The sequence below is a fragment of the Adiantum capillus-veneris genome, chromosome 19 (genome assembly GCF_014529385.1).
Source record: "Adiantum capillus-veneris isolate H3 chromosome 19, ASM1452938v2, whole genome shotgun sequence".
Taxonomy (NCBI): domain Eukaryota; kingdom Viridiplantae; phylum Streptophyta; class Polypodiopsida; order Polypodiales; family Pteridaceae; genus Adiantum; species Adiantum capillus-veneris.
In genome coordinates this window covers 13,957,095-14,029,183 of record NC_140949.1, presented here as the reverse complement: position 1 = coordinate 14,029,183, position 72,089 = coordinate 13,957,095, and the positions used below count along the sequence as shown (strand labels likewise).

Genomic DNA, 72,089 nt, shown 5'->3' with positions numbered 1-72,089 from the left:
GGCACCTTAAACTCACAAATAATATATTAAATACCAACTCCACAAGAGAGGTGTCGTGGTGTTTGGGGCTAGATTTAGGTCTTTCTCCTGCCGATTCTCTTCTCTACTCTCTTATGCCATGTTCTATTTGTTGTGTACTCTCTAATCAAGTCTTTATCCCTTACAATTCTCTTACATACTCTTACAAGCTTGTCTATGTCAATTCTATGTTGTGTGTGTGTGTGTGGGTGTGTGTGTGTGTGTGTGTATGTGTGTGTGTGAGTGATAGTCTAGGTGTGTGTGTGTGTTCTTGGAAATTGGGAAAAGAGGTGGACAGGTTGATGGTGATATTTGTGAGCATGTGTTGAATAGCTTACGAAATCGATCTCCCCCTCTTCACCCAACAGTGGTATCAGAGCTTCGGGTTTGAGAAAATTGGCATCAAATTTCAATTCTGAAGAGGAATTTTCTATTGGCAATATCAGGTTTACAAACTGAAGCTAATCGGTGATTAATGGCTAAATTGACAAATTAATCTGCTTCATGACAACGAGAACCGGTACGCCCAATTTCAATTCTAATTGATGGCTAACTCCAGTAGATTGTGAAGGCGAGGAAGAGAGCAAGAGTCGAGTCTGACATTGGAGAAATTAGAAGGAACTTGGATGGCCAAAACATGCTATAGATTAAATAGTATCAAGATGGAGATTAAAAGTAGAATGGTTTGCGAGATCCTTCAAAGTTAGGAGGAATCAAAGCCGTCGGCAATCCACCAACCGTGATGTTGTGCGCGTGTAGTGCGTGTACGGAGTGTGTGCAAGAGAGGGGAAGAAGAGAATGGGGAAGGGGATGAAGCAGAGTACACAGCAGGGAGTTTGGGTTAGTGGAGAGGAAAGTGAGAGAGTAGTCAACTCTCTCCCTTTCTCTCCCTATATTCATTTAGGTGAAAGTATAAACAGGGGCGGTTTCCCACGGCCACCTGGCCTACACCCCAACAACCTCCGACTTGAAGGTCACGGTGGCCAATAGTGGCATTAGTATAGTTAGTCTATACAAAGTTGATGAAGCATTGCCGAGGCTTCATCCTACACCCATAAGTTCTATACAATGTGTAAATCACTCTGAGGCTAGACTCTTTGTGAGAGCATCTGCGGGGTTGTCGTCAGTGTGAACCTTTACAAGCTTGATACGCTTGCCAGCCAAGGCATCTCGTATGACATGGTATCTGACCTCTATGTGTTTCGACTTTGAGTGAAACACTGGATTCTTTGCCAAAGCAATGGCACTCTGACTATCACAATGTAGTACTGGAACCTCGTGAATGCCCAAATCTCCCACTAGACGAGCCAACCATATGGCTTCCTTGCTGGCGTCAGACGCAGCAACATATTCTGCCTCAGTGGTAGATGAAGACGTGCAATCTTGGAGACACGATCTCCAAGAGATATCTGCTCCAGCAAACATGAACACATAGCCAGATGTGGATCTTCTATGATCCACGCAACCCGCATAATCCCGCATCCGTGTAACCTACAATAGATGCATCATTGTTTCCGAAACGTAAACACTTGCTAGCTGTACCTTTCAAATATCTGAGGATTTTCTTCACTGCTTCCCAATGCTTCTTGCCAGGGTTTGCCATGTACCTACTAACCACTCCCACTACATGTGCAATGTCTGGTCTTGTGGCTACCATAGCGTATATCAAACTGCCAACTGCTGAAGAATATGGTACTTTTGCCATTTCCTCTTTCTCAGCCACTGTCTTGGGAGATTTTTCCTTGCTAAGTTTGGATTATGCTTGAATTGGGGTACTCAATGACTTCCCCCCTGCATACTAAAACGTTGCAAGACTTTGTGAATGTACTTTTCTTGAGATAATTCAAGAATTCCATGTTGTCTGTCTCTCTTGATGTGCATACCAAGAAAGTGATTGGCATCTTCTAAATCCTTCATGGAAAACTGAGTGTTTAGCATCTTTTTCAACTGATTGATCTCATCAATTGATTTGCATGTGATAAGCATATCATCTACATACAAGATCAAGATGATTAAAGAACCATCGTTCAATTTTTTTGTGTATAAGCAATGATCCTCTTGACTTCTTATGTAACCCTGAGACTGCATGAATTTGTTGAATTTTTGATACCATTGCCTTGAACCTTGCTTGAGACCATAGAGTGCCTTTTTAAGTCTACAAACCAATTCTGTCCTCGTTGGTTTTTGGGTTTCACATACGAATCCCTTTGGTTGTTTCATGTAGACATCTTCATCTAGATCCCCGTGAAGAAATGTTGTGTTCACATCCATTTGGACAAGTTCCATGTCCTGGATAGCAACCAAGCCAAGCACGTTGCGAACTGTAGTCATCTTGACTACTGGAGAGAAAATTTCATCAAAATCCACACCTTTTTGCTGCTTGAAACCCTTGGCAACTAGACGAGCTTTGTATCTAGGCTCGGGATCTTCCGTTGTATACTTCTTCTTGTATACCCACTTGCAAGGTAAAGCATTTTTTCCTTTTGGTAATTCAACCAAATCCCATGTCTCATTAGCCACAATCGAATTGTATTCTGATTGCATAGCCTGCTCTCACTTAACGCTATCATCCATTTGTATAGCTTCCTTGTAGCAGGTTGGCTCTCCATTGTCAGTGACCAAAATGTGGTGTATACCCGACTCAAACCGCTCAGGTGCACGTGATACTCTCTCAGAGGGTCTCAGTGCCTGACTGTTGGACTCTGCTCTCTCCGGAGCAATAGTAGTATCTTGCACTTGAGGAGTAGGTGCAACACTACTGAACTGAGTTGGTTCTGAGGCTACATCCTCAAAACGAACATCTTTGATAGGCTTCTTGTGCATTTTTGATTCATTGAAAATCACATGTGAGCTACGAATGACTATGTTTGATTCTGGGTACCAGAGACAATATCCCATCTCTCCGTTTTTGCACCATAGCCAATAAAAATGCATTTGTGTGATCTGGGATCTAACTTTCGACGAAGTTCTTTGGGCACATGTGCATATGCCTCACATCCAAATACATGTAAATGCTCATAGCTTGGCCTTTTGCCAGTCCATAATTCCTCTGGAATTTTGAAATTCAAAGGAGAACTAGGTGACCTGTTGATGATGTGCACTGCTGTCAGAACAGCTTCCCCCCAAAACTCTCGAGTAAGCTTCGCCATAGACATCATAGAGACAACTCGCTCTTGAATCATACGATTCATTCTTTCAGCTATCCCATTTTGTGCAGGTGTGTATGGAGCAGTAAACTGCCGCCGAATGCCTCTTCTATTGCAAAAATCCTTGAACTCTGTGGAGACGTATTCTCCACCATTGTCCATGCGAAAAGCTTTGAGCTTTGTTCCTGATTGGTTCTCAACCATGGCGAGGAATTTTTGGAATGTCGAAAAGCCTTCTTCCTTATGCTTAAGGAGATACACCCACACCTTTTTGGTAGAATCATCTATGAACGTGAGAAAGTAGTTCGGCCCCCCTAGAGTTTTATGTGGCATTGGACCACACAAATCACTGTGCACCAAGTCTAGAGGTTCGCCTAGTTTCTTATTCAATGGCGAAGATGTCAATCTAGTCTGTTTGCCATGTAGACAATGCTCACACAATGGAAAGTCCGTGTAATCTAACACAGGTAAGTAGCCAAAATGCTGAAGTTTTTTCATTCCCTTTTGGCAAAGATGCCCTAGACGGCTATGCCACAACTCAGGAGACGACAACTCGGCAACATAGATAGAGTGTTCGTCGACACTCGAAACAAACAAAGAGTACAGGGATCCGTTTTTATTACCTTTCATCATGATAAGGTTGTTATTGCATATCATCCAAGAACGATTACCAAAAACTGTAGTGTAGCCAAGATCATCCAATTTCCCTATAGAAAGCAAGCTTTTCGTAAGCTTGACATTCTGCTGCACAAAAGTAGTGCCATTATGCATCTGAAGTTTCACATCACCAATGCCAATAATGTCAAGCTCATAGGAATCACCAAGCTTGACTATTCCATGCATGGATGCATAAGAGGAAAACCACTCTCTATGCGGTGTGACATGAAAACTTGCACCAGAATCAAGGATCCAATTATGTGCATAACCCTCATCCTATGCAACCAAAGCATCTGGAGTGAGATCTGAAGTGAAAATGAGAACATCTGAGGCATCTGCTGTCACCTCGGCATGAATCTCTGTGGGCATAATGAGCATCACTGGAGGAGGAGCATCCTCTACTACAGTGGTAGGTATGGGAGACTCAACAATATTGAGCTCCTCAATCTTTACTGTACTTTTTCCTTTGCCAAAATTATGCTTTTGCATGTTTTTCTGATCTCTTAGGAAACTGCGACAATCCTTTTTGTAATGACCCTTCTTGTGGCAATAGTAACATTCGACATTTCTGGCATTGCGGTCTCTACTTTGGTTCCTGTGTCTGCTAGGACTACGAGGATTTCGCTCTCTACTTTTGCTTTTGTATTTGTTCTTGTCACGGCCTCTTGCCTTTGTTGAGCTTCCGGCCATATATGCATCTCCATGACTAGCATTATCGAGAGATTTACGACGAATCTCTTTAGTGAGCAACACATCTGTGACAGCATTGAACTCTAACTTGCCATTCGGAGTTGAATTGCTCATGGCTGTGCAAAAGATATCCCATGAACTGGGTAGAGAGCATAACAAGAAGATAGACTTGAGTTCATCGTCAAACTCCTTAAAGCCCTGAGGTGTCAGCTGACTGAACAAGGAGTTGAACTCATTTAAGTGACCAGAAATTGTGCTACCTTCTTTCATGTTGAGCTTTATAAGCTTTTTCATGAGAAAAACTTTGTTGGATGCACTTTTGCTCTCCCATGCTGAACATAAGCTATCCCAAAGTTCTTTGGTTGTTTTCTTCCCTATGATAGTGAAGAAGACTGACTAGGCTAGATGTAGACGTATCGTAGCCATGGCTCTTGCATCTCTTTGCAATGTCGTGGCCAGACTGGCTTGCAGCTCTGCTTCTTTCTCTATATGCCCTTGGCTTTGTCTCTGTAGTGTGTCTACTTCGGATTTGATAAAAACTTCATTGGCTTTGAGATTAGCCATCTCACTTTCTGTGGCCAATGATTTTGCCCTGAGCCCGGTTAGTTTTTTCATCACCACATCCCAATCATTGGTGGGTGGCTGTAGTTCCACTGTATCAGTGGCCATCTCCTTCAATTCCACTAACCGCAGGCTCTGCAGTTGTTCTTTGGGCCCTTTGCTTGCCGGGTCAAATGCTACTATAGCAGCCTCTTCTCTTGAATATCCCGCAGCTAGTAGATCACAAAATGTGTTAAATCTTCTTTCCTCTGGATCTATCTTTTCCTCTTTTTGTTCATCTTCTGCTTGCTGCTCTTGCTCTTGGCTCTTTTCTTGCTAAAAATCTTCTTGTTCCTCCTCCTTTTGTTGGGTTTGTGGAGGGCTACGAGGGGGTGGTGATGGTGGTGGGCTAGATTCCGGGCTTGATGGTGGAGTTGGTGGCTTCTTCTTGAAGTCCCGGTCCGCCTTGGTCTTCCGCTCTCTTTCTAGGCCTTCCTGCTCTTCTAGCAGTTGCCGTCGTACTTCATCCACTTCGTCTTCTGTAAATGGGATGTTAGGGATGTTTTCTGCCGTAGCATCTAGGATCTCAAAATTTTTGATATAATCTTTAAACCTATCTCTGTGCACCCTTCGGGATGACCCTGACATGGCTTCTAGGGACGGCTTCCATAACTCACTCACATCTCCCTTGAGTGCTCTTTCCGCTCTGAAGCTTTCCGTGAAGTTGCTGCCATCGAACTTCTGAATGAAATACTCCTCCTTTTTTGAAGAAGAAGCCATTGCTGACAAGAGGGTTTGAGAGGTGCCAAACTATGGCGAGAAGCTGTAGAAATTTGGGCAGAGTAACCTTTGTATCGGGAGTAAAATCTCAACCGAAATAGACTCAAAAGTGCCAACAATGGAAGTCACGAATCGCGGGAAGTAAATCCAGCAGAGTCTCCTTTGTATGAGGAGTCAAAACTCAACTCAAAATGCACATAAATGTGCCAACTGCACTAATTGGGCATCTGCTGCACAAAACCACTGTTGTGTGACTGCCAACTCGGCATCAAAAGCATAAATAACCGTCCAGATACATATCCTATGGCGAGGGTACCGTAAAGGGGAACTCCAGCTACCTGTATCACCGAAGGTTTCTCAACATTCAAGCACACCCCAGCTCAAAGAAAACCTCACACTATCGACCCTCCAAAGGCTAATGCAGACACAAATGAACTAGCCACAGTCTCAGAAAGTGCTCTTCCGATCCGAGTCTCAGAAACGGCCGGGAAAAACTGCCAAAATAGCCAAAAATGGCTCCACACATAGTATAGTGGGCAGTGTCCGCAACTCAACGTACATGAGTAAACCCGCACTCAAACAGGCGCCAAGAACTGCTGCATGCAGTGAAAGTGATCCCTGCGGGGATATTTGCTCTCAAAAGAGCTGAGTAGCACTAGGTGTGCTCACAACGGAATGCATATGTCAACTCATGTGTCCGCAGAGAATCTGCTGACGAAATGACTGCCAAATCGCCTATGAAAGCGCCGTGTCTGGTAACCTGGAGAATCTGTGAGTGAATGGGCTGAAAAACCCCCCTGTAGCGTGTAACCTGTGTGTCGGTGTCGCTATGTGCCGATTTCTGCCTGCCGGGCAGAAATCTGCTAGTCGAATAGCCGCCAAAGGTGTTGTATCCATAAACTGTGTCGTACAAGGCGATCAGTGCGCTCGGTGCCGATGTCAAGTGTCACTCCTCTATGACAGAGGTGTTGGGGTATAAAGCCCAATGTGGTCGCCTAGGTAAGTGGGCGGGCCGCCAGGTATGTACACATATTCTTTTGTAAAAACCTAATAAGAACTCACTATGCTCTACACATTACAGTAGAGCGAGTTCACCATATCGTCGTGCTCTTCTTCTCGCACTCTCTCTCGCGTCGCACTTCCGCTCGTACTCCTTCAACTGGTATAAGAGCTCAGATCGAGGCTCGGGGCAGCACTGCAGGAGGCTAGAGTCACCAGCTCAGATTGGAGTGAAATTCGACAGGCAAAGACACGGCCCCAAATCTTGTGGGACCACCCGTAGGCCTTGGTGTGCTCAGAATTTCATTCTGAGGTCATCTCGGTCACCGTTCGGCTTCGACAAAGTTCTGCGCAGGCCATTTTCGACTACGTGGTCTCAACGGGTGCAGATCCAACTCTGCAAATTTGGGGTTTTCGGCCTACGACTGCAAGTGCTGAGGATATCGACACTCCCAGAGTGTTGATTTGTGGCTGTCTACACATCGAAGGACGGCTCACAGTTCTTGGAGGCGTGTCACATACGACACGGGCGCATCTACACACAGACTGTAGGCGACATCCACTAGTTCATCGGGTAGCTTGTGTTTGCTGCTTGATATTCCAGATTTTATCCTGACATTGCAGGTACTTCCACATGGGATGTATTGTCAGAGATGATGTATGTCTGTTGAGGGTTTGCTGGTTGTGAGTCACGCAGCAAACAACCGTCGCAGCGGTTACAGCATACAGTGGGAAATTTGTGGATGTATGACTTTGTGGGAAGTCTATGTACTGTCAGATTTATTGCAGCCTTTGTTGAGGGTTGAGTGAGGTTTTATTGAGCTGGGGGATTCTCGAATGTTGAGATCCTTTCGGTGATACAGGTCTTGGAGCGATCCCTCGAGCACCCTTAGATAGGCAGCTAGGATGTATTGACTCTGAGTTAGACAGTTGGGATTGCATCTTTGCTTTACTGCCGTTGAGGCATTGTTGTAGTCTATGCTTACAGGACGGTGACAGGGCAGTCAGAGACAGTACAAGTGCAGGACAGGTTTACCCACAGCTTACAGTGTTAGAGAGACAGTGGTTTTTTGAGCTGTTTTTTGGTCTGTTTTTAGTACACCAGAGCCATTTTACAAAGGAGACTCTGCCAAAATTTCTGCAAAATCTGAAGCTTTCTTGGTTCATTTGACAGGTTGATATTGGTTCAGAGGTCAGTTTACAGGGGAAACTCTGCCGAATTTTTCCCAGAAAAGTAAACTACTGTGAAGCGTAGCTATGGCTGGATCACAGGACACTGCTCTTTACAATATCAAGAAGCTGGATGGAACCAATTTCCCATTGTGGAAGAAGCAGATTTGGCACGTGTTGGTACAAAAGAAGCAGATAAAACCTATAAAGCTCAAGGGGATAAAACCAGAAGATATGGACAAAGATGAATGGAGCGAAATGGATGAATTGGCACTTTCTACCATTATGCTGACTTTGGCAGAAAGCGTTTACTTCAATGTAGCAGACGAGATGTTGGCTTATCAAGCATGGTTAAAGCTGAGTGAGCTTTATGAGAAGCAGAGTGCAGCTTCACAAGTATACTGGCTTAAGAAGCTTGTTGACTTGAAGATGAAAGAAGGGACACCTATGTCCAATCATCTGAATGAATTCAACACAATCTATAGTCAGTTGTCAGCTCAAGGTGTCAAGTTTGATGAACCTGTTAGAGCTATGTTCCTGTTGATCACATTGCCGAAAAATTGGGACACTTTTCGCACTGCTTTGAGTAATTCTGCACCTCCAGATGGTATGAACATAGCAGGTGTAGAAGGAAGTCTGCTTACTGAAGAAACCAATAGAAAGACAATGGACAAAGGCAAAGGAATAGCCTTAGTTGTCAGGGGAAGGACCAAAGAAAAGTACAAAGGTGGAAAGAGGAATCAGTCTCGTAGCAAGTCCCGCAGTGCTAAAGGCAAGAGTGACATAGAATGCTACCATTGTGGCAAGAAGGGTCACATGAAAAGAGACTGCAGAGAATGGAAAGCAGAAAAAGGCAAAGAGAAAGCTGAAGACCATGGTGAGAAGAACAAGTCCTCAGTGAAGATTCAATAAATAAATGTGACAAACACTATTGCAGAGGATGACAGTCTAGTGTCAGGAGACATCTACTTCTTGAAGAATACAATGGACTCGGCTCTTCTTACAGCATCTGATGGAAATGCACTGAGTGACTGGATTATAGACTCAGAGGCATCACTTCATGTGTCTCCAAACAAGGAGTGGTTTACCTCTTATGTGACCACTAAAGATCATGTTCGGCTAGGCAATGGGCAGACATGTGAGATCTTAGGTGTTGGAGATGTTCGATTGAAGTTTCAGAATGGCTCTTCTTTCACGCTGAAGAATGTGAGCCATGTTCCCGCAATTACAAAGAGCTTAATCAGCACAGGTTTACTTGATGATGCTGGCTACGTCGCCACTTTTGGACAGAACATGTGGAAGATATCCAAGGGTTCTATGACAGTAGCACATGGAGTAAAGTCTGGAGGACTTTACATGATTTATGTATCAAATGTCTCTAAAAATGTAATCAATGTAACCGAGCAGCCGAACGTTTCTTTGTGGCATAGCCAGTTAGGACATATGTCCAAGAAGGGAATGGAAATCTTGTCTCATTCTGGTTATTTGCCTGGCTTTTCATTTAATGATTTTGAATTCTGTGAACATTGTCTGTATGGTAAGCAAACACAGCAGCCACATAAGCATAGAAGCAATAGAAGAGATACACAGTTGGCACTTGTTCATAGTGATTTGTGTGGACCTATGCCTAACCTATCTCTAGGGGGAGCTTCTTACTTTATGACATTTATAGATGATTACTCGAGGAAAGTATGGGTTTACTTTCTCAAGCACAAGGATGAAGTGTTTAGTGTTTTCAAAATGTTTGTGACACTTGTGGAGAATCAGAGTGGCAAGAAGCTTAAATGCTTACGCACTGACAATGGTGGAGAGTATGTTTCAAAGGCCTTTCAGGACTTTTGTGAGTCAAAAGGTATAAAACGTGAACTTACTGCTCCTTACAATCCTCCTCAAAATGGTGTTGCTGAGAGGATGAATAGGACCATACAAGAGAAGGTCAGAAGTATGTTGTCTAATGCACAGCTGCCAAAAGGGTTTTGGGCTGAAGCTGTATCAACAGCTGCTCATCTTGTAAATAGATCTCCTAGCAAGGTTTTGCAGAAGGATTCAGTGCCACAGATGGTAGGGTCAGGCAAAATGCCCTCATACAAGCATCTCAGAGTCTTTGGATGTGAGGCATATACTCACGTTCCAAAGGAATTTAGGAACAAACTTGAGCCAAAGAGTAGAAAGTGCATCTTTCTAGGCTATGGTAATTCTGGTGAGATGGGGTACAGACTTTGGGATCCCGAATCCAGAAAGGTTGTCCACAGCAATGATCTTCACTTTAATGAATCCAAATATCATTCTACACCAGAGAGGGTTGAGGAGATTAGAAGAGTTGTCTTCCAAGAAGATGGACCTGCACGTGCAAGACAAAATGTCAGGGCTCAAGAGGAGCAAGGACAGGATAGAGTGGAACCACAGGTTGTGGCTGAGCTTGAGCCACCTATTGTGCGTAGATCTGGACATGTCACACGACCTCCTGATAGGTTTGTTCCAACTATGAACTATGTCATGTTGACTGATTGCAATGAGCCTTCATGTTACAAGGAAGCAGTGCAAATGAAGGACTCCGGGAATGGGCAATTGGCCATGCAGTCAGAGATGACAGCTCTGCATAAAAACAAGACATGGAAGCTAGTTAAATTACCCCAGGGCAAAAAGGCTCTACCTTGTAAATGGGTTTACAGGTATAAGATCACCGCTCGTGATAGTCAGCCAAAGTACAAAGCAAGGCTTGTTGCCAAGGGCTTTAAGCAAGAACAAGGCATTGACTTTGATGAAGTCTTCTCTCCGGTGGTCAAGATGACTACATTGAGATGCTTTCTTGCATTGGTTGCCATATTAGATTTGGTGTTGCACCAAATGGATGTCAAGACAGCGTTCTTGCATGGTGATTTAGATGTGGAAATTTACATGCAGCAGCCAGAAGGGTTTGTTGAGAAAGTCAAGGAAGATTGGGTATGCCAGTTGTTAAAGAGTCTTTATGGCTTAAAACAATCACCGAGGGCATGGTACCATAAATTCCACAAGTTTATGATTTCTCAAGGCTACAAACGTAGTGAGTTCGATCACTGTCTATATACAAAGAAGGCTAAGGATGGTAGTTGGTTGATCCTTATTTTGTATGTAGATGACATGTTGATTGCTGGCAAGCACTGGAAGAAATTTCAGCTTTGAAGTCAAAGATGGCAAAATCGTTTGACATGAAAGACATGGGTGAGGCAAGTCATATACTTGGTATGCGCATTGAGAGAGACAGATCAAAGAAGTTGATTTGGTTATCTCAAACAGAGTATATTGACAAGGTTTTGCAACGTTTCAATATGGAGAAGGGAAAGGCATTGAGTGTTCCATTGCCACCATATGTGAAACTTAGCAAACAAAATTGTCCTGTGTCTGAGGAAGAACAGGCTGAAATGGATAAGATTCCATATGCGTCTGCAGTGGGTAGTTTGATGTATGCAATGATTGCTACTCACCCAGACATTGCATTTGCAGTGGGAGTAGTAAGTCGATACATGTCAAACCCAGGCAAGAAACATTGGGAGGCAATGAAAGGAATATTGAGATACCTAAAAGCTACAAAGAGTATGCGTATATGCTATGGGAGTCAGGAGCTAAGTGTAAAGGGTTTTACAGACTTAGATTATGCAGGTGACTTAGACAACCGAAGGTCTACGTCAGGGTATGTCTTTACATTGGATGGTGGAGCAGTATCATGGTGTTCTAGATTACAAGATTGTGTTACTCAGTCTACTACAGAGGCTGAATATGTTGCAGCATCAGAGGCATGCAAAGAATAAATTTGGCTTAATCGACTAGTAACAGATTTGGGAATCAAAGAAGAGATGCCTGTCTTATATTGTGATAGTCAAAGTGCTATACAATTGGCTCGCAATCTAGTTTATCACTCAAAGACAAAGCATGTGGATGTGAAGTATCATTTCATCAGGGAAATGCTCGAGGATAAGCAACTTCAGCTTGTCAAAGTTCACACCACAGAAAATCCTGCTGATCTACTTACAAAAGGACTTCCCTCAGAGAGCTTTGCGCATTTTCGCAAGCAGTTGGGTGTAGGGTAGTACATCACTTCTCTACATCTCTTGTATATTAGCTTGTATAGTAGCTTCTCTCACACTTAAAGTACCACATTGGACTTTAAGTGGGAGGTTGTTGGGGTATAAAGCCCAATGTGGTCGCCTAGGTAAGTGGGCGGGCCGCCACGAATGTACACATATTCTTTTGTAAAAACCTAATAAGAACTCACTATGCTCTACACATTACAGTAGAGCGAGTTCACCATATCGTCGTGCTCTTCTTCTCGCACTCTCTCTCGCGTCGCACTTCCGCTCGTACTCCTTCAAGAGGTACCTCACCCGCGCATGTCGCAAGCACGGTCGTCGATCGCGGGAACACACTCATCTGGGGAAACGCCCGGTGTCTGGGTCGGATGTCGCAAATCCGCCTCAATGAGCAGTGTCGAGCCGGTGTGCATGAGCGGTGTCAATGTCGATGTCGCCTTCCGCCGCGGGCGGAAGTGGCTAGCCGAGTAGCCGTAAAATGCCAATGCTCGAAGCCGGTATCGAACGGTCAAGGCCGAGTCGGATCGGTATCGATCGTAGATCTCGCTCAATCTGTCAAGATCGCTCTCAAGCTTGTCGAACTCGGTGTGCGGACGTCGAAGTCGGGTGACGATGTCGAAGAAGTCAATGTCAAAATCGGAGAATCGCTGATGTCGATGATGAGACCCTGGTCTTTGTCTCTCACTCACTCACTCGCTCTCTGTCTTGCTTGGGCTCGCTCGCAAGCTCGGTGTCAAGCTCGCCTTTTTGTTTTTGTTCGAGAAAGTATCTTCCAATCTCTTAATCAAGTTGTCTTTCTCTCTCTCACACAACTGCAAATTTCTGAGAAACTTTCTTTTCACGAGCTCGAGGAGAGGAGTCGGGGGTCGGAGCATCAAAATGGGCTTTGTCGAAGGCTCTGTGTGGGAATGATTCCTTGCACACAAAAAGGTTTTTAAGGCTCAAAGAAAAAATTCAATTTTTTTACTGTTGAGTCTGCTTGTGCCAGCGCTGACGAGCCATAGGAGGTGTTCAATGCCAAGCACACACACAGTGAGTGTGTGTGGGGGGGGGGGGGGGGCTCGCGCTAGTCCTTTGCTGCTGCAACTCGCTCAATGCCAAGCACACACAGAGTGTGTGTGTGTGATGCCAGGATCGGATTGCCCGCCGGCTGCAAATCCACCCCAATTGCATTCGATTTCAGCTGCAGCGCCTCGTGACTTGCTGCTCGGGCTGCCTGCTTAGCCACGCTTGCCTGCACACTATGTGTGCCCTCAATGGATTCAAATCGGTGTTGCAGCCCTGGTTCTGCTCAATTGTCCAATCAATGCCACAGTCCGAGTGTGCCCCAAAACCTCCAAGGCTTTGCCTGCTGCCCGATTCTGCCCACTGTCTGCTTTCCCCTACTCTTGGTTGATCTCAACCTGCTCTGCTCAAATTCCACTTGCTCTCTTTGCTCACTATGTCGGCCTCTTTCTGCACGCCATTCAATGGTTGACCTTTTGTAAAAGGTGTGGCCTTAGTTAAAACTATTGGCCGACCACCCAACTCAAGACAAATTGCCCCCCCCCCCCCCCGCCCCATTATTAAGAACCTATACACCCCTTCTCTAACTCCCTTGGTCGGTCTCCGCCAACCCAACCAGTAAAGGAATCAAGCCACCGACTCCCTTGGCCGCACAATCTCAAAAAAAAAAAAAAAAAATCTCTCTTGTTGTTCAAAGGAAAAATTGGCCACCCATTCCTCGCCGATCATCTCCGACAACCTTTGGTTATTTACTCTTCGTCATTATAGTTTCTAGAACTATGCTTTAACCAAAGATAGCCGACTCTACGAACAGAATTTTATAGTGAAAGCTAAATTATTTTGCCGATTACCTTTTTTTTCTGGGGATACGGGAGATCGAGCGCCACGAAATTCGACCGACTCGCAGACGCACCATCGGATCGCTCACATTTCTCGTAATTTTCTAGCGCATCGCCATTTCGGACTGGACGCCGCCGCAATTCCTCAGCTAAGTACATTACATTTCTTTCATTTATTTTACTCTCTTGTTCCACATATTGCATCTGTAAATGTCACCAAATAGCCCTTTTAAGCATTACTATTTAAACACACACACACACACACACACACACACACACACACATATATATATATATATATATATATATATATATATATATATATATATATATATATATATATATATATATATATATATATATATATATATATATATATATATATATCAAAAACACGCAATCATGGCACACCTTCCTCAGCCACCGACGATTGCTGAACAACTTCTAAATCTGCAACAATCCCTCACATATGAGCGCATGTGAAGGCAAGAACTTGAAGATAAATTATTGCATTCTGCACGCACCGAATCTGCACCGGCACCCAAACAAGACAAAACTAGTAGAAAAGCCTTCGCTTTCAAGGATTTTGATGGCACTAAAGATGCTAGCAGGGTTCTAGTATAGGTTAGTCAAATAGATGACTATTTTCATGATGAAGACTTGCCCAAGCGTGAAATGGTAAAATGTGCATCAAATCATCTCACTAGTAGCATTGCATTGTGGTGGAATGCCACCAAACAGCATGGGAAAAGACCACGTACTTGGCATGCATTTAAAAAGGTGTTTTTACCTCAATTTTTGTCCACACAATACAAAGCTAAAGCACGATGTCACTGGGATTTAATTCGACACGGTCGAAATGAAGATGTACAGGGTTACACTGATCATTTTTGGAACTGTTTAATTCAATTGCAAGCTATTGAGCATGTTAATCGCAGAAAATTGAAGCGTAAATACATATCAGGCTTGGAGCTACAAATTGGTGTTGAGGTAGATATGTTTGAACCAAATTCTCTGTCAAAGGAATTTGGCTCCCAATGCACAAAAGAAGAAAGGTGGACAACCCTCTCACACTGATCAAACTACCAACGCTAACCGTAACAAGAGACCTCCTTTCTCTACTAACTTTGAGAGAAACAAACATCAAACCCGTGCCTTTTTCAAGAAATGCAGATTTGACAATTCTCCTACAACTGCTCAACCTCATAGCAGCAACAACAACAACACGCAGCAACGAGGCAACCAAAATTCTTTCAACCAACGTCCAGCTCCAAACTCTAATGGTAACAAAAAGGTGAAGTGTTTAAAATGTTTTCAGTATGGTCACTATGCAGATAAGTGCCCAAATGGTCCTGCTAAGGGCAATGGTCAATCCAATGGCCACTCCAATGGAGTCAACACAAATTCAAGTCAAAAACCCTTCACCAACAACCACCCCAATGGAGCTACTTTTAATCTCATCGAAGATGCTACTCCCAACGACAATGAAGTGGAAGCTAACTACGGTAAACACGTACAATGTCTCTCACACATAATAATAAAAATTTCTCCATCCAAGCAACACTAGCACATCAAAAATTTCCACTCCTCTCTCACACTCAAGCCAAAAGAGCAATTCAAAAACAGGGAAAAACATATCTGGTGTTGATAAACCAAATTTTTGCTGAAATTGAAATTTCACACAACTCTACACATGATGAATTTCTCTCACAATATAAAGATTGTTTCATTCATGATCTGTCACCTGGAATTCCACCTTCACGCCCAGAAGACCACAAAATTGACATTATATCAGATAGTGAACCTCCTTGTAGAGCACCTTATCGTGTAAATCCAATCGCACACAAGGAGATACAAACTCAAATCACTAATTTACTTGACCGAAGCCTAATTTGACCTAGTAGTTCACCATACAGAGCTCCAATACTTCTTGTCAAGAATAAAAATGGAACCTTTCGTATGTGTATTGACTACAGGGCTTTAAACAAGATCACCATAAAGAATAGGTTTCCTATTCCTAGAGTGGATGATTTATTAGGCAAACTGAAAGGGGCAAACATCTTTAGCAAAATTGACCTTAAATCAGGGTATCACCAAGTCAAAATGTTTGAACATGATGTCTACAAAATTGCTTTCAGAACACAAACAGGACACTATGAATTTCTTATCATGCCATTTGGTTTGACAAATGCACCAGCCACATTCACACGCATGATGAATAGAATTTTCATTGACCATCAAGATTTCGACCTACGGAGTACTTGCTTATGGATATGCAACGTCAATAGCAGGTTGATGAGTGTGCAAAGCAGATGCTCCAATTTGCAAAGGATCCACATTATGCTAAATTTTTGACCCGGAACCCGATGGATGAAGTGCATACTCATTGGCAGAAAGCCATTGAATCACCCATAAAACTGGCCCTCAATGTGTACTAGTCAACCATATCCTCGAAGCTTTTGTGATGAATCGCAGAAATAGCCAAGACTAGGGACTTCCGAGACAATGCATCTGCCACTAAATTTTTCTCATTGAACATGGACAATCTTGAAGAGAAGTTGTGACAAGATGTTAGCCCATCGCATTTGCTTTTTTGAAAACTGCTTCTGTGACAAGAAGTAGCGTAGACTCTGATGATCTGTAAAAATTGTGAAATCGGCTCCGAGTAAATAGTGTCACCACTGTGTAAGAGCATGATCACTGCCAATAGCTCTTTCTCATTGATCTATACTACTAATTCTGGTCGTGAAAACGTTTTGCTTTCATAAGCAATCACATGGCCTTCTTGTATCAAGACCGCTCCTAGACTACGACCACAAGCATCACAATAAACTTCGAACGGCTTTTGCAAATCTGGCAGAGCCAATACTGGTCCAATAGTCAATTTTTCTTTAAGTGTTATTCTTTAGGTCATGCCAACCGCGGACAGTGTCAATTTCGGTCAGGTCCATTTGTACTCCTTCTGTTGGGACGACCTATCCCAAGAAATGTATCTGTGGTAAGAAAAACTTGCTCTTTTTGGCATTGATAACCAATCTATGCTTGCACAATGCCTAAAATACCTATAGCAGATGGTGTCAGTGGTCTGCTTCATTCATGGAGAAAACTATAATGTTGTCAAAGAAAGTGCCGACAAAAGACCGATACTCTTAGAAAACCTATCTATCATTTGATTGAAAGTTGCTAGAGCATTTGTAAGTCCAAAAGGCATTACCAAAAATTCATATAAACAAGCTAGTCCAAAAGGCTGTCCTGTAGACATCTCCCGAAGAGATTCTGATTTGATGATATCCGCTTTTCAAATCAATCCTGCTGAAACAAGAGGATCTTTGAAGTCTATCAAGAATATCATTGATCCTTGAAATAGGGAATGTATTCTTGCTGGTGATTTTATTGAGAGCTCTGTAATCAATCCACATTCTCCAAGATCCGTCTTTCGTTGATACTAACAATCAAAGAACAGTAAGATGATGTATTAGGTTGGATGAGACCCTTTTCTAGAAGTTCTTTCACTTGGTTTATGATTTCGTCATTCTAGGCTCGGCTAACTCGATAAGGTGGCCGGTTCAAAGGTGTGCTTCCAGGAATCAAGTCATGTGGTCCTCACAACAAGGTGGAGGTAACTCGCCTGGTAGGCCTTCTGAGAAACAGTCAGTATGTGTGCAGAAATTCCTCAAGAAATTCATGTTGTTCTTTATCCAATTCAGACATATTGGTTCTTTGTTCATCATTCAATTCTTTCAAGTAGATAGAGTTTTTTTTAAAAATGGATCTCGTTAATTTCGAAATGGCCGACGCCAATACATAGGGACGGACTTGCCTTTCAATTTTACATCAAGTATAATTTTCTTGCCCTTCTCATTCTTCAAAGTCGTTTTCTTGGCCCGATAGTCAATCACGGCGTTGTTCTTGTGGTACCAAGGGATTCCTAGGAGGACGTCACACCCTTCCAAAGGCATGATATAGAAGTCCACATGCCCTAAATACCCCTGACAAATGCAAACAAAGTTTGCCAATGACACGTGTAATGGCAACATCCTGTCCGGGCGTCGCTAGAACTGCCTCCGTCTGTGGCCCCAACTTGTCGGGACTAATTCTAAGTTGAGCCGCCAATTCAGGTGAAAAGAAGTTGGACTTGGCTTCTCCATCAAAGAAGATGAGGGCTTACTAATCTTTTGCTTTGCCCCATGCACGGCAAAGTTTTGTGCTTTCCTCCAACTCAGGTCGGGATCCCCATACAATCTGGTACCAGTCCTGCTTTCATCTTGCCTTTTATGCCACGTTCTTTTTCTTCTATGGAGCTCTCTGGCGTATCTTCTGATTGTCCTCGATGTGCCTTTTTGGGGCACTTTGCAAAGATATGTCCATGTTTCCCGCAGTTCCGAAAGATCATGCGTATCAGTAGGGTTGAATGTGGTGCAGATGGGACTATACAAGAGGGGAGTCACCCCGCTCTTTTGTTACAGATTACCTAGATGGAATAGAGTCACTGATTTTTCTTTGGATTTCAAGGATATTGTTGTGCTGACAGTATTCTGCTGTATGATTTTATGAATGATGAAAATGGGAATTCCCAAAAATGAACATGAATGATGTGTACTCTCTCATGTGATTTGTTTGAGTGCAGGAACTGAAAGATCAAATGACTACACCATTTTTGGTCTTGAGAATCTCTATAGACATTATCGCAATAAGGATTAGTTAATCCGACATCCATGAGGTCCGGGTGGATCTAGATGCGATTACTAAATACGTTGCTGACAGTCATGGTCTAAGATTTGGAATGAATTTTTCTGTAATTGATTTCATCTCTCATGTAATGTAATGTTACTGACGTATGTGTACACGTGTTAGATGTGTTTTGTCTAGTGTGTTGGTACTTAGAGTCAATGTCTACTGAACTAGTTTATGGCCTCTATCTATTTTGCAGGCGTAATCGAGGACGATTACCATTCTTTCAAGAGGGGGGTATGTCACAAACTAATGACATGGCAACCAACGTATGGACAGCTGTCGAGGGGCCAAAGGGGATATATAGGCATAAAAAATTGCATAAAAATTATTGATGTGGCTGGTTGTACGAACACCCGTGATATGCACTGCTGATGACGTGGTAGGTCTACGAAATTCCATGAATTGCGCTGATTGACTGATGACATAGCAACCAACTCATAAGTTTGCCAACTTATGGACAATTGTCGAGGGGCCAAAAGGGGACACATAGGCAATTAAAAACTGCATAAAAAATGATGATGCGGCTAGTTGTACGGAGGTCCACAATATGCGCTGCTAACATGGCAGATGTACGAAATTTCACAAATTGGATGTTGATTGCTTTAGGCGGCAGCTTTTGGCACCATATGCTTTTGGAACCCAGGCTTTCCATGTAGCCAAGGGCCTTTAAATAAGACCCTAGGCTCTCTCTCTCTCTCTCTGGCTCATTCAGAGCTAACGAGCTGGTGAGCAAAGGAGAACCAAGGCAATTGTACTTGCTCAATTGTTAATACAAAAAGAAATACCAAAAGGGGCGTCAGTCTTTGGGCCAATCTCTTTGGGCACGGAACTACGCTAGGCCGTGGCTTAACTGGGACTGAATTTTGTGAAGTGTTTTAAGTAAATCTTTCTCGTGTTGCGACAGATTCTATCCTTCAGGTGTTTAAGTTTGTTACATCGTCCCAAGGCCTTTCTCCACATACAGGTGGTTCTTGAAATGTGGATTTGATGAGAGTAATTATGACTCCAAAGTAGCCAAAAATCACTTTATTAATGCTCCTAAATGTAAGTACAAACACCTAAGCACTAATTAGTGAATCTTAATGGTAATTAAGCATCCAAAGTAGCAGCCCAAGAGACTTTAAACTCAAGAACATGCTCATGCTAACCAATTGAATGTTGATTAGGCATGACGTTTGCAATGGGGAGAGTAGAATAGAGAGGCTAAGGATCTTAACAATGATTAGGAGATGCTAATCACCATAATAGCTCTGATACCACTTGTAGAGTTAGGGTGCATTAAGACTAGCATTCATGGTGTTAATGCATGCCAATGACAATGTTAAATACACAATAGAGATAGAGTAGAATGTAGGTGCAAAAGTAAATTGATTGATTCAACTTAAAAGTGTGTACAAAGGGCTCATTATATAGAGTTAGATAAGGCATCTCATCTGACATCACTAATGACATCATACAAAGGCCAAATCAGCATATCCAACTTGGAACCTCGTGGGTGACCTTTGAAGCCACTCTAAGGGTCCATTAACCAACTCTAGGTGAATCCACACCCTCTAGTAATGACTCCCATGGGTACCCACATCCTTGAGTACCTTTTCAACATGCTATCACATGGTTCTGTGCCACCTATGCATCCCAGAAGGATAGAGAAGATACACACCAACATAGGACAAAGCCCATAATTCCCATCAAAGATAAGAATTGCTTTTCCGGGTTCCCCATTTGCTGAAGAACAACATTTCGACCTCCTCCATTGCTTTCTACCACCTTCTGTTCTTGCAAGTTAACAAAATCACAAAATGGCATGAAGAGAGAAAACCATTTTTAAAGCCTCAACTTTCTTTTGATTTCACAAAAACATATATCCATGGTCGAAATTAAATTTCATTATTTTAAAGCCCTTTGCGCTCTAACCAAAACTCAATTTAGGTGACACAAGTCATGGTTTCCGCCGTACAACATTGACCACCAACCAATACATGCTCTATCATATCCCATTCACCTATTTTTATCCCATTCGTTCTTTCTCATGTTAATGACAACATACACCATGGTTGTCAAACATTGTTTCAAGTTGCAATAATTGTAAGAAATTTATGTACAAAATACATTTCTTTGCCTACATGCACATGTAAAGAACAAGCAAGAAGCAAGCTGCAATTATTGTAAGAAATTTATGTATAAAATTCATTTCTTTGCCTACACTGCTAAGCTGGACAACAAGGAGAAACCTAATCAAGGTGTAGGTCTAAAGAACAAGCAAGAAGCTAAAGGGCCCTCCAAAAGAGAGAAAGATCTAGCATGTGTGGATATATACATGTACGGTAGATCTAGCATGTACATATATACATGAGTAGCCCCTCACTAGGTCTTTTGACTATGTGAGATTCATAAAGTATAAATCGCAAGAATTGAGTCTTTTTGTGACAAGAAGTTCTTAATATCATATGTTCAGCTATATCAGCTTATTTTCTATGAAAGAAGTGCATTTTCCACCAATATGTACTTCTCCTTGTTGGTTATACCATCCTTCAATTACCAGTTTAGTTAACCATGGGAGAAACCAAAGAACATAATCGATGCTCGCATAATGCCTAACATTTCAAAATTTCAGAAATACAGCCTACCTGTGATATGTCGGCTCAAAAATTATAGATAAGCAAAGGGAAGCGACAAACTAATCAAAGACTCAGCTCAAGAAAGACAGACATATCCAAGACCAAATGAGGAGTTCACAACTACCGATATCTTTATATAATGCTTCTCAACATGTATGCTTTAATAATATCTATCTCTACTCATTGTCTAAAATATGAGTGCCACTTTGTCAAAAAGCAGTAGAGTTCCATATTAGTGGCAACCTCAAAATGGATTAAATGATGCCTTGTTCATAGTGCTACCTTGATACATGGCTTCCACTTCACCTCAAGCACAGTATTCACTTTCTTCAATGTCATCATACAACAAGACGAGACAATGCATAAGCCAAGAAAAAACATGAACCCAACTGAACCTTGAAGCCCACAAATTCCATGAAAAATACACCAACTCAAAAGTGCGGTCCATTTTCGTGCCAAAAATCTCTATGGCACTATCGGGCCTCTTCCTACACACTCTGACTAAACTATACTACACTTCCTGGGCTAATGCTCTGCTGCACCTCCACTTAAGGAATGACCTATAGACGCCCTAGTGTGAGTCCACAAAGTTATCGCTGAAGATCACAGGCCCAATGGTCAAGGCCACTCTCTATTTTACATTATGCAACCGAATTGTGCTGGGTTGCGCAACCAATTCTCTTGAACTAGTGAGTGTATATCATGCAGGATTTGATGTGTATCCACGTATGTTCCCTTCATATAAGGCCAGAACTCGTGTGCTAGTCATATTGGCTAGGTGTGGTTAGCTAGAGTCCATCTGCACCAAAGTAGTGACTGTTGTTTCAGGTAACCCTTCTGTGTTTGTGGTAAAGGCCACTATCCTCTGCTCCATATCTTGCAACCCAATTGGGTTTGGTTGCCCAGACACACACACACACACACACACACACACACACCCCAAATTTCCCTTGAACCAGCGACATTCAGGCCAAAACCAGAACAAGTCAAATCGGGCCTTACGGTTGATGATAATGGAGGGCATAAACAAAGACAGCATTAACAAGAGATAGTGGCAGCACAATAGAATGGATGAGCAAGAAGAAACAGCAGAGAAAGTAAGCATCACAAAAACAATTCAGGTGTGACCGGTCAGATTGCACATCATCTATGTCGATTCAATTTAAGTTCAATAGCAAAGCGAGAGGGAGTTGCAAAGAGTAAGCAAGAGGCACTGACAAAGAGAGAGCAAGAGCGAACATTATAGTATGCAGTCACTCACCCCGAGCATGCTTTCCATGGCAATCTTCTAGAAAACCATGGATACAATAAAACTTTGTCTGGATCGCATCACGATTGGCCTCACGAAGTCATAAGCTGGGCATAAGAGCCAACGATGTGCAGTACGTGTTCACACCAAGGTTTACAAAGACTGCTTGCATTATATCCAAAGAGAAGTTAGCTCCTTATGCCAAGGGGTGCAAAATTAAATGACTATGCAATAGGAGCTGTACAACGGGATGACTGCGTGCTGGAAAAAAGCTTGGTCCAGTATAAAGTGACACAAATCGCAAACTAGTAAATCTAGGAATCTAGCGATGAGCTGAAGTAGATATCAGAAACATTCCACATGTAATCATTCGCTTCAATAGGTGAAGGACAGCAAGCCTCTTCTTAGGCCTGTGTACTTTACACGAATCAGTTTGAACCCACACCAATTACAAGGCCTCGACTGCATTCTGTAAAATACAAGGAGTACTTTTGGAGCTAAATGATCTAAAAAAGCAGCACAATCACTGGATTTGAAACGAAAGTGCATGTTAATTTAGAACTCGCACACCAAGTACCACCAGACTCAGAAATTGATCAACTTAATGCCTCCCTCATCTCTCAACAAAACCAATGATGCGACACAAACGTGTCCATGTGCGAACAGGAAAGAATTTCTCACCCGATTCTTCTCCAAAATTGTCATGCCCAAAATCAACAGCCTTTTATGAGCACCTTTGAAATGATCCACAAGGAATAAAACAAATATAGATCACTGGGAAACCTGCCATTTAAAAGAATCCCTTTCTACTGGGACTTTGCAATGGCCTTGTAGAACTGGTGGCTGGCTGTTTCCAATTGTTATCCATAGACTTGGCCTCTTGCTCTGCTGCCTGCTTTGCAGCTCGAGGGTCTATTATACTCTTCTGGAAGGTTTGTGAAAACCCCGTGGCAACAATTGTCACATGAATTTCACCATTATACCTTTCATCAACTACTGCTCCAAATATTATATTTGCTGCTGGATCTGCCAAGCTAGTGACCACCTGTCCACATAGGACAAAGAGATACACCTTCAAGACTACGCAATAGAAAGTAAGCATGTAACAGCATCAATCCACATCCATTTGTTAAGGGAAGCTGTGCATTATAGAATCGTATAATTTGTCTGAAGCATATTCACACCCCACGAAAAAGGTACATAAAGGGCATTGCTATACCTGAGACACTTTATTGACTTCCTGCAAAGTGAGATCCTTGCCACCAGTTATGTTGTAGACTACTCCGGTGGCTCTTTCAATCGATCTCTCAATTAAAGGGGCAGATGTGGCCTGTTGAGCAGCCTCTTCAGCTCTGTTTTTTCCAGTCGACATTCCAACACCGAGCATAGCGGTGCCAGAATTGGACATGACTGCCTTCACATCTGCGAAGTCCACATTTACAAGGCCAGGAATCTGCACCATAAGAGACAGATCCTCAAAAACACATGGGAATTGGGGAAGGATCAACAACTCTGCTGGGTGAAAGGAAGGGCCCTTACGGTGATTATGTCCGAAATCCCTTGCACACCTTGTCGAAGCACATCATCTGCCAGGAGAAAAGCTTCTTGCAAAAGGGTTTGCTCTTGAGCCACATCTAGCAGCCTATCATTAGGTATCACAATCAGAGTGTCCACTGATTTTTGAAGTCTTTCTATAGCTTCCAGAGCCTGCATATTGAGAATCAGAAATAATTTTTGAATAACTAAAACAAACACTCATCAGGCATTAAAGATTTATTACTAAAAAATCAAAAGAAGGGACAGAGAAGCTTAAACATGGCATTTGAAAATCGTAAAGTACATTGCAGAAATTTGTTCTTTGAAGGGAAACACGCTATGGGTGGCTAGCAAATAATAGAAACTTATGGAAGTTACTAAACTTCCTTACCCATCACGTTATAGCAACACAAGCCATAGTGGCATAATGCATTTGATCAATACTGTAAAATAAGGCATTCGATCTGGATGACAACCTCGCCATTAAACTGTTTGTTTGTTTAATCTAATTGTGGAAACTACCAAAGGTTTCTCTTTGAATCCTACCTGAACAGCTCTGCGGCGACCTTCAAAACTGAATGGATATGTAACAACCCCCACAGTAAGATTTCCTGCTTCTTTGGACATTCGAGCGACCACAGGTGCTGCACCAGACCCTGTGCCACCTCCCATGCCGGCAGTAATAAACACAAGTTCTGCGTTCGCTACAGCCTCTTGAATAACGCTCTTTGATTCTTCTGCTGATTGTTCACCAAGCTCAGGTTTGCCACCAGTACCTGCTCAAAGAAACCCCGCAGCTCTGATTATCAATTGTTAACATTTTCATGAGGAAGTCTGCCATCTTTAAAGACATACCCAATCCTCTGGTCACTTCTTGTCCAATTTGTAGCCTTTGAGGAGCAGCTGACTGTACCAAAGCTTGAGCATCTGTATTAATGGCCCAGAACTCCACACCCTGACATCAAGCAAGATACACGAAGTAAGTTTTTGGTCTATTATTCTTGCAGCGCCGAAACAGAAGACCTCTGTTAAAACTCACTTCAAACAAAAGTCAGCCGTAAGGTGTATCTTATGTACTGAAGATACACGAGTCTATTATTCTTGCACAGCCGAAACAGAAGACCTCTGTTAAAACTCACTTCAAACAAAAGTCACCCGTAAGGTGTATCCTATGTACTGAAGATGAATCCAGGAAAGGCCGTGGCTGACTAATGCATAACGGAATGGTTCAATACAAAAAGCTTCTGTTTGCCCAAGCATTTGCTATGGCGTACAGTATATTACCAAAGGACTGCGGTTTACCCCAACAGCGGTCCAGTGAGAGAGTCAATGGTAGTAGGTAACGTATTGGAGCCACAAGTAGACCACCTCATCTAAAAACTTATGAAACAAGGACCATGGCTGATATATCTACTTATGGGTTTCCGGAGCGATACGCTAAGTTGTGGCTCTTTAATATTGCTACAGGTCAGCATCAGACTTCAATCTTAGTTAGTATAGATCTAGCCTGGCACCTTACAAGCCTCCAGAAGGACATGCATGATCAGGCAGGTCATAGTTTCGTACCCTCACTTGCACAATACAGTCACTTAAGTAAATAGGCATATGAACATCACTCAAGTCATTTATTAATAAGTGACTTTGACATGACATTTATAAATAGTAGGTAGGGCAAATGGGAAAAAACCCTATAAAAGAGTCACTTGGCCTTCACTTTTAATCATCTCAGAACCAAGTACCCACCGGGGCATCCAACGCCCATAGTACTCCAGCATCCCTAGCGTTTTCATCAACACCATCACCAGCAGCTTTCAGCATCGGCAGATCAGGCCAGCGTTTTTGCTTCAATATTTAGCCCAACATTTTCGCATCAATATTCAGCCCTATCCTTTTTGCTTCAATAGCATTTGTACAAGTAATAAAGTAAGTACTTGCTCTAGCATCAGAGCAAGGGGGCCCTTGAGGGTGGTTGGTTATTAATAAGTGACTTTGACATGACATTTATAAATAGTAGGTAGGGAAAATGGGAAAAAACCCTATAAAAGAGTCACTTGGCCTTTAATTTTAAGCATCTCAGAACAAAGTACCCGCCGGGACCCATAGTACTCCAGCATCCCTAGCGTTTTCATCAACACCATCACCAGCACCTCAGCATCAGCAGATCAGGCCAGCGTTTTTGCATCAATATTCAGCCCTATCGTTTTGCTTCAATAGCATTTGTACAAGTAATAAAGTAAGTACTTGCTCTGGCATCAGAGCAAGGGGGCCCTTGAGGGTGGTTGGGACCCACATGCGTTGTCTACTCTCTTCTCTCTCTTTCATTGTGTTCAGTTCTCTCACTTGAAGTAAATTATCCTTGTGTTTGTACGGAATACTGGATCTTAGCGAAAATCCTTAAACCCTTCCGCTACACCCGACACTCCTGGCAGTCACCCACAAGACAATATAACCATGAGGCATATCCTGTTAGATCCGCTAATAGGCTCTATTGCAAAGATAACAAATATGAAAATCATGAGTTCGTGTAGAAACAATTCCCAAAACTTCCTCTAATTTGCCGAAAGCTTTGTTCACTGATAGTGGGATTAGAAGTAAGACTAATTGTTTTAGTAGTGGCAAGCTCTATTTTAACCTGTTGCATCAAAAACATCAAGCTCCACTGGAGTATTGCATCCCCCCTTCCCCCTATAAAAAACCCTTCTTGCACAGCACACACATAGATACACATATGCACACACAGCCAAGTAATATTGTGCATACTACTAGAACGGAATGTTTCAATACATAAAGCTTCCGTTTGACCAAACATTTGCTATGTCGTACAGTAGATTAGCATAGGACTGCGGTTTACCCCATCAGCGATCTTGTGAGTAGGTATCGTACTGGAGCCAAAAGTAGGCCAACTCATCTTAAAACCTATGAAACAAGGACCACGGCTGATATACCTACTTATAAGTTTCCTGAGCCATGCATTAAGTTGTGGCTTTTTGATAACATCAGTATATGGAGTATAGATATGGGACTTAGCCCCTTAATTACTGTATCCGCACTGCAGGAATAACCGATATTGCACACAACTTGACATAAACAAGAGATTAAAGAAGGGACAAAAGAATGGTGGTGCAAGAGACTCCTGTAAGAAAGAGATCAATGGCCTCAAACTGCCAGTATCGGCACCCCAGTTGGGTATGGGCTCAAACTTTAAAATATGTTAATTCCATGCTCATTGAAGTGTGAATCCAGACGTCCAAAGCTCCTTGAGATATGCTAGAGCTTCTAGATCGATTCGTGAGAGTTCCAAGTGCTAGTTTAGATGTCCAAAGCTCCATGAGATATGCTAGAGCTTCTGGATCTATAGGCTTGAGTTGGTGCTTTCCTATACATGGTTTTCAAGCTACACTCTACACATGTTGTCACAAATGATGGCGTTTCAGTGGCTCACCGTACACACCTGACCACAGTAAGAGGCAAAGCCTAGATGATTATTGACCATACGGCGCAAACAACACAGCAAAAATGCAGTTGAATTCGCGAGCGTCCGTACGGCTAATGGCATGGCAGTTATCTACGCCAATTATTCAGAGTTACCCGGAACGCGGAACGGGAGCGGCGACGGGGACCCTCGCGGAACGGGGGAACGGCCAGGGGTCCGGAACAGGAACGGCGCGGAACGGGAGGCATAAAAAACACCCAAATAATGCTTGAGAAGGGAATGGGTGTGAGGGGGTGCATTTTAATTTTTGAGTCCTTGCACACTAAAAAAACACCTAATGTTCATTGCAAATTTGCAAAAAACTGCCTATTTCTTCCCATTTTTGAGAGTTGGCCGTTCCGGGCCGTTCCGGACCGTTCCGGTATCAGGTGGTCACCCGGAACGGCAAAACGTTCCGGGGCGTTCTAGCTTGGCAGAGGGGGAGGGAACGGCGTTCCGGCCTTCTAGGGCCTGCGGAACGCGTTCCCCGGTAACTATGCAATTATTAGCAAGGGCTGCTTTTAGGCACCAGTTTATTGTCATAACATATAATTGAGTGCTTTTAAGCCTCAATTGTAAGTAGCAAATGATTTTTGGGGCCAAGTGCCTATAATAAGAGGCGAAGGCGTAATTAGCAATCAGACTACATGAGTGAGCTCACACAGAACAGCAATAACCGCTGCTGTTTATCAATATACAAAGAAGTACAACAAGGGGCACCTCCTGAGGGGCGCTATTTCTGAAACTGAAACTCCGCCACTTTGATTTTCTTGACGCAAGTGTTTTTCTCCCGTTCCATTTGTTGTTTTCCAATTAGTTGTGGTGTTGGTGCATTATTTCACCACCTTCTCAGGTGACTCACTAGTTTCAGTGGTATCAGAGGACCGGTCGAACTTTCTCCTATGAAGAGTCTGATCCAGAACTGCAGCAATTCAACCATGGAAGCACCACGTCCGCCTAACCCTAACCCTAATGCAGACGTAAAGGTGGAGTGCTTAGAGGTTAAAGTGGAAGAGAAGAAGTGACGAGTGAGGAGGGTGGCAACAAAGAAGAGCAAGAAGAAGCGGATGGAGACCAGACCACATCCAAGAGGAGTATTCTAATGCACCTAAAGAAAAGGTCCGGGAAACTGAAGTCAATATCCTCATGAAGCATCTTCTTGCTTATTCAAGGATCACCACTATGCAAAGCACATGATTATCAAGCTGATGAACACACTTTTTAGACAGTGGAAGAAGTGGTCTTCCCTCAATTAAAAGCAAAGACCCAGGTGCAGGCAACCAAAGAATCTAGCGACAAGAAAGCTTCCAATTTGGTTGCCAATCAATGGGAACAATCATTGTAACACATGCAGCAGCAAATGCCACACCATATGGGCTTATGGACAGGAATCTGGATTTTTCAGATATGGCAGCCACGAGTCAGTTTGAACTTTGGTATGCCAGCCCACTTATAACAGAGGCCAGCCTAAAAACAGGGCGCCCCCTCTCTTGAAAAGGAGATTGACCCCCCTCCCTCTTTTTAGCAGTAAAAGCAGCCAGTGCCCTGTTTTTCTCTCTCTTCCCAGCATCACCCTCTCCCTTCCTCTTTTTTGGACAATAAAAGGAGGCACCCCAGTTTGTTCTGGCCGTTGAAAAAGCACGCTGGTAGCTTCCTATTTTTGCAAGGCATCCCTCTATTCTCATAGGCTACCATCACCTATAAAAGCAGCCCCTGCCCTCCTCTTCTGGCATAAATTTTGGAGCGCCTCTGCTGAGAAGATACCCCTGCCAAGATTCTACTGGAACGGAGAGACAGGTGATGTTTCCTCGTGAAATTTACGACGTTCAAGGAGGCTATGACTCGTCACTCCATCCTTGTAGTCGTGGACATGCTTGCAATGGTAGCTCACAAATAGCCAGTTTTAATTGCTTCGGATATCAATCACCTGTTCTAAAAAAAAAACGCTTTAGATTTCACGACCTACCCAACAGTTTGATACCACCATTCAGAGGCAACTTCACCCAACCTCCAAGGTCAAAAAAACGTCTCTTTCTCCACGGTAATGCTTTACGACAGTGGTTGACCCTATTGCTTCATAAACAAGCACCAATCACCCTCTAGTTGGTTTCAGTGTATGAGGCAGACACTTTGATTGTGTGGAACAACTTGCACCTCAAGAAGATAGACACCCTTCAGTCTTATAACCAAAAGTTCTTGGATGCATTTCTTTTAGTGGCTTCTTTCCTGTCAAATGCAGCAGAATTGAGTGAGAGGTAAAATCGAGCGATCACACAAATTACATTCCTTTGTTCTTAACCTTGCATTAGTGAATGAGACTTTATGTTCATGATAATCTCTTAGTCAAAATCAATAGAGAATTAGATCTTTCAAGTAGATAGGCCGATATATGCGTAGAGATGGAGATTTGCACTAGAGAATGTGATAATCAATAGGGAGACTCAGAGTTGTGGTAGCGATGTAGACACACACACAGAGATGAAATGAAATGAAATGTTATATTAACGTCTTCAAAAGGCCAAAGAGACCTATGAGACCAGGAAGTTATAAAGTGGTGGATCTGATACAAAGTCTGAGTAACAAAATATAAATACTATAGAATCCTAAGCTACTAGATGTGAGGTAAGCAGCTAGCTGGGCTTGTGTAGGATATGAGTAGGGTGGAGTGAGTGGGGGGGCTCAAACAACACAATGTGGGTGTATCCTCAGAAAGAGCTAAATCACAGGAGATCCAGCGGTCGCTGGCGGATCTCATCAATCTCCTCCATGGTCAGTAGTCTGAACGGGCGTCATGCATGTCGGGCCAAAGTGATCCGAATTCTCTGATGCAGCCTCTGTCGATGTTGTGTAGTCCTCCGCAATCATGGACATCTGGACTCCCTAGCTCAGTCGCTCGGTCAATCAGCATGCCTCTGGTGCGAGGAGAATGTGGGCTCTGCTGTGGTAGTAGCTCCTCCGGCTGTCCAGTGTCTACTCTAAAGAAGTTTGTGATCCGTCTCTAAGACTGGCTAGCCTCTCCTCTCATCACGCTCTCTCTGTGTGTGCACAACTAGAGAAAAAACAACCCCACACATCTCTAGCCCTCGTACCCCATGACTCTAGAGAGTGGTCCAAAGACCTCTCTGAACAGGCAGTGGAAGCCGCCTCGTATCTCATAATAGACTAGCCAGTGGCATGTGTAGTGCAACTCTGTCTCAAGCTCCATGTGACACAGGGGGCATGTCTTGGCGCTGGTACTCTGCGTATCTCCCAGTCTCGACCCGAAGCTGGTGTGAAGATGTGTCGTATCCCATGAGACAAGTGGGTATCCATGTATCTGGGTCTCATCACAAAGACGTCCTCCGTAAGCTGGAGAAGATGCTCTAAAAAGAAAGCCATCTTCGAGCCCAGCTCCTGTGGCGGCTGTATCCATCTTCCCTTGGTGTCTAGCTGAGTCACGTCCCAGTGGATGAGCATGGTGATCTCGGACTGTGTAATAGTCAAAAGAGGGTGCATCCAAAGGGGGCAATCTGTCCATGCTGAACCCATGTGCCTGAAACCATGATGTCATCTCCCCATACCAGTATGTTGTATCTCTGACTCAAGTGCTAAGCGGGCATATCTGTCTCTGGGAAGGTCCCACAGGTGGTGTATAAAGGAGACCGATCCGGTGAGTGCCTCAACCACTAGTGGTGGGGCAGCTAGCTCTGCTCAGTTAATGTCACGTGGTACTAAAGCCTTGGCTCTAATAAGCCGCGAGATCATGGAGACCAGAGGCTTCTCCATGTCCACCCATCCATCTGTGCGACCCGACCTCCCATGATGGTCCAATGAAGGCCCCCATACCTCAACTCCATAGAGCAATGCGGAAGCCACCAAAGTGTCAAAGAGCCAGAGCTTCGTCCGAGGCTCCTGAAACTGAACCTGTGAACACATCCTCTCCAATCTACCCACTGCTGCATAGGCTCTGGTCAGCTTAGTCTCTGCTGCTCTCCTCAATGAAAATGCTAGTCCACTAAAGACCACCCCAAGGGAAGTGTAGGCATTTGTATACTCCATTGTCTCCTGGCCGTATGTGAATGCTGGTGCTGACCTCCTGATCCACTATGGGGTGGTATTAAACACCATACCCTTGGTTTTACCAAGGTTGACAGACAAACCACTTTCATGGGCAAACCTCTGCAAAGCATCCAAGTGACGTTGCATCCCCTTTGGAGAGTCCGAGATCAACACAATATCATCAGCATATAACAATAGTGGAATCCATGTCCCAACCAGCTGTGCACCTCTATCACCATCTCTCTCAATATAGTCAGAAACCTCATCCACATACATATCAAATAGAGTAGGAGAGAGCGGGCAATCACTCCGATAGTGGAGCGAACTAATGTAGATAGCCCCTCTGAAGTGCATATGTCACAAAAATACGGAAGCGAAAACTGACTGTTAAATGCAATTTATATACTCAAGAGACTTTGGAGAGAAAGAGAGAAAGCTTGACACATCATTGGGGACCAGAAGATGGGCTGGTCCCCCCCCATAAAGAGAATATCTTTATTACTAAGGGAGAATTCTTTACAAGCACGGGAACGGGGCGAAAGCCCGTCCTCTATTCTTTCTTGTCCTTCTTCTTCTTCTGACTGAGAGTAGAAGAACTGCTCTCCTGACTACTAAGAGGATCTTTCCTCTTCTGTGAGATTTTGGGAAGCTCTCGTAGATGAGAGTCTATCTTCCACAAAACTCATCGGAAGCTCTCAAAAACGAGAGTCTATCTTCCGCTAACTATGTCTCTTCGGACATAATCATTCCTGCAGTCAATCCACGAAGGAAACATGCAAAACACACGCACACACGCTTGCTGTAATTTTCTGCACATAACCAGAAATTGTTACCTGAGCGCGTTCCATTGCCGAAACGGAGGTCCTTTTCGCGACGGAAATGCTCCAAACTTTGTGTGTGTGTATAGTAGGTAGAGAGGAATAGTTTCCTATTAAAGCTTTGCTGAAATTCACCCTAATACAGGTGATTAGGGGCTGAAAACAGAGAATTTGCAGCAGCTAGTAGAGAGAGAAAAAGAGTTTTCTACTACTTTACGCGATGAAACTTCTCCCACAGCTGCCTATGACCATGAGAGGCCTTGTTCTAGGTGATGGGTGCACAGATGCTCCACATACACCACAAGGTGCTGCTCTCAAGCTTCAATGGAGAGCTTCACTGCGTTGAGGACGTTCAACTTAGGGGGGGTAGTGCACTACCAGCCTGGCAAGAGGGGGAGGGGCTGCTCTCTTATAGCCTCCCAGAAGACGGGGCGCTAGCATGAAGAGAGAGAGAGAGAGAGAGAGAGAGAGAGAGAGAGAGATTGCATGGGAAAGTGTGCCAAGTGGCACACTTACTTTAAAATTTAAAAACCATTCAACTTTTGACTTTAAAAATCCTATGCTAGTTAATGAAATGTGCAATTAAGTGCACAACTGCACACATAGATGCAACCAATTAAATTGTTAGCTGCTCCCCAGCGTAATGCCGTATCGACACTGCTCTGGCATTACCTGTTCGTACTTGTCCGGCCATTTGGTCCAACGCAAATCATTTAAGAATACTTTAACTAACTTATCCTAAGGCTGTAAAATAATCAGGCCTTAGGGTTATTATTCTAAGGACCCCATCTCATTCCTATGCTTGCACTAGCGCGCGTAATTTTCTGAGCCTGAAATCTGAGGCTACTATCTACCCCTTCATTGAAGACCCGATTTCCCAATCGCTAGGGCTTCACGGTATTTTCTGCTAGGGTCTCCCTGAGGTGCACCGGCCCAAACTTGGGCGCACCTGAGGCCCCAAAACTGCTCAATCTATTCTGATGTGCACACAACTAATTAGATAATTCTTTTCTCGTAAATAAATTAATTATTTACAAAGTCTGACTTAGTTACATTCCTTCTGGGGGTAAACAGTTGACCTCAACTGTAGAGCGTCAACATAACTGTGCAAGATGTCTGGGTAGTCCTTAAGATCGGACTCAGTCATCCACTTTGCATCTAAAGGAGTGTAATTCTTGAACTTGACTAAATACTTTCGATGTAGACTCCCCAACTTGAGTTGTCTCTCTGAGTGGTGTATTATCTATTCAGGTTGAAGGATTTCCTCAGTCTCTTCGACTTCTGGAGCATCTTCTTGTACTGGTGCCACTGGAGGAGGTCCAACATATGGTCGGAGGAGACTGACATGCAAAGCATTATGGATGCGCCAATGAGAAGGCAAATCCAATCTGAAAGTCACGTCATTGACTTTATCTGTAATTTTGAAAGGGCCGTAAAATCTATGGAAAAGTTTGACAACTTTCCCTTTGCCGACCCGCTTTTTCAATCTAGCTTTCTCAAACCGAAGCAGGACATATTGTCCTTTTTCTAGATTGAGATTCCTTCTGTGCTTGTCTGCTTTTCTCTTCTGTTGCTCTTGAGTACGAAGAATCGCTTGCTTTACTTGTTGATGGGCAATATCAATATTGCGCACAAATTCATCTGCGGCGAAGATGTTTTCTTTGGTAACCATAATTGGAAGTAAGAGTGGCTTCCCATAAATAATTTCGAAGGGAGCTTTACCAGTTGAGGAATGTATGGTATTATTATATGCAAACTCAACTATTGGTAAGTACTGTTCCCATTCGGATTGTCGTTCCGAAACATAGCACTTGAGGAGATCTAAAACAGTGGCATTAGCGATTTCGCTTTGACCATCTGTTTGAGGATGATAAGCGGATGAAAAATCAAGCTTAGTTCCCAAGTTTTCGAACAATGCCTGCCAAAATAAACTAGTCATGCGGGGATCTCTATCGCTGACAATAGTCTTTGGCAATCCATGGTGTTTAAAAATCTGAGCTAGAAATATTCTAGCCATGTGATCAGCTTTGATCGTCTTCTCTACTGGAAGGAAATGTGCTTGCTTACTGAATCTGTCTACTATAGTCCAGATTGCATCATTTCCATTCTTGGACCTAGGAAGATCCGTAATAAAATCCATGGCAATACTTTCCCATGGCGTGTTAGGCACAGGGAGCGGCTGAAGCTTGCCATAAACTTTATGTCTGTCATATTTTACTTTTTGGCACACTAAACACTCACGTACATGTTTTTCAATGTCCGCACGGAGTGTTGGTCAAAAGAAATACCTTTCGAGAGCACTAGTGGTGGAAGCAATTCCCCGATGCCCGGCATAAGGAGAATTATGGGCTTCATCCATCACCTTCTGTCGTAAGTGCTGAGTTATGCATATTGCTTGTTGACGATAGAGCGTATTATCCCTAATGGAATAAGGTGGCCTTGAGTGACCAGCTTGAAGATCTGCCCAAATTGTGGTGAAGTCTGGATCTTGAGGATACATCTCACTGAGAGATTCTAGTTCCTCATGATAAATTGTTGTTAGTGCATTGATCTTTGGACGCCTGGAGAGAGCATCTGCAACTGCATTCTTCGTTCCAGAAGTATGTAAAATCTGAAAATGGAACATTGAAAGAAAGTTGGCCCATCTCATCTGCTTTTCTGATAACTTTCTCTCTGTGAGAAAGTAGCGAAGACTTTGATAATCTGTCTTGATAATAAAATCAGCTCCTAATAGATAGTGTTTCCAAATGGAAAGAGCATGAATTACTGCCATTAGCTCTTTCTCGTATATGGAGACATGCAACTCAGCATCTTTAAGGCGCCGACTTTCATAGGCTATCGCGTGACCCTCTTGGTTCAAAACTGCTCCTACACAATCTCCAGATGCATCGCAGTATACCTCACAAGGTTTGCGAAGATCAGGGACGGTGAGAACAGGTCCGTGACTGAGTAAATACTTAAGCTTTTCGAAAGCTTGTTTTTGTCCAGACCCCCAATGGAATGGAATCCGCTTCTTTGTCAGGTCATGGAGGGGACCTGCTATCGCGACAAAAGCTCGAATGAAACGCCGATAATAGGAACAAAGGCCAAGGAAACTTCGTACATCATGTACTGTAGTTGGCGTAGGCCATTCTACAATTGCTTGAATCTTATCAGGGTCCATTCTCACCTGATTGTGAGATACTATATGGCCCAAATAGTGGATTTCTTTTAGAAAGAACTCACTCTTCTTAGCATTCACAAATAATTTGTGTATGCATAATTCTTCAAACACTAAGGCGAGATGCTTATAGTGTTCGTCTTCCGTCTCTGAAAAGATTAAGACGTCATCAAAGAAAACGCTTGTGAAGCTTCTATATGAGTGGAAGATTCTATCCATCATTCTGTTGAATGTGGCTGGTGCATTAGTGAGTCCAAAAGGCATCACTAAGAATTCATACAACCCGAAGGTTGTTCTAAATGAAGTCTTATGCACATCTTGAGGAGCTATGCGGATTTGATGATATCCGCTCTTCAAGTCTATACGACTAAAGACACTTGCTCCTTGTAACTTGTCAAGAATGTCGTCAATCCGAGGGATTGGAAATCGATTCTTGATTGTGATCTTGTTTAGAGATCTATAGTCTATGCACATGCGGAATGTGCCATCCTTTTTCTGTACTAGCAAGATAGGTGAACAATATGGAGAAGTACTAGGCCTTATTAAGCCCTTCTCCAAAAGTTCGTTAACCTGCTTAAGAATTTCCTCTTGCTGCATTAGACTAACTCGATAAGGGGGCTGATTTGGAGGAGAACTTCCTGGGATCAAATCATCAAAGGGGTAACTCGCAAAAAACCACAAGGAGGGTTAGAATTTTTCAAGCTCAATGTTCGTGATCATACAAGATGTCAATGTTATTAATTGTTTGTTGTTCCATTTTCATGTTTTAAAAAAAAAGAACATGCAAGTCTCCTTACATGGGGGAGTTTGCACAATCCTCCCAATCTTTATAATATGAGGGAACGTGCCATTCCCACGACAGCGTGCAATTTTCAGTGCATTCATTAATTGCGTTCTCAGTGTCAAAAATAAAAAAATGATAACGCTTACTCACCGCGGGATTGAATGTCCTTGTTGCACTTCCTTGCATCAATGATGTTGGGCATCGTGCGTAGATGCCACATGCCTTCAAGATGCATGCATAGGTGATTGATTGCATCAAGAGAGAGACCCTTACTTCGTATCTGTTGAAAGAGAATTAGAGTGTTTTGACCAAGTGACTAGTAATCTCATCATTAATTCTCTCACCCATGTCAACGTCTTTCATAAGACTACACACCTTCAATGTGATCAATTGTATGATCCTCAGGTCGCGAAGGTGGGAGTTCATTTGGAAGTTCATCTGCAAAACAATCTTTATAAGTTTCTAATAACTTAAGTCTTTTTTGCTCTAAAGAGGAAGAAAGTTGTGAAACAGACACATCTCTCTCTCTTGCAAAAATCAAGTACGCTGAAACACACTTTTTCATTTCTTTCTTGATGGCAATGTGATTGGCGATAGGGATACACCAATCACCTGCATCTGCAAGTACAAGATACTCCTTTCCTTTAGAGCAAAGGATAAGGTTTTTTGAACATAGTCCGAAATGGGATGCATCTTGTAGTGCCAAGGCATTCCCAAGATGACATCGCATCCTTCAAGTAAAGCTAGTAAGAAAGTCTCTTGACCCTTGTAGTCGTCGACCTTTAGATTCAACTTCCCTATGATTGGAGTAGAGTTTGAGTTCTGTCTTGTGAAAGCAGATTGTGCTTGAATAGAAACTCCAAAACGATTGGGCTGTAAGTTCAGGTCATCAGCTAGCTTGGTAGAGATGAAGTTGTCTATATTGCCAGGGTCAAACAAAATAAGAGTCCGTTTGTTGTTGATACTACCCCAAGCTTTGAGAAGAGCTCTTTCTTTTCCATCCTTGGTTGTATTTCCCTGTACATCTGGGACTGCATTGGAAGAGGGTGGTTGTGGAGGTTTGGTAGGACAATCACCCTTCATATGACCAACTTGTCCGCACTTGAAGCATCTTTCTTCACTAATGTAGGTTCGCAACTCAGCAGGAGAGAGATATCTCCCTTTCTTGGGCTGATTTGGCTTTGCTTCTGCTTCGGAGGCGGTTCTTTTCTTCTTTTGAGAAGAAGAAGTAGAGGTAGGCTGCTCATGGAGAGACTTCTGCTTGGCATGGTAAGTGCTTTGCTCCATCTTCCTAGGAGTACCCTTGTCATGTATTCCATCAGCTATGCGGGCTGATTCCATAAGTATCTGCAAGTTACCTCGAGGGTAAAGCTTCATAGCCTTTTGCAAGGCTTCATGCAATCCTGCTTCAAACTTGCGCATCTTTTCCGAATCGTCAATCTTCTTGAATGGAGTGACTTTCAAGAGAACGTCCCAAAACCTATCCACATAGCGTGGAACAGTTTCGTTCTCCGACTGTGAAAGTCGATCCCATTCCTTCTTTACCTCTTCCTCATAGTCTGGAAGAAGGAACTGTGCATAGAACTCCTTCTTGAAAGCAGTCCAATCTTGGGGTTTGCGATCTTCTAGGATAAGGGTTAACCACCAACTGCTGGCGGTGCCTTTCAGGTACATACTGACATGGCGAAGCTTAGATCTTTCTTTAAAATTCCCTTCAGCAAATGCGACTTCGAATTGGCGGATTAAAGCCAAAGCTTTGTCATTATCACGCCGTCCATTGTAGGTGTCGAATTTCACATCTTTGTCTCCCGACTTGAATGTTTTCTGCCTGTGGTGCTTCTTCTTATGGTGCTCCTTTCTATGCTTAGACTCCTTGTGGACAGGAGTCTTTTCCCTTGAATGCACTTCTTGCTGCAACGGATCGTCAAGAAACAGGTCTTCCGGAGCAACGATGTCATCCACATCCTTCATGAAAGAGAACTGAGGGGAATCAGGGGGATCCTGCTCTTGAACCTTTGGGTTAAACCGCACATGACGTTCTGGAGGTTTCCTGTGCCTCTCGTGCATGCGGGAGGTTCCAATCAAAGGATCTTTCCTTGGTTCTGGCACCTTTGGGTTCTGCGGGATTTCTCCCGACCCCATCAGCATTTTCTCCTTCCCTTTCTCAAGAGTATGGAGAATATTTTGGACTTCTGGATGGGAGAGAGCTTTTTGCAACTCTTCCACCTGCTGTTGAAGGAGAGAGAACTCTATCTCGCGTCCTCCCATTTCTACAGTCTGCCAAGAGTCGTCAATCCTTAAGGAAGAGAGAGATGACCTTGCTCTGATACCACTGTCACAAAAATACGGAAGCGAAAACTGACTGTTAAATGCAATTTATATACTCAAGAGACTTTGGAGAGAAAGAGAGAAAGCTTGACACATCATTGGGGACCAGAAGATGGGCTGGTCCCCCCCCATAAAGAGAATATCTTTATTACTAAGGGAGAATTCTTTACAAGCACGGGAACGGGGCGAAAGCCCGTCCTCTATTCTTTCTTGTCCTTCTTCTTCTTCTGACTGAGAGAGTAGAAGAACTGCTCTCCTGACTACTAAGAGGATCTTTCCTCTTCTGTGAGATTTTGGGAAGCTCTCGTAGATGAGAGTCTATCTTCCACAAAACTCATCGGAAGCTCTCAAAAACGAGAGTCTATCTTCTGCTAACTATGTCTCTTCGGACATAATCATTCCTGCAGTCAACCCACGAAGGAAACATGCAAAACACACGCACACACGCTTGCTGTAATTTTCTGCACATAACCAGAAATTGTTACCTGAGCGTGTTCCAATGCCGAAACAGAGGTCCTTTTCGCGACGGAAATGCTCCAAACTTTGTGTGTGTGTATAGTAGGTAGAGAGGAATAGTTTCCTATTAAAGCTTTGCTGAAATTCACCCTAATACAGGTGATTAAGGGCTGAAAACAGAGAATTTGCAACAACTAGTAGAGAGAGAAAAAGAGTTTTCTACTACTTTACGCGATGAAACTTCTCCCACAGCTGCCTATGACCATGAGAGGCCTTGTTCTAGGTGATGGGTGCACAGATGCTCCACATACACCACAAGGTGCTGCTCTCAAGCTTCAATGGAGAGCTTCACTGCGTAGAGGACGTTCAACTTAGGGGGGGTAGTGCACTGCCAACTTGGCAAGAGGGGGAGGGATAGCCTCCCAGAAAAGGGGGCACTATCATGAAGAGAGGGAATGAGAGAGAGAGAGAGAGAGAGAGAGAGAGAGAGAGAGAGAGAGAGAGAGATTGCATGGGAAAGTGTGCCAAGTGGCACACTTACTTTAAAATTTAAAAACCATTCAACTTTTGACTTTAAAAATCTTATGCTAGTTAATGAAATGTGCAATTAAGTGCACAACTCCACACATAGATGCAACCAATTAAATTGTTAGCTGCTCCCCAACGTAATGCCGTACCGACACTGCTTTGGCATTACCTGTTCGTACTTGTCCGGCCATTTGGTCCAACGCAAATCATTTAAGAATACTTTAACTAACTTATCCTAAGGCCTTAAAATAATCAGGCCTTAGGGTTATTATTCTAAGGACCCCATCTCATTCCTATGCTTGCACTAGCGCGCATAATTTTCTGAGCCTGAAATCTGAGGCTACTATCTACCCCTTCATTGAAGACCTGATTTCCCAATCGCTAGGGCTTCAGGGTATTTTCTGCTAGGGTCTCCCTGAACGCTGAGGTGCACTGGCCCAAACTTGGGCGCACCTGAGGCCCCAAAATTGCTAAATCTATTTTGATGTGCACACAACTAATTAGATAATTCTTTTCTCGTAAATAAATTAATTATTTACAAAGTCTGACTTAGTTACAGCGTACATGCCCCACTACTGACCTATAAAATGCCATGATCCCCCACATTAGCTCCATGGGTACTCCCATCTCCTGTAGTCTACACATCAATCTAGCTCTGGGTACGGTGTCAAATGCTTTGCGGAAGTCCACAAAGCTACAATAGATCCATCTCCCATGTGATCTGCCCTCCTCAATAATGGCTCTGAGTGTCAGGATGTAGTCAAGAGTAGAAAACCCTCTCTTGAACCATGCGTGCCCAGCTGCACGTATACCCTCCCACTGTGCCCGTCTACTCAGTTGCTGCTCAAGAATGGATGCATACAACCGTGCCAATGTGTGTCCAATCATGATAGTGAGATAATTCCCAAGCTCGTTAGGGTCTCCTGACTTGAAGATGGATCAATAGTAGATAAGCTCCAAGTATCAAGCAAGCCCTCACACATGGCACGGTTGAACATCACTGCTAGAAGCTCTGTGAGTAGACCCCTCCCATTGTATAAAATGCTCAGCCACTAAGCCATCATGATCATATGCTGGAGAATGTCCTCATCCTATCAATGGCCTTCTTCCCCATCTTAGCGGTGAAAAAAGCACATGCGTGTGGGCATGGATCGGGGGGGGGGGTGTCAGGAAGGGGAGACTGTCCAAGAACTATGTCAAAAGTTGATGTATACTGGCCCCAAGCCTCTATAGAGGTGATGGCAGGGGGTGGGGAGTGCTCATGAAAGAGTCGCCATGCCTCACGCAACTCCTGACTCAAGAATAGCCAGCTGGTAAAGATCCTGCTCTAGTCGAGCCAAAAATGCCCTCTTCTTCCGCCACACTAGGCGTCGGAAGTCAATCCGTGACTGTCTATGAGTGATGTCCCCGAAAAGCACCTCCCTCTGAAGTCTGGCTCGTCTCGCGGCATTCCTCATCATACCAGTTGTTGGCTGCAACTCCTCCCTGAATAACATTGCCACTCCCCCTGAGATCAGTCCCCCTCTTCAAGCAAAAATGTTGGTCCAAGGCTCTTCTCCACAACGAAAATGCAGCCGGATCTCAGCCTCCTGCTGGATGAAAAACATAACCTCCAACAACCACTCCTCGTGCTCTCGATCCACTACGCATTGTCAAGCCTAGGCTCTGATACCATGTCGAAGTGCAACGGAAGGTGACAAGGGAACACTGGGGGGGGGGGGGGGGGGGGGGGAGAGAGAGAGAGAGAGAGAGAGAGAGAGAGAGATGCTAAAGAGAGTAGATGGGGAGAGAGAGAGAGAGAGAGAGAGAATATGGACAAGCCCTGTTGGCGGGCACAACTTTGTTATCACAAGAGAGTACAAGGCTCTGCAATCATACAATGCCAAACTGGGGTCACCCCTCCTCCCCTACATAGGTGAGCATAAAAAAATGCCCTACCCACTCCCATAAAAACCCACAACCCTAAAACTTGCAATAAATGGAAATATGGGAAAAAAGTAGGCACCCACCAAAAGGGCCACAAGTAGGCCAGACCAAGGTAAACCCCCTCACATGCCTAGAATCTCAAAAAACCTCACAAGGCCATGCACAAGCACAAAGAAGCCCTTACTCACAAAATCTAGACGAGAAACCTAGGAGATGACCTCCAAAACTCTAACAGTAAAATACCATTAGTCACAGTACCCGCAATTATGCTAAAAGAAAAACCATAAAACTTTATTTTTCAATTCATGTCGATATGTTATGGAGAGCGGAGTGACTCCCCTTAAGCCAAAAGCATTGCACCAAACTCGACGGTTAAATTTCTGATGAGCTCTACAAAGAGAAGATCTTCACCTCTACAAATTCCAAGACAATCTTTTCCAATCAAGGATTGAATGCCAAGTCGTCCTCCTCCAGAACTCCACTCAATAGAAGTCTAAAAGATCCCTCTTTGAATTTGTCCAAGACTTAAAACACTCACTACCCATATCATCTTCCATTGGCACCTATTGATCACATCAATAGATGTTTAGTATCCAATTATGATCTGTACCTTTTCGAAAAGTTCTTGCCAACTTGTCTATTTGTCGTAGTACCAATCAAGGAATCTCAATCGTTTCCATATTTGTGGATTCTATAGTTACCAATTGATTCTACCAACCCCTTAAAACCATATCTACCAAGACACCGAATCTTCACATGCCTTGGCTTTCTTTGCTTTTCTATCATCTACTTCTTTGTCTTATCCCTCGGTTAGACACTAAGCAAAAATTAAAGGGCATATCTCTCGTTGTTTTTTTGTCTTATTCAGACTTTGGAAGTAGACCTTGTTGAGCCTCGAACAACTTTCTCCCAGCGTTCTCTTCCATTTCTTCAACTTCTGCAACTTTTCCATTTCTTCAACTTCTGCATGTCCGTACAGTCTCTGCCGCGGGTGGTCATGCCACGTCATCAGTTTGTGACAGGTCCCATCCAAAGTTGTACCATCTTGAATCAATAATAAAGAGATATTGAAAGGGGCGCCAGTCTTTGGAGCCAACTCGTCAAGGCTCGGAATTCCGCCGCACCATGTCATCCTCTCTCTCTCTCTCTCTCAATTATTCAAGTTGTTTTGAAGTACTAAAAGTGTTGCCAAGTGTATAGATTGCAATTATTTCTGTGTTTCCGTCCGATCACTCGCCGGAGGTGATTATATCAACGTGTTGGAGGACCCCTCAGATAGGATTGGAAGCAGCCATGCTACTGTCCAGATTGCAGTTATTTCTGTGTTTCCGTCCGATCACTCGTCGGAGGTGATTATATCAACATGTTGGAGGACCCCTCAAATAGGATTGGAAGAAGCCATGCTACTGTCCAGGGGCTGAGTTGGTTGCTTTGGGAGCGCCTATATATAACTTTGAGGATTTTGAGTGTATGGTAGCATGCAAGCTTTGTAGGGCCCTCAGATAGCCTCTCTTTCTCTCGGTCTGAGCACAAAGTAGGGGGCGTGAATCTATCCAAGATTACTCGTTTTACACTAGTGACCACATTTGTAACAAGGGCGGTTCAATATGCATTTTGGCAAGGACTACTTTTTCCAATCATGCACAAGTGATTCTTACTGTGTCAAATAAACGGAGGAGTGGCAATGTCATGCTAGAGATCCCAAAGAGGATTTTGCTAGATACCGAGCTCAGAGAGCAGGTTGTGGCAATTTAGACAACAAGTATGGACGCACAAGGGGGACCCTGCTCTGCTAGAGTAGCCAATGGCCTTGTGAAGCTTAGTCGTTCCTTCCTCTAGGAGTCTGCAGCTCGCTTGGCTGCGACCAGGAAGGAGGAGAAGCGGCTCTAACGAGGCATTGCTTCCTTACAACGAATGCAAGAGCGTCATCGAGGTAGCCCTTGGATGGAGGAGTAGATGCAACATGCTCAACAAGCTAATCACCATTAAGGAGTGGCAACACGAATTTGCCTTCCATTGTCGAGCATCTCAGTGGACTCAGGTGGACGACAAAGTTACTCTAGAGTTCTTTGAGATTGTGGGTCCTCACTATGCGCACACTAGTGTTTGTCAGGTGAGGAAGCCCAGTGGGTCTGTTGCTACAAAGCCCGAGGATATGCGCACAATTGCTACTCACTTTCACCATGAGTTTCTTTCAGTGGACAGAGCGTCGAGATACATACAGAGAGCAAGTGTGGGCACGGATGCCTTGTTTAGTCACTGAGGAGATGCGTCACATGCTTGGCAAAATTTGCAGAAATTTCCTCCTGCAAAGTTGTAGAGCACGAAAAACGGACAGGAATAGCGGGAATTGACCTGAAACGTTGATTCTAACCAAGAGAAATCTGATCTGCAAAGCCTGTCCTACACGACCTGCAGACAGTCTGAGCAATGTATCTCAAAATCGGTGAGGATTCTTAAAAAACTTTCTGCTGCAAAGTTGAAGAGCACCAAAAAATCGGTCAAGACTAAGGGAAATCGACTTGAACAGACACCTTTTGGCAGACGAAAACAGATCTGCAAAAACGTGCTGAAGTTTTTGCTATGTTTTCTGCTTCCTGCTTGCTTCCCTGTCAAGCTCAGATGGTGCTCTCCAATCCTCAAGCTCTGATACCAGTTGAAGAGCGCGAGCGAGAGCATGTGCGTGTGCGCGTAACAATGGAGAAGAGAGCAGAAGAGGAGACCTGTGTTTGCAGGGGCTAAAACTCACTATGAATGTGTGAGCCCCCTTATTCTATTGTGTACATAAAAGAATAAGTGTAGTGGGCGGGCGCCTGGCCTAATTGGTCACATGGAGCTTTACCCAAACACTCCAAAGACCCAAAATATGTGAATCACCTGAAGAATTACCCAATTGATGAGATTCACTAAAGATGGCAAGGGGTCGTTGATTCTCCTCTCAAGACAGTAAGGAAGCTGAAAGAAAAGCCGAGTGCAAAAAAGCAGAAACTGTACTCGCAGAAAGAGTTTAACCAAGCTCTTGAGAAGAAGACAAATTGATTGTTGAAAAGCTTAAAGCACTCTCAGAAGAAGAGAAAATCTACGAATTTCCCTTGTGATTTGGGCCGAAAGTCGACTTTCAAGGTGGTAAGAAAATCCAAGAAGCGTGTTCGTTTCGAGGATGACCCAAATTTTCTTCAATTCGTCGGAAGCAAGAAAAACAGATTTTTGAAAAAGTCACAAGGAGCCACTTAGCAGTTCAACGGAGGAGACTTCATCCTTTGCTAACAGTTTAGACATTGAGCATTAGGACAAGAAGACCAAGGAGTTAAAGGATGGGGTCAAGCAGTCAACTTTGACACATTTTCAGGTTACCAAGACACCCATCGAGCCCTTAAATTCATATAGCAGTTTGACGTCGCCTCCTTAGAAGGTTGTTTCTTGGAACGCTCCAAGGTGCGAAGGGTGGCATCTTGAAAGGAAATGCACAGACATGGTGGTCTACTCTATTGTTACGCAGAGAAGCACCTAAGAAAGAATATGAAGATGTCATCACCGCTTGGCATCATCTGAGAATGACTAAGAAAGACACTTTGGATAACTACTGCCAAAGGTTTTGGGATACCTATTTGCCAGTGTCCTCGTTTTGGAGGGTCACTTTGAAGGACCAAATTAAGCAGTTTTGTTGTGGTTTGCTAGAGGAGATTCGACGGTATTGTCTCCGACAAAAGTTTGACTCCATTGAGAGACTCACGGAACATGCCAAGCAAGGTTTTGGTATGCATGCCGACTCATTGACTTGTCCTACGAACAAGCCAATGCCCACCTCAACAGGGCAAGAGTCTTCCAGGGAAAAGAAAGAACCAAGGGAACTGGATGAAAGGTCATCGCAGAATTCCGAAGAAGTAAGGGAATTCGTTGATAGTGCATCCCACGGTTCCGTAGAGGCAAGGGAATCTATTGATGGTTAATCAAAGAATTCCGACGATTCAAATTGAGGTGCCAGTGAACATGGGACTCGAGAGGCCAGAGGGGCTAGCAATAGGTCACAAGGCACAAGAAAAGAACAAAAAGGTAAGCTAGGTCCACAGTATAATTTGGTCAAGCGCACTTTTTGGCTCGTGATGCAAAGTGGATGGGGAAAGAGAACATCGCAAATTCTCTTCAGTTTGAGTTGTACCTTGAAGCTTTTGGATTATACCAGCAGTGTCTATGTCAATAGTTACCGATAAATCAACAGGTTGAATCGAGTGCGGTGCGGACTGCACAAGAGGAGAGCCACTCCACTCCTTTGTCATAGATTGCCTAGATTGAATAAAGTAACTAATTTCAAATTTCTCCTTGAGATTTTACATATATTGATAGGCTGATAGTATTTTGCAGAATGACTTTATGCAAATATGAATTGAATGAAATTTCCTTGATTGGATTGAAGACCTGCTCTTTCATGTGTGCATTGTTAGAAACATGTAGAGAAAGATAATTGTCTGCAACATTTTGTCTAATGAATGATTTGAAATTTGAACTTAGTGCAAATAGACATCTGTTAGTTTTCAGCAAGATCTGTATGTGATGGCTAAGTGAATGAGAATTGAATGTGATTTTACTGCATCAAGATTTCTATTTGGATAAGATGGCTAGATATTGTTGTGAGTGCATCAAGAGTTCCAGAAGGATGATATGGCTCCACAGTGATCTAGGTGCATCAACAGTTCTGAACGGGATGAGATGGCTAGAGTGTTTAGTGTGTGATTTTGTGAACTGCATGCTCTGTGAATGTACTCTCTTGTGGGGATGGTCATGGGCATGGTTTGCTTGAAATGTGAAAAGAAAGAATAGTAACAAGATTTAGTAGATCAAGACATTCGTGAAAAGATCAACGGTCATGTGACACATCCAACTCTATGTGTCCATGGACAAGCTACAGCACGACAAGGGTTCAATCGGTCCAGTTAGTCTAGATTTAGAAGTGATCTGGCACTTTTGTGAGTCTGTTCGCAGACCGTGCATGCCCAGGCACTTAGTGTAGATGCATATCCTCTGGTTGCACACAACTTGATCATAAGCATTCCCATCAGAATCCTTCATGGGAATTTTCCAATGCATTTAGCCTATATTCCCTATTTTCACTTATTATTTTTAAGTGACTTTTGTTGGAAAGTAGGTAGGGCAAATTTAGTAAGTTTGTATATAAGCAAACCTAGGCTAGCACTAATTGGCAGAAGAGGCAGCAGGAGCACCAGTGCTCAACAGGCTACTTCTCAGCAAGAACCTCCCTTGGTGGCGTTTTCCCTCCAAGCAGAAAGACTCCCAGTTATTGGTTTCTTTCCCTTGATTTTTATTTAATTTTTGGGACCCTCTTTTTGAAGTCACAAATGGCCGGACATTGTGTGGCCAGTGTGAAACGGCCAATAGCCAAGAGTTTCACTCGAAGTCGAGAAGGGCGGGTCGTCACGAGATGGTCAGGCTAGTTCGCACTGGAATCCGAGCAATAAAAGGGTGTCTAGGCTCAGTTCAAAGTCATTTAGGCCCCGCGCTACACTTTATAAGTTGGTGAGTACTAGGAATTTAAACCAAAAGAGGTTAAGTGGACACATGGCGGCACCGGATAAATTTGTCAGTCTTGCATGAAGAGAGGGCACCCAAAATGAGAGAGGAGGCTGATTTTTACTCCATAAGTGACTACAATGTGTGTGTGAGTAGTGGGTGCAGGTCATCACAGCTTCAATGAAAAGCTTGCCTTCTCCCTTGCTCTATGTGGCACGATGATTCCGCCCTCGTGCATCTCTCTCCCTCTTTGAATACAAAAACGTGATGCCCCACTCCAAGGCTTTTCATCTGTATGTACAGTTGTGTGGGTTCATGCGCAATTGCCGAGGCAAGAGCCTCTTGCACAAGTACTGGATTAGCTAATTGCTAATCCCCCGCAAGTTCAAGTGAATTTGGAGAGATTTCACGCGAGAAACCTCGTCCGATTCAAAGGGCAAGTAGCGCTACAGGTGCGCAAGCTGGAGGGCTTGCTACGGATACGACCGGCCCGCAAACGGAGCCCGAAACAGTGAATTACAGCCTGCTGTGTAGTTTTGCAGGTTTAGGGTTTTGACCCTAATTGATCCCTAATACCCCCAAGAGCTCCAAGGAAGCGTTGGGATCACTGTACAGATGATCGGGTGCATTTTCGGGGCAGGAAACAGAGAATTCAGCGTGCTGCAGATTCTCGCCAGGTTTGGGAAAGTGCCGTATGCGCCGGGGAAGTCATCTTTTACATGGGGATTTTGTTTGTGAAGCCTCCTACTATGGTTACGCTGCTGAAATTGGGTTAGAATAGGCCATTTTCAGCCCGGTAAAAGCGGGGCAACTTGTAGGAAATCGCTGGTTTTCTCCCAAGTTTTATAAGAATAAAAATACCGAAAGGGGCACCACTCTTTGGGGCCTACAGGGTGTCACTGTCTGCTTGATAGCACTCTAACTGCCGAGCCGTGGTTTGTTTGAAGTGTTAATTCCAGTTACAGGTTCATTTGCCAAGTTTCTCTGTATCTTAAAGTTCGAGTAAAGTTTATCAAGTAAAGAATTGGGTGAAAGCTAAAGTCCACCGCACTACGAGCCGGTTTCATGGTTCTGTCGCCGAGACAGAATCGCTTTTTTTTTAAAGAGTGAGCCTTGGTTGTTTTGCGGTGAAAACACAGTGCAAAGGAACTTGGAATTACACTATGGCCGACAAGACAAACGACGCCAAGGAAGAAGGTTCCTCTTCACACGATAGACATGTTGTCCCTCCTCCAGTGTTCGAGCGTGGCGAAAGTTCACGGCCACCCCTGTCTGTACCTTTTGTTGATTTGAATGCTCCACAAGGTCAAGGGTGTATGACTGGGCAACTAGACAAGGATGCTTTCAGGACACAGTTGGTTTTTGTTGTGAATGTGTTCTCTCGATTGGTGCAAAATCCTAGGTTTATGGAATATCTGCAAGCGCCGCGAGTGTCACAGCAGATTGTCTCATGCAGTAGAGCCTCTTGAGACTCAAGCCCAGGTCCCTTGTGCGTCCCAGCAAGGCAGGGAGCACTCACATGTTGCGGAGTAACGTGGGGCTCCAAGACAAGTTCCTTCTGTCCACCAACAGGTAATTAGGACACCTATTCCACAGGCTTTACGAGTTCAGCCAGCCACCTTTCAGAGTCCGCATGCTGCATTAAATGGACAGGAGCTAGTTTCCACGCTATGCAACAGGTTTTTTCACCACCCACGGTACATCCTAGGTATTTCAGGGGTGGATACAGCAACAACATTTGGGGGTATGCAAGGCATGATGCCAAACCCCATGTATGGAAATATTGGCATGCAACAAGGGTTTCAGTGCAATGAGGGAAGTGTGACATGAAACGTTTCGGGGTTTCGTGCGTTTCGAAGTTTCGAGGTTTCTGAAATGTTTCTTTGGGAGCTCAGAGAAAGCGAAACACAGGTTTTGTTTTACATGTATGTACCTAAAATTATACATTGAATATACATACAAATTCACCTGTCAAGACATGTGAAATACCAAAATCCAGATGTGAGACTTCAATCACGAGTGAACAAGGTAGGAGTTGAAATTGAAATACCTACCCAAGCCAAAACCATGATAAGTTACAACTACAAAACAAATAACAATGTCTAAACTCATGTACTCATAACAAGAATCATGACTCAAATCACACCAGCAGTTCCTAATACATGATCTGAATCTTGAGTCATGACCAAAAGACCAATAATACATGAGCTGATTTTTGGCCATACTACATAAACTGCCCAAATATCAATAAGAAACTAGCCATAAGGCTTTGTAATGGGTTTAAAAATCCTAAAACACCCGTTTTGGGTCAAAAGGTCAAAAGGGGAGAATAAAAAAAACATTGTCTCGTTTCGCTCGTTTTGCCGAAATGTTTTGGCCGTTTCGCCGTTTCGGAGGGCCGAAACGCGTTTTTATGTCAAACTGAATGAGGGCCAGTTTGGGGTGCCATAGGGCAGTTTTGGCATGGCTAGTTTTTCCGACCAACAGTCACATATGGAACCAATGACGCATAATGTCAATGGCCAAGGGGCGCCGATGATCCCTATTACATTGCCCATGATGCAGACAATTCCCTATGACAATTTGGGAGCACTGGAAAAGCCAAAAACCTACAAAGAAGGTGGTGCAACTATGAAGTTTGATACTTTCATCGTCTTTAAGGATAAGGCAAAGGCTCTTACTTTCCTCCAGCAATTTGATACAACTTATACAAGGGTGAATTTTAGAGAGGCCTCTAAGGTCAAGATAGCTGCCACTTTCTTGAAAGGCAATGGGCTTACATAGTGGACGACACTATTGATGCAAGGACAGGCACCTGCCACATGTGTATACTTCAAGCAAATGTTTGCATCTGCGTGGTTGTCAAATGAATTTGAAGCCGATGTCATGACGGATTGGCAACAGCTCACTGCGGCTACTTGCAAGAGGCTACAAGAGTACAATCGGAGGTTTTGTAAAGCGTTGCTCTCAGTAACCTCCTACAGGTTTGTGCCACTTACAGAGCAGATTGAGAAGTACTGTCATGGGCTGCCTGAAGGGCTTAGAGATTATTGTACAAAGAACAGAGTGGCTACCCTCAACTCAGCTTATGGAAGTTTCCAACACTGGTCTTGCCTTGTTGATAGGATAGGACAATGGGTTTCACGGCAACTCAGAAGAGGCTAATTCTATTGTCTTAGGTCTGCTAAAGTGTTACGTGTCAGATAGTAAGGGCAAGTGGGAACAATATCTACCTATGCTTGAGTATGCGTTCAACATATTGGTGCATTCGTCAACACGCAAGGCACCTTTTGAGATTGTTGAGGGTGGCAAAAAGGTTCCTCTTACACACAAAGGACAAAATTTTCGAAGCAAATATGTTGAGAACATGGATGAAATGTATAAGAAAATCACGCTTGCCCTCAGACAAAGCAGAAAAGGACTCTTGATCGGCACCGTCATGAATTGTTGTTTTCACCCAGTGATTGGATACTCTTACAGTTTGAAAAGGCAAGGTTAAAGCAGATGAAGGGCAAGGAAAGCTCAGCATGCATTATTGTGGGCCTTTTCAAGTACTTATAACAACAGCGATGTTATGTATAGGCTGAAATTGCTTGAAACTTGGAAGATTCATAATGCGTTTCACGTAAGTCTTCTAAGACCCTTCGTCGGTGATGTGCCAGAAGATATGTCAGATGAGGATCAACCAGAAGTTGAGGAACTTGATGAGATCTTGGTTCCTGAGTAGGTTTTGGCACATAAGGAAAGTAATGCAATGGACACGTTGCAAGACGCTATTTGGTGAAGTTCAAGAAGTATCCACCTATGGATGCAAAGTGGATGGAAGAGTGTGAACTTTTGGAGCCACCAAATGTGCAGCTTTACCGAAGGCCTTTGAGTTACAACCTACGTATGCCCCAACCCAACGTGTTCGAAAGAGGAACGTGTTCGAAAGAGGGGTAATGATGGAGCTAGCACATCAATGTACATACAGATTCAGTGCAATAGAAGTAGACAATGCTCTACAAATTCTAAGGTATTATGCTCACTTCTATCGTAGATGAAGTGAGAAAAAGTATGAAGGTCTCATTAAGTCATTTGTATCTATGCTTCAAGACCTTTCCTTGGGATATATGTGATGATAAAAGGGTGCTAATCACACTAAATCATCTATGGCATGTATATCTGGCATGCAATCGAGGACGTTTACAATTTCACGAGGGGGTATGTCATGAGGCTGTGGCAACCACTAACCTTAGTTGTTGGTTTCTTTCCCTTGATTTTATTTAATTTTTGAGACCCTCTTTTTGAAGTCACAAATGGCCGGACATTGTGTGGCCAATGTGAAACAGACGATGGCCGAGTGTTTCACCCACAGTCAAGAGTCACGAGATGGTCAGGCCAGTCGGCACTTGAATCCGAGCAATAAAAGGGTGTCTAGGCTTAGTTCAAAGTCATTTAGGCCCCACGCTACACTTTATAAGTTGGTAGGTACTAGGAATTTAAACCAAAAGAGGCTAAGTGGACACATAGCGGCACCAGATAAATTTGCCAATCTTGCATGAAGAGGGGGCGCCCAAAATGAAAGAGGAGGCTGATTTTTACTCCATAAGTGACTACAATGTGTCTGTGAATAGTGGGTGCAAGTGATCACAGCTTCAATGGAAAGCTTGCCTTCTCCCTGCTCTATGTGGCACGATGATTCCGCTCTCATGCATCTCTCTCCCCCTTTGAAAACAGAAAAGTGATGCCCAGCTCGAGGGCTTTTCATTTGTATGTACAGTTGTGTGGGTTCATGCACAATTGCCGAGGCAAGAGCCTCTTGCATAGGTATTGGATTAGCTAATTGCTAATCCCTCGCAGGCACAGGTGAATTCGGAGAGATTCCACGCGAGAAATCTCGTCTGATTCAAAGGGCAAGTAGCCCTATAGGTGCGGGAGCTCGAGGGCTTGCTACAAGTGCGACCGGCACGCGCAACGGAGCCCGAAACAGTGAATTACAGCCTGCTGTGTATTTTTGCAGGTTTAGGGTTTTGGCCCTAAGTGATCCCTAATACCCCCAAGAGCTTCGGGGAACCGTTGGGATCACTGTACAGATGATCGGGTGCATTTTCGGGGCAGAAAACAGAGAATTCAGCGTGCTGCAGATTCTTGCCAGGTTTCGGAAAGTGCCCGTATGTGCGCCGGGGAAGTCATCTTTTACATGAGGATTTGTCTGTAAAGCCTCCTACTGCGGTTATGCTGCTGAAATCGGATTAGAGTAGGCCATTTTCTGCCCAATAAAAGCGGGACAGCTCGTAGGAACTTTGGTTTTCTCCCAAGTGTTATAAGAATAAAGAAATACCAAAAGGGGCGCTAATCTTTGAAGCCTGCAAGGTGTCACTGTCTGCTTGGTAGCACGTAGCTGTCGAGCCGTGGTTTGTTTTAAGTGTTAATTCCAGCTACAATTTTACGTGTTAATTCCAACTACAAGTTTATTTGAGAAGTTTCTTTGTCGTGAAGTTCAAGTAAAGTTTATCATGTAAAGAATCGGGTGAAAGCTAAAGTATACCACCCTACAAGCCGGTTTCAGGCCTAAACCCAAATATTCAAAAGCTTTAACTCTGGCTGGCAATTTCGTAAATCGTACAACATGATGACGTGGCAGGATGTACGGATTTCTGCGTTTTGTGCTGTCAGATTTCACCAATTCTGGCGTGAGCTTTTGCAGAGCAGATGCTTTTGGGTGCAGGTGCTTTTGAACTGATGCTTTTGGGCATCCCATGTAAGGTTATAAGGACCCTTGGGGCCTCATTCTCGGAGAGCATCTCGACGAAGTGTCTCGGAGAAGAGGATCCTCTGAAGTTGTACTTTGCGAAGCATAATAATAAAGAATACTGAAAGGGGTGCCAGTCTTTGGGGCTGGTGTGTCTTGGTGTGGAACATCGTCGTGCCGCGTCAACTCTCCTCTTCTCTCTATATATTCAAGTTCAATTATTTGCAGATTTTGTTCATGTGTTGCTATTGATTTCTCACTTAGTGTAGCAGGGGTCATCACTTTACCTTGCTCTCACGGAGGGCTGGGAATCATCGACCCAGCATAGCAGAGTAGAGCCCTCCTTAGGAAGCTTGTTGTCAAGGAGAAGCCCTGGAAGCAGTTGTTGCTACACCGGATTTGTGCCCGGGTCCCATGGACGAGGGGCCCATGGAGCCCTTCCACTCGCTGGATTTTCATAGAGATGCGCAAAGTAGGCCTGAGCAGGAGATGAGAGGACCACTTCGCTGTGAGCCTGCTTCGGTCTTGGGAGCAACTACGAAGAGCGTTTTGAGGTAGCTTGGTAAGCACACGGCGAGGCCACATGGTTGGTTGCAGACCTCACATCTCTTGGGGTCCCATGGCAGAGGGTCCAGCCCGCACTCTTGGGGATTGGCTGCAGTTTACAGTACTTCTTGAGGAGATTAAGTGCATCAACTGCGAGACATGAGGGGGGTGTAGAGCATGTGTCAGGATATTGTAGAGGCTATCCCTGCAAAGTGGCACACCCCTCTTGAGCTAGCAGCTCCCTGCTCGCTGGGGGCCTTCACGCAACGGGAGGTCCTCGTTTCAATTAGGGCTTGCTCAGACACATGTTCTTGCATGTTCTTTGAGGTTCAAAGAGAGGGTCGCCTCCACAGAATCACTGTTGAGGCATCAGAGGTGGTTGAGTGTTGCTTTCAGCAGATCCAAGTTATGGGCATCAATGGGAGAACATATGTCATAGATCTTGACCCATCAGATCTTCAGTCAGGACTATGGCAGCTATAGGCTTGGGAAAACCTCCCTTTACTGCGAGTGCAATGGGACCTGGGGGGGTGGTTTTGGGGTGGAATCCCTTTACTCCAGCCGATCACCTGGGACCCCCTTCTTCCGGTACACAGCTCGGTTTGGTCGCCACATACTGACAGCGCCACGGAGAGACTCGTTCTGCTGCAGCGATTCACTCGCAAGAGGAGGGTCTCACATCCGAGTTCTTGGTGGGATTTTGGGAGCACTTGTGGGACAGCACGCAACCTAGGAGAGCCACCATGTTCCAATGGCTAGTTGCACATCGCGCTACTACATTCGGGAGTTGGTGCACAGCAACCTCTCGGCAATATGTGCCACCTGTGACCATCCACTTGAGATCCAACGTCACTGACTTTGGGATTGCCCCATGGCACAGAACGTTTGGCTTCGGATTCTTCGGCGGATGCCTGCACTCTCTTTAGCCAACCAGTACACTTGGATACACGGTACTGCAGCTTGGCCCACACTCACAGGTCCAACACTTCATTTTGAGATGGCTTCAGTCAGCAGGATGACCATGATACAGGAGGGCCACCCTACACTCCAACCCACCACAGAGCTTGTCCCTCAGGAGTGGAGCAGAGATAGAGAGTGGTGTTGGGAGCTCATCTGCAACCTAACACTGGTTCATCTAGAAAGCCCGCTGCTTTTGCATCTTCAAGGCTCGACCTGTCCCACTAGTGGAGACTGTCCGTGACATTGGACTGGAGCTGATCCATACACTCAAGGGCCAGTTTGAGAGACTTCACGGTAGCCTCGACCGCATGCGGGAGCGTCGCAAGGCCTTCTTGCGACTTTGGCGACCAAGGCCCTTCTTCACAATGGTTCATGGCTATCCTAGATCGTAGTACCGTCCACCAGTGTGGTTGTTTCCCCTTCCCATATCTCTTAGCCATCAATGTACATATTTTACCTTTTCATTGAGAGAGTCTCTCCACATTTTGATTTAGTTGTCTCTAGCAGGGGCAGGTTGTAGCTCATTGGACAGTTCATTGGGAAGGATCTCTTTCTTGGGGGGGGGGGAAATATGGGACTAGTCCTGCCTTTGTCTTTCCTTTCTTTGTTCGCTCTTCTGCCACTTTAGAATTCTTTGATTTGTCCTCAGCCTGCTCCTTTAGTGCTTTGTTAGGACACTTCGCAAGGATGTGCCATTGTCCACAATCGTAACACTTCCCCTCTTTGTAATACTATGCACATTGCTCTACAGATAACTTTGCCCCTTTGGGTTTCTTCTTTTGCTACCTACCCTTCTTCCTGTTTCCATTCAACGAGTCTTGTCCTATTGCGGTGGATATTGCCTTGTCCAAAGGATATGTTAAGAGTGTCGGTGTGCATTCCAAATTCCTCCTTACCATGCCCCATAAGTCGTTGAATGGACTCGCACTTCTGTTTCAGGCACTATCACCGAATTTCCTTGGGTAGATTGCAACAAAACCACTCAACTTGCTGCTTGAAGATGATTTTCTTGAAAGAAGAGACTGGCAGAAAAGTATCTTCGTCTGAGGGATTGGAGAAGAGCATGGCCCGTTCCCGCCTAGCGAATTCAACAAGATAAATTTCAACGTCAACTGCTAAGCAATTGATCAAGTACTCCAAGGGTCCACAGTATGTTGTAACAGACTTGGACACTCCAAGTCCACAAATAATCACTTCAAAACAGTTCACAGTTCACAATTGATTCGAAACTGGCCCGGCGGAGTTCCGTGCCTAGAGATATTGGCCCCAAAGACTCGCGCCCCTTTCGGTATTTCTTTTTGTATTAATCTGTGTTCAAAGTACAAGAGTGTAGGCATGCGCTCACTTTCAGACACTACGTCCAGATGCCCCAAATTGTGAGGCCCTGCCCACATATTTAAATGTTTACAAAGGATGCTAAAAGCAAAGCCCAAAAGCTGAAAATCAAAAGCTTTTTCTTTCTCTCTCTCACAAGCTCTCTTGAGCCAATAAAGCAAAACTTTAAAAAGTAAAGCTCTCTCTCTCTCTCTCTCTCTCTCTCTCTCTCTCTCTCTCTCTCTCTCCATTCATTGCGTAGAATAAAGCAAAGCAAAAAGCTGTCAGAGGCTGACGCAAATTGCGCCGCTTATTGTGGGCGTCCGTACAACTACCGCGTGGCAAGTCTCCCGCCATTTCCGGGGCTGCCGTACAGCCAGCCACATCAGCTTTTTAGGTCATTTCCGGGACTGGGCAGCACTTCACCATTTGCCAACCCTAGCCAGAGTGTGTGTGTACCATGGGCGGCCAATAGTCTGGGCAGCCACGTCACCAGTTTGTGACATACCCCCGCCTTGAAAGCATTGTAATCGCCGCCTGCAAAACAGACAGAATCCATAAACTGTCTCAGCAGACACTGACTGTTAGTACCGACGCACTAGGAACACACATCTAGCACATGTACCAATCGACAGGCACATCACACGACATCACTTGACATCACAAGACATCACATGACAAATCACATTCAACATTCATTCGAATCTTAGACCATGTTTTACCGGCAATGCAATTAGCAATCTCATCTAGATCCACTCGAGACCTCAGAGATGCCCGATTGACTAATCCCTATTGCAACCATGTCTATCAAGATCATTCAGACCAAAATGCTGCAGTCATTTCATCTATCAATTCCTGCACTTAAAACAAGTCAAGAACAAATCAGTTTCATATTCTGGAATTCCATTTCATAAAGTCATACAGCAGAATACTCTCATCTCTCAGTATCCCTAAAGCTCAAAGAGACATCAGTGACTCTAGTATCCAAAAAAATCGAGGCATTTGTTAACAAAGGAGTGGAGTAACTCCCCTCTTGTGCAAACCCACTGCACCAAATCTCCGGCAAGGCTGAATTCGGGGTTCCATTTGGAGTAGACTATGCTAAACCAAAAGCTTCAAGGTAAAGTTTCACAATCTGAGAAGTATCTGCTAGGTTCCTCCATCCACTTCGCATCCAATGCAGGATAGTTCTTGAATTTAACCAAGAACCACCTTCTCACTTTACCCTTATTCTTTCTGTCCTTATGTGCCAAAATCTGTTCAGGAACAAGGATCTCCTTGTTTTCTTCCACTTCGGGTTGCTCATCAGGCTCTGGAAAATCTTCGGGCACGTCACCTTTAAAAGGTTTCAAGAAACTCACATGAAGTGCATTGTGAATCCTCCAAGTGTCACGCACTTTCAGTCGGAAGGAGACATCATTGATCTTTTCGAAGATCTGGAAAGGTCCATAGTATCTCATACTAAGCTTTGGAAAAAGCGTCTCCTTTCCCTTCTTCTTTCTCAGGCGTGCCTTCTCAAAACGTAAGAGCACCCAATCATTCTTCTTCAATTTCAAATCGCGACGATAGCAATCTGCTACCTTTTTCTATCTTTCCTGAGATTTCTGCAAAGGCTCGCGGACCTTGGCAAAAGCCGTGTCTAAGTCGCGCGTGTACTCATCAGCTTCAAAAATCTTATCTTTCGTGCTAAGGAAGGGTGGAACCTTCGCAGCACCTTCAATAATCTCAAATGGCGCCTCCGTCAAAGAGTGTATCGTGTTGTTGTAGGCAAATTCCACCAAAGGTAGATACTTTTCCCATTGAGTCTTCTAATCCGAGATATAAGACTTCAATAAATCTAAAACCACTAAATTGGCAATCTCAGATTGCCCATCAGTCTGCAGGTGGGAAGATGACGAGAATTGCAACCGCGGGCCAATGTTTACCCAAATTGCCTTCCAAAACAAACTCGTGAATTTGCGGTCCCTGTCGGAGACAATCGTCTCAGGCATGCCATGTAATCTGAAAAATCTGGGCCACAAACAATCTCGCTAAGTGATCTGGCTTGACTGTTTTCTTCACTCGAATGAAATGAGCCTACTTGCTAAATCTGTCAATAACAGTCCAGATACCATTGTGACCACTTTGTGTTCTCTGGAGATCAAAAATGAAATCCACTGCAATACTTTCCCAAGGGCAGGTGGGTATGGGCAAAGGCTCTAACAATCCATGTGCTTTATGCCTGTCAAACTTGACCTTCTGGCATACCAAGCAACTACGCACAAACTCGTCCACATCCTTCTTGAGTCTCGGCCAAAAGAAGTATCTCTCTACCCCTTTCAAGGTGGTAGCAATGCCGCGGTGACCCGTAAAAGGTAGACAGTGGCATTCCATCATAAACTTTTCCCTCAACAGCTGTGTAACGCACAACATGATTTTCCTCATCAAGTAGCCATCCCGAATGGAATATCCCGCTACTATTTTCCCATCATGTATCCCTGTGAAAATGTCTGCAAAATCTGTATCCGTGGTATACTAGTCGACCATATCCTCAAAGCTCCTACGATGAATCGCGGAAATAATGTCATTTCGTCAATCAGTTCCTGCACTTAAAAACAAGTCAAGAACAAATCAGTTTCATATTCTGGAATTCCATTTCATAAAGTCATACAGCAGAATAATGTCAGTTCTCAGTATCCCTGAAGCTCAAAGAGACATCAGTGACTCTAGTATTCAAAAAATTGAGACATTTGTTGACAAAGGAGCGGAGTAACTCCCCTCTTGTGCATCCCACTGCACCAGATCTACGGCCAAGCTGAATTTTGGGTTCTATTTGGAATAGACTATGCTAAACCAAAAGCTTCAAGGTAAAGTTTCACAATCTGAGAAGTATCTGCTAGGTCCTCCTCCTCCATCCACTTCGCATCCAATGCAGGATAGTGCTTGAATTTAACCAAGAACCGTCTTCTTACTTGACCCTTATTCTTTCTGTCCTTATGTGCCAAAATCTATTCACGAACAAGGATTTCCTCAGTTTCTTCCACTTCGGGTTGCTCGTCAGGCTCCCCATCTTCGAGCACATCACCTTTGAAAGGTTTCAAGAGACTCACATGAAATGCGTTGTGAATCCTCCAAGTGTTAGGCAATTCAGTCGGAAGGAGACATCATTGATCTTTTCGGAGATCTGGAAAGGTCCATAGTATCTCATACTAAGCTTTGGAAAAAGTGTCTCCTTCCCTTCTTCTTTCTCAAGCGTGCCTTCTCAAAACGTAAGAGCACCCAATCATCCTCCTTCAACTTCAAATCGCAATGATGGCGATCCGCTGCCTTTTTCTGTCTTTCTTGAGATTTCTACAAAGCCTCGCGGACCTTGGCAAAAGCTATGTCTAAGTCGCGCGTATACTCATCAGCTTCAAAAATCTTATCTTTCGTGCTTAGAAAGGGTGGAACCTTCGCAGCACCTTCAATGATCTCAAATGGCGCCTTCCCCGTCGAAGAGTGTATCGTGTTGTTGTAGGCAAATTCCACCAAAGGTAGATACTTTTCCCACTGAGTCTTCAGTTTCGAAATATAAGACTTCAATAAATCTAAAACCACCAAATTGGCAGTCTCAGATTGCCCGTCAGTTAGCGGGTGGAAAGAAGACGAGAACTGCAACCGCGTGCCAATGTTCTCCCAAATTGCCTTCCAAAACAAACTCGTACATCTGGGTTCCCTATCGGAGACAATCGTCTTAGGCATGCCATGTAATCTGAAAATCTGGGCCACAAACAGTCTCGCTAAGTGATCCAGCTTGACTATTTTCTTTACTGGGATGAAATGAGCTTGCTTGCTAAATCTGTCAATAACAATCCAGATACCATCGCGACCACTCTGTGTTCTCGGGAGATCAAAAATGAAATGCCACTGAGTAAGAGCATGGATAACCGCCAAAAGCTCTTTCTCATAAATATGCGCTGTCAATTCCGGCCTTAACAACAATCAGCTCTCGTAAGCAATGACATGGCCTTCTTGTATTAAGACCGCACCCAGACTACGACCACAAGCATCGCAATATACTTCAAATGACTTCTGCAAGTCCGACAAAGTCAAAACTGATCCCATAGTCAATTTCCCTTTCAAAGTCTGAAAGGCAGTCACCTCTGTGGGTACCCACGAGAAAGGGACTCCTTTCTGTGTCAAGATATGCAAAGGGGAAGCAACCTCTGCAATTTTCGAATGAACTGCCTGTAGTACGAACACAATCCCAAGAAGCTTCTAACTTCATGGACATTCTTCAAATCGGGCCAATAACGGATAGTCTCTATCTTGGCCGGATCCATCTGCACTCCTACTGCTGACACAATGTGTCCCAAAAAGTGTATCTCTGGTAGGAAAAATTCACTTTCTTCGCATTGAACACTAACTTGTGATCTCGTAATGCCTGAAAGACTTGAAGTAGATGATCTCTATGTTCTGCCTCATCCTTGGAGAAAACAATGATATCGTCAAAGAAAGAGCCAACAAATAGCCTGTACTCTTGAAAAATCATGTCCATCATCCGGTTAAATGTCGCAGGAGCATTGGTTAGGCCAAAAGGCATCACCAAAAACTCAAATAACCCAAAAGTTGTCTAAAAGGCCATCTTGTAGACGTCTCCCGGCGCGATTCGGATCTGATGATATCCACTCTTCAAATCAATCCTGCTAAAACACCAAGATCCTTGTAATTTGTCGAGTATATCATCGATCCTAGGAATCGGAAATCTGTTCTTGATGGTGATTTTGTTGAGAGCTCTATAATCAATGCACATTCTCCAAGATCCATCTTTCTTCAAAACCAACAACACTGGAGAGCAATACGATGAAGTACTAGGCTGGACAAGACCCTTTTCCAAGAGGTCTTTCACTTGGTTCATAATCTCTTCGTTCTGGGCTCGGCTCACACGGTAAGGTGGCCGGTTCGGTGGTGTGCTTCCGAGTATCAGATCAATGGTATGATCTTCAGGACGAGCGGGTGGTAACTCGCCTGGCAAGCCCTCAGAGAAGCAATCGGCATGAGAGTGGAGAAAATCTTAGCGTTCCTTATCAAGTTCAGACATATTTGTCCTATCCTCATCACTCAACTCTTTCATAAAGATCGAGTAAACAAACAGATTGGATTTCATTAACTTTGAAATGGCCGAAGCCGATACAATAGGGACAGACTCGCCCTTAAGTTTAATGTCAAGTACAATGGTTCTACCCTTCTCTGTGGTCAATGTCGCTTTCCTCGCCCGATAGTCGACCACGGCATTGTTCTAGTTGTGGTCTTGGCTCCTCCATCAAAGAAGATCAAGGCTTCTTGATCTTTCACTTTGCCCCAAGCTCGACAAAGTTCTCTACTCTCGTCCAACGTACTAAGATCGGTACCCACGCAATCTGGAACCAGTCTTGTTTTCATCTTGCCTTTTCTTCCACGTTCCTCAGCTGCTCTCGAACTCTCAGGCCTTTTGTCGTCCTTGTTGTTCTGTTCTTTCTGTGTCTTATTAGAGCACTTCGCGAAGATACGTCCAGTTTCTCCACATCCAAAACACTTCCCTTCCTTGATGTAGCGAGCTCTCTCCTGAGGAGTGAGCTTGGGTCGTGCATCCTTCTTTTCTAGGTTGCTCTTCCTCTTTCTACTTTCATTTGTCGAAGTCGGTTCGACTCTTTGTGTCATGATCTCATCGGTGGCGTAGGTCAAACTGCCAGAGTGAATGGCAAAACCCCGTTTCGCATGACTCATCAACTCCTGAATGGAAGCTGACTTCTGTTCCAAGCAGTTATCTGGGATCTCTGTAGGAAGACCCAAGGTAAACCGCTCAATTTGTTTCTTGAACGAGATCTTCTTAAATGAAGAGGCGGGTAGAAAAGAGCTCTAGAATCTCTCGCAATAAACGTCCACTGTATCCTTCTTGGACATCCGAAGATGGTTCCAAGCAGTTCGTATATCACGTTCATACTCTCGAGTCAACCAAGAAGAAATAAAAAGCCTCTTGAATTTCAGTCATTTAATTGGCGCAGTCTTGTTTAATAGAAGCATGGACCACCAAGTCCGAGCATTCCCCTTAAAGTAAGAGGAAGCTCTCCGAATCTTAGAGTGCTCTGAGTAACACCCTCTTGCGAAAGCGATGTCAAACTATTGTACAAAAGACAAAGCCTTCGAAGCATCTCTATAACCAGAAAACGTGTCAAATTAAATTGATTGTCCACCTTCCTTAAACTCTCAGACTTTCTTGCTTTTGTCTTCCAGAAAGTCATACTGGTTGGCTTTGTAAAAATTCTTCTTTGCATAAAAGTTGTTGTCATCCGAGTCCGAACTAGACGAGTCCTCTGTATAACTGTCAACCACAAGGCGAGATTTAGACTTCTTTGCCTTTTTCTTGCCCTTTCCGAAGCGTTTCTTTTTGCTTCGCTTTTTGCCCTTTCTGTCTTCTTCGCTCGAGTCAAATGAGCTAGAAGAACTGTCAGAAGAAGAAGAAGAAGAAGAAGAAGAATTGGGTACTCCTTCAAATCGAACATGCTTCTTCTGCTTTCTTGCCTTTTCAAAAGTAGAGTGACAACCCAACCAAATAACCCGGGAAGTCAGTGCTTTTCTTCTGTTTTTTGTCGTGCTTTTTAACTTTGTTCTGCGGGTCAAAAAGCTGAGCAATTTGTGCACCAACCACCTCTTCTAATTCTTTCTTTGAATACCTCTTGGGAGTAGGAGGTTTCTTGAGAGCGGGTTTTTGGGGTGGTTTTGTGGTTTTCTGCCACTGCGTGTGCACTTCCTCGAAAGAAGTCTGGCTCATATATTTTGCCAATTTCGGGTCCTTGGCAAAATTAAGCATCATCTTTGTTGCATCGCCGGTCAATTGTCGACGCCCCGCCTGAGTAGGCTAAGACGGGCCGTACTCGCGTGAATCTTCGTTGTGATCCCTTCCCGCATCTCCGAATGCAGAGGGAGTCGACTAATCTTTGCCTGAAGCCATAGGTGCCGCGGGAAAAAAAAAAGTAGGGATAGGATTTCTTGTAGGAGAGAAATCGGCCGCGCTCTGATACCACTGTAACAGACTTGGACACTCCAAGTCAAGAATCCACCACGACACCACAAATAATCACTTCAAACAGTTCACAGTTCACAATTGATTCGACACTGGCCCGGCGGAGTTCCGTCCCACACGACAAGGTGTACAAGCGGAGGAGCTCTAGCCTATACCGTTGACACAAGCTTCCAAAGCCTAGTGAACTCTGATGTTGGTTGCTAGGACTTGTTGCCATTGGAGGCCTGGATTGTCTATTCTAGGCCCTACGATGTCTTGTGCGTGATGCGATGGTGGACTGGACATGCAAATTCCTTCTTCACTCTTTGAGACCCTAGATACCTCATCCTATTGTGTACCCAGAATCTGAAAGAGGGTGATAAGAGTTTTGGAGATCATCTCCTAGGTTTCCCCATCTAGATCTTGTGAGTGAAGGCTTTGTGCTATGCCTGGCCTTGTGAGGTTTTTCCAGATTCTAGGCATGTGGGGGGGTTTTCCATACTTGATCTGACTAGCCACTTGTGGCCCTTTTGGTGGGCAGCATATTTTTTTTCCCATATTTGGTCACTTATATGCTGTATAGTGACTTGGAGACCCAAAAAATGGGGGCTGCATTTTGAGGAGACTCATGCTAATAAAAATGTTGCATCATCAAAATGCCCTAACAAATATGCTACATAAGCATGAAAGATAATAAATAGGAAAAATCGACTAAAAAGGCATATGCACGGGCATTGTGACCGCCTTCCCCTTTAGCAAGCTACACAATGGGTACAAAGCCTTCAAATCTTGCACCCTCCTCTCTCTTCTCCTCGTTTCTCTCTTTTTTCTCCTCTCTCTCTCACCCCTCTGCTCAAAGCTTGTCATCCTCCACTCCTTCGAACAACAAAATGCTTGCAAGCAACTTGATTTTGTGACAACCAAATAGTAGGTATATTTCCTAGAGGCATGCATGACCCATCATTGTGTTGCCGGAGTATATTGTAGCCATCCATGGGTCTAACTAAGACCAAAGACAAAGCCCTTTCCCATCAATGGCCTAAAACATTTCTTCACACTCACGCAACTTGTGCCATGATGAGTTGGTGGATTAATCATTGTAGCCTCCCTTTGGGAAAAAACTTTTATCAAGCCTCTTCATGGTTGTCTTGATGTTTACATCCAATTGCTTCTACCCATTCACATTCACTTGATTATAGCAAAAGCCTACTGGTTGGGCTTGTGATTGAAGAAAACACCAACTGACATCATATATGGCCAAGATATTTGAATGGAGGTTAAGCTCTTGTTTAAAGACTAACATGAATGGCTATGAATGTGAACTAGCCTGAACACTTCTTTACAGTAACACAATTGTACCATAATTATGAGATGATCAATCAATCTTTGCAGCCCACCTTTGCAAAAAAAAAAACCTCCCATCAAGCCTCTCTCTGGTTGTGTAACTGTTTGCATCTAAGATTGCTTCTTTGCCTCAACCTTTTTACATTCACTTGATTATAACAAAAGCCTAAAGCCTACTAGTTCTGCTTGGAATTAAAGACATACTACTATTCACATCATTTATATCCCAGATTTTTGAGTGGAATTTTAGCGCTCTCTCTCTCTCTCTCTCTCTCTCTCTCTCTCTCTCTCTCTCTCTCACACACACACACACACATACACAGAGGAGCGCATAGAGACGGAGTCACCTGCCCTCTTCATGTATTTAAGAGCACAATCGGAAGGTGCAAGCAGGCAGTTGTGTGTGCGTATGTGGCACAAATTCAACAATGGGAAGATAATGCATGCATACCAATTATAAGCCTCATACATATTGGGATACTAAAATCAGAAAATGCCTTAGCTGGAGAGAATGTCACAAAAATGGAGAAGTCCAAACCTGAAGCCCACTCCCGATCATGCGATTGACTGCATTGTTGCCACCGCCACCCACACCGATGACCTTGATGCGGGCACCCTCGTAGGAAGGCAAGGAGGCTTGTGCGGTGGCGAAAACCCGAGTGTTGCGCGCATATGACTGTACACGGCACGCGTGAAGCCTGCCATGTGCTTTGAGAGCAAAAGGGTTTGAAATGCGAGCGGCCTGCGCTCTTTGAAAAGAGCTAGAGAGCGGCAGGCTGGGCTCTGTGTGTTGATGGGATGCTCTTGACGAGAATGTGTGATGCGAGAGCATGGCTTCTCAGCTCGTTTCGGCGAGAATATTTTGCAGTGCTCGCAAGTCGCTAGTACAACTTTCCTCAAAAAAATTCGCCTTAGGTTGGCTAAGCTGTGCTGTTCTCGCAAATGATAAACGACCACATCAGCGGACAACTCGAACAACGCTACACAGCTTTTGGCCATCAAGTGGCGAGTGAGGTGGCACTGATTAGTGCCCATATGACTGCTTTTGGGCCCCCTGGCCCAAGCTGCTAAGCTTGCGGACAATCACCAAAAAGCTTGCAGGCAATCTTGATTTCGAATCAATAGGCAATGAGCACATCATTGATGTAAAAGGAAAAGCTAAATTTTGTATGTGGACATCGTGTGCAAAGGCCCAACGGCCAACCCTTTTAAAAATCACTTTTTGAATTGGACAACAAATGTTCGTGGAGTGCATGTTCGCTGACGTTAAAGCCACCCTTATTAAGAGCTAGATTTCAGTAGAGTATCAACATGGGGTTTGCGATGGCTCTCGAAGGAGCAAAAATAACAAAGATTATGTGTTTTGTTGATACAAAGTAAAGTCTATGTTGGCAATAGATGCGTGCATGGAGAGAGAGAGAAAGAGAGGAGAAGCTTGACACATTAAAGTGTTTGAGAATCTACAACTATTATCAATATATGAATGGTATAGTTAGTTATGATAATAATTGGACGGTCGAACATGGTATATTTGACCAGGTACATTGACCCTTTACCCAACAACCCCCAACTTAAAGGCCAATCTGTGGAATGAGAGCTGGATTCTTCAGACAGCTGTTCCAGTGTTAGAGTTTAGAGCTATTGATTATCTAGGCAGTTCAGTTAGTGAGGACTGGAATTAAGTACTGGACTGAAATACAGAACTGAACTGGAATAATGTACTGAAATAGAAGACACAAACTAGAAGACTAGGAATGGTCTTATAGATTTAGATCAGTAGTACAAAGATAATCAGTACAGTGTACAACAAACTTAAGCTCAGATGAAGTCTAAGGACTGATTACAGGAGTAAGTGATTACAGAGTTGAAAGCCAAAAGCTTATGAAGCTAAAAGTCTATAAGCAAAAGCCCGTAAGCCAAAAGTTCAAAAAGCCCCGGATTTAGTGTAGCGGTTCTTATTTATAGGCTTACAGAGTTACTGCAGTAATTGTTGTAATTACTGCTAATGTAGCAGTTCCTGCTCGTCGGCCTTCTAAGGAGTAGTTCCCGCCTGTTGGGACTATCCTCGCCTACTGGGACTGTCCCACCGGATCACCAAAATGGAATGAGAGCTGGCTTCTTCAGACAGTTGTTCCAATGTTAGAGTTCAGAGCTACTGATTATCTAGGCAATTCAGTTAGTGAGGACTGGAATTAAGTACTAGACTGAAACAGAGAACTGAACTGGAATAATGTACTAAAATGGAAGACACAAACTGGAAGACTGGGAATGGTATTATAGATTCAAATCAGTACTACAAAGATAATCAGTACATTGTGCAATAGACTTAAGCTCAGATGAAGTCTGAGGATTGATTACATGAGTAAGTGATTACAGAGTTGAAAGCCAAAAGCTTATGAAGCTAAAAGTCCAGAAGCAAAAGCCCGCAAGCCAAAAGTCCAAAAAGCCCCGGATACAGTCTAGCGGTTCTTATTTATAGACTTACAAAGTTACTGCAATAACTGTTGTAATTATTACCAATGTAATTGTTCCCGTTGGTCGACCTTCCAAGGAGAAGTTCTGTAACATTTAATGGCCTAAAAACTTGTGTGTAGCGGAAATTAGCATGAACATAGTGGGCATTTCATTAGAATAGATTCCTAATGAGAATTACAAGAGTGCTTGGGTGGAGAGAGCAACAAAAAGCATAACACCTAGTTAGATAGCATGAACAATACTTTCAAAAGAGAGAGAAATTAAGCTATTGACAACAGTTGAGGACCGGATTTGCATGGAGCCGGTACCCCCCTACAAAAGGCTTTGTATTATGGTTTCTCCCATCAAGACAGACATTGTACAATACAATTCTTTGTGTTCCTTCAAGATTAGTTAGTGCAATGAAGATGAAAGCTTCATGCACTAAGCAAAACACTTAGCAAACACAACATCAATTATCCCCGGTCTCAGACCCACGACCTCACACACCTTCGAAGATGGTGAGAGCTAGCAGGGTATGAGAGTAAATTGAGAGGAAGAAGGAGTAGTCTTACGAGAAAGATGTACATCTCCTCACATAATCACTCATACTAGCATAGCTTAGCTTAGTAATTAGCTTGGTAGAGGAGATGAGCATGCATGGGAGCTTGGCTCTTGGTTGGATTTGCATCCACATGCCAAGAGTGTGTCGATGTAGGCTTCTATCTCACAAGCTTGGAGTAGGTGGTAAGCTTTCCATTAAAGCTTGAGAAGGAGAGAGAGTCTTCTTTACTTCACACATAAGACTGTGTGAGAGTGTGTGTGTGATAATGCCTTGCAAAAATCAGCCCCCCCTCTCTCTTGGGCGACCCCTCTTGCTATTTGCTCTTGCTATCCTCCAATTGGACCTCCCTAGGACTAGCCAATGACAATTAAGCAGCATAAGTGATAGCCTTCTGACACGTGTCCCCCTTTCCCCTTTTGTGAGAGCTTTAGGTAATTTAATAATTCAACTAAACTCTCATTGGACCCCTTTGCCTCTTGGCCAATAGGAATCAGGCAAGCCATTGGGTTGTTGAATGCTCATTGGACCCCTTGGGAGACTGTCCAATAGTATTCTAGAGGACTGAATTCTCATTGGTTCTTTTATTAAGTGTTTTTTAATTAATTAAACTAGATTTACTCTAGCCTAATTCTCATTGGTCCACCTCCAAGGCCATCCAATAGGAATTGGGTACACCTTGTGGGCATCTGGCCTAGGGAGCTGACATGTGTCCCTCATTCCCTTTGTGTAAAGGGAGCTTGTGTGTGTGTGGCTTTCTCTCTCATCCCCTACATGCAAGGCTCGCCCCCTCCTAAGTAGGGATTGTAAAGACTTTTTTGTACACACACAAAGCATCCAATTCCTCTATGGTTGACCTTTGGACACAACCTTTGAATTTTGGAACCTTAGCATTTTGGAAGTCTTAATGGGCTGAACCTTAGGGTCTTTTTAGCCTATTGTTGAACATGGCTCTTTTGCAGATGGCCCCCGCTTTGGATCCCTATTTTCCCTCCTTTGGATCCCTACTGTGGCCGGTCTGCTAGCTTAACCAATATTCTAGCTTTTTCTCCCCTGGCACTTCCCCACATTAAATGATCAGTTTAACATGAGAAAATCATCTAGGAGAATTATATATTGATTATTATGTCATTACCTCTCTCTTGAAATCATAGTTGTCCTCGACTATGGTGTAGAGAAGATAAAGCATATTCATGAGTCCTTTTCTTAGCGGGTAGAGGATCCCTATGTTACCCTACGACATCATTCCACAACGGATGACTAGTCCATTTGGTGCTTGAGAGCTTGAGGCTGCCGCAAGCATGCCTGTACATTAGTCCTATCAATCTTCCATAGTAGAGTGACAAGCTCTACTTGGTGTTTGGGAGACGTCATCTCCGCAAACTTGATCTAAGCATGCATACTACTTCATTTTTGTGCACAATAAAGAAAAAGAGAGTCTTATAAGACAAAAACTTTGTTCTTTTTAATATTTTGTACATTTGCTTACTCTTGGGAAGCATTGTAAGCATTGACAAGGTTTAGGTTATCCTTTAATTGTATGCCTTGCATCCATCTAGCATCTTCAAAACGATAATTCTTAAACTTAATAAGATATCGTCGGATAGTCTTACCGCCTCTTAGTACCTTGTCTTCATGTCGGAGAATGTACTCGGGCTGCAGCACCTCCTCTTGGTCCTCGATCTCCGGTGGGTCTTCAATAGTTGGTTCTTAAGGTGGCTCTCCTTTGCAAAGGGGTCCAATGAGAGTTTAGTTGAATTATTAAATTACCTAAAGCTCTCACAAAAGGGGAAAGGGGGACACATGTCAGAAGGCTATCACTTACGCTGCTTAATTGTCATTGGCTAGCCCTAGGGAGATCCAATGAGAGGTCAGCAAGAGCAAATAGCAAGAGGGGTCGCCCAAGAGAGAGGGGGGGCTGATTTTTGCAAGGCATTATCACACACACACTCTCACACAGTCTTATGTGTGAAGTAAAGAAGACTCTCTCTCCTTCTCAAGCTTTAATGGAAAGCTTACCACCTACTCCAAGCTTGTGAGAAGGGAGGCCTACACCAACAACTCTTGGCTTTGTGATGCAAATCCAACCAAGAGCCAAGCTTCAATGCATGCTCATCTCCTCTACCATGTTAATTACTAAGCTAAGCTATGCTAATATGAGTGATTATGTGAGGAGATGTACATCTTTCTCGTAAGATACTCCTTCTTCCTCTCAATCTACTCTCATACCCTGCTAGCTCTCACCATCTTCAAAGGTGTGTGAGGTCTTGGGTCTGAGACCGGGGATAATTGATGTTGTGTTTGCTAAGTGTTTTGCTTAGTGCATGAAGCTTTCATCTTCATTGCACTAGCTAGTCTTGAAGGAACACAAAGAATTGTATTGTACAATGTCTGTCTTGATGGGAGAAACCATAATACAAAGCCTTTTGGAGGGGGGACCGGCTCCATGCAAATCCGGTCCTCAACTGTTGTCAATAGCTTAATTTCTCTCTCTTTTGAAAGTATTGTTCATGCTATCTAACTAGGTGTTATGCTTTTTGTTGCTCTCTCCACCCAAGCACTCTTGTAATTCTCATTAGGAATCTATTCTAATGAAATGCCCACTATGTTCATGCTAATTTCCGCTACACACAAGTTTTTAGGCCATTAAATGTACTCGGTTGAATGTGGCCAGTGCATTGGTCAAGCCAAAAGGCATGACAATGTATTCGTAAAGACCAAATGTGGTGCGAAATGCGGTCTTTACAATGTCTTGATCAACTATCCTTATTTGATGATAGCCACTTTTTAGGTCAATCCTAATGAAGTAGGTCGATCCTTGTAGCTTATCAAATAGGTCTTCTACCCGTGGAACGGGAAACCTATTCTTGATAGTGATCCTATTTAGTGCTCTATAGTCGACACACATACGATATGTGCCGTCTTTCTTTTGCACTAATAGCACAGGTGAGCAAAATGGAGATGAGCTAGGCCTAACCATACCCTTCTCAACTAACTCATGCACTTGTCGCATAATCTCCTCTTGTTGAGCTTGAGAAACTCTATAAGGAGGATTGTTAGCCGGTGAACTTCTTGGAAGAAGTTCAATTGCATGGTCATCATTACCTCGTTTAGGAGGTAGCTCACAAGGGATGTCGTCAATAAAAACATCTTGAAACCCCTTGAGAAAATTGGATAACTCTAATTCCTTTTGGTTGCTTTTATTTTCTTTTGCTAAAGCATTAGGTTCATTTTGAGAATCTTTAACAAAAATCATGTACACGGAAATAGAGCTCTTTATTGACTTGTTGAAAGCTGGTGTATGTACAATGGGGATAGTGTTACCCATTTCCTTAGCATCTATATACATGTCTTTTTCCGTGAACTTAAAGGAGATTCTCCTTTCAGGGAATTTAACATTGGCAGCCAGGCGATCAAACCATGGTGCCCCTAGGATTACATCCTCATGCTTGAGAGGAGAGATAAAGAAGTCCTCTTTGTCCACATAGCTTTGGACATGAAGCCTCAATTTCCCGATTATGGGAGTGACTGAAGCTTCTTGCCCCTTGAAAGCACTGTCTGCGGGTAGAACATCTCCCATCTTGTACGCTTGTATGCCTAGCTTGGTGGCCAACTCTATAGATATAAAATTGTGAGTAGAACCAGGGTCAAAGAGAATAAAAGCATCATGTTCTCTTACCTTTCCCCAAGCATGGCATAGAGGAGATCCTTTGTGGTGAGTTTGGTGAGTCTCCTCCTCTTGGATTTCAACCAAGGTAGCTCTAGGAGGATCTTGGCGGTTGTTCTTTTGGGGACAAGCGCGGTATGCATGCCCTTGTTCGCCGCACTTGAAACATCGGTTATACTTGCGATAACACTCAGGCTCTTCAGGAGAGAGTTTGTTTTTACCTTTGTAAACTCCCTTCTCTTTAGCTTTGTTGGAGTTGCCCTTAGGAGACTTTTGGACATTGTCCTTCCCCTTAGGCTCGTTGGAACCCTTGTTTTCCGTGGGCTTATTATTTCTTTTAGCCCCCGTTTGGAAATTGATTCGAGAGGCCACCATAGTATGGTGTATTACCGCCGATATGGTACGTGGCCTTTGGGAGTTGACATACTCCACCATTTCTTCGGTTAAGCCCGCACAAAATTGTTGCTTTTGCTCTCCAAAATCCAACTTTTTGAAGATAGTGGCTTTGAGTTGTAGGTCCCAAAACTTGTCTACATATTTGTGGATGGATTCATAGGGAGAGAGCTTTAAGCTTCGCCATTCGGTGAGTACTTTGTCTTTGGCATCGGTGGCCAAAAACTGCTTCATAATGGAAGCTCTTAAAGCTTTCCATGTTCGTGGAGCTTCACCGTTGGCTCGTAGGCTAGACCACCATTGCCTGGCGGACTTTTGAAAGTGCATAGCTACATGGCGTAGTTTAGAGGACTCCGTGAAGCCCTCATCTCCAAATGCCGCATCAAACTGCTGGATAAAGGCCAAGACTTTATCCGTAGCACCAAAGGTGCCATCATAGGTAAGGAAAGAGATGCTCTTCCCTCCCTCTTTGAACTTCTTCAGCTTGGACAACCTCTTCCATGCGGCATAGGATTTCCTATGGCCTCTTCTTTTTGATGGTTCAAAGGTTGCACCATCACTTTCTTCAGAAGGTGAAGAATTTGAAGAAGGTGGAGAAGAGGGTGACCTCTTTCTCGCCTTTTTCTTGTCTTGATCTTCGTCGTCTTCACCATAAATTTCATAAGAGTTGTCCTCTTTCTCGCCTTTTTCTTCTCTTGCTTTTTATCATCCCTCTTTGAATTATGGTGTGGAGAAGGGTGCGATGGTCTTGTCTACTTTGGTGGTGATGGAGAGCGTTTAGCCCGCCATCTTCGTGGAGCCATCTCCGCCGAGGTGGCGGGAGACTCACTTCTTTCTCGTTCCTTTGGTGGAGGCTCTTGAGTTCTCCTTTGGGAAGGAGATGCATCATCAAGAAGTAAATTCTTGAGCCCTTCATATGGATTCTCTTCTTCTTCCCAAATCGGAGAGAGACCTCTTTTGGAAGTCTCACAAGGAGGCTTCCTAGGTGTTCTCTCGTCATGGTGGTGAGCTTGGAGAATCCCATGAGCACG

At 43.8% G+C, this 72,089-nt stretch overlaps 1 protein-coding gene across 1 annotated transcript; it reads right to left on the bottom strand.

Moving 5' to 3' along the window:
• Window positions 1-23,086: 23,086 nt before the first annotated feature.
• Window positions 23,087-64,896, bottom strand: LOC147433599 (cell division protein FtsZ homolog 1, chloroplastic-like). The gene is made up of 6 exons (XM_086490279.1): window positions 64,521-64,896; window positions 24,904-25,003; window positions 24,595-24,824; window positions 24,052-24,219; window positions 23,732-23,965; window positions 23,087-23,557 (listed from the first exon to the last, which is right to left on the bottom strand). Exons 1-6 carry the CDS (start codon window positions 64,812-64,814, stop codon window positions 23,303-23,305), a joined length of 1,281 nt encoding a protein of 426 aa, XP_086346405.1. The 5' UTR covers window positions 64,815-64,896; the 3' UTR covers window positions 23,087-23,302.
• Between the last annotated feature and the right edge of the window lie 7,193 nt (window positions 64,897-72,089).

Excerpts from the sequence above, each read along its gene's own strand:
- LOC147433599 (XM_086490279.1), bottom strand. The coding sequence starts at position 64,814 with ATGCTCTCGCATCACACATTCTCGTCAAGAGCATCCCATCAACACACA. Across the intron at positions 24,825-24,903 it reads AGAAGTGACCAGAGGATTGG|GTACTGGTGGCAAACCTGAG; the intron begins GTATGTCTTTAA and ends TTCTTTGAGCAG. Across the intron at positions 24,220-24,594 it reads GTCGCCGCAGAGCTGTTCAG|GCTCTGGAAGCTATAGAAAG; the intron begins GTAGGATTCAAA and ends CTCAATATGCAG.